A 72,089-nucleotide genomic window follows, 5' to 3' on the forward strand; every position below is an offset into this window, starting at 1 on the left:
GTGTGAGGCAAGAAAGTATTGTTGATGGAAAACCAAACAACAGTGTATATTTTAATTCTCACTAGACTGACTGATATTCCAAGTCTTCAGCTTCTGTTGTTCCTTTTGTTTCTCTTGATCTACTTCATTACTCTGAATGCGAACTTTCTAATCATTCTCATAATCGTTACTGATTCCCATCTTCACACCCCCATGTACTTCTTCCTTGGAACCCTGGCATGTCTGGATATGGGCTACTCCTCAGCGATTGTCCCACGAATGCTCTTTGATTTACTAACAGATAGAAGACTCATTTCAGTGCAAGCTTGTATAACTCAGTTCTACTTCTTTCTCTTTTTCATTGCATCAGAGGTTATTGTTCTGGCAGTGATGTCATTTGACAGATATATTGCTATTTGTCGTCCTCTACACTATACACAGATAATGAACTGGAAAGTTTGTGTTCAGCTTGTATCAATTGCATTGGCTTTTGGTGCAGTATATTCCCTGGTACACACTCTTTTTTTAAGTAAACTGACCTTTTGCAGCTCAAATACTTTGCAAAGTTTTTTCTGTGACTTGCCCCAGTTGCTTCAGATCTCCTGTAGTGACACATCCATCAATATATTGTTAATATTTGTCTCCGGGATATTGTATGGAGTTGTCATTTTAGGGGTCACTTTTTATCCATATATCACTATACTCAGAACTGTTCTGAAAATCCCATCAATAAACATGAGATCCAAAGCTTTTTCCACCTGCTCATCTCATCTAACTGTGGTCTTTCTACTTTACAGTACTGTTTTCTTCAATTACTTGCGTCCAAATGCAAATTACAATTGCACAGAGGACAAAATGGCTTCTGTATTTTATTCTACATTAACACCCTTTTTAAATCCTCTGATCTACAGTCTGAGGAATCAAGAACTCAAAAATTCACTAAGAAAAATTTTACACAGACAGTGGTGGGGGCAAAGTTGAAAAACTTTTGTAATATCAATATATAATCAATATAAAATATTAACTTCATGCAACACTCCTTTGAACACAAAAGACCTATATTCTTTATGTGCAGCAGATTGTCCATCCATAAACCCATCTCATCAAGTTAGCCAATGGCATGTGAAATTTAGAGTATATGTGTCCAGATTTAACTACTCTAGACTGAGGCATCAGTAGTTTCATAATGCTTTCCTCAGTTTAAGTATTTTCCTCAACATTAGTCTAATATATGTATAATCAAGAAGGGTTATATTTCATTGCAAGACATGGAGCAATCTTGTTGATTGCTTCACGCACACTCTTAAGTGAGCAGTAGAGCCCTGCCAACCCTCGCTTTTCAAAGCAACTTTCTGTTTCAGGATAGACAGGGAACATATGCATGGTCGAGAATGTAATGACATCAAGAGGGACATCAGTGTTTCCACTGATGTCATGACATAGCACCGATGTCATTTTGAATGTGTACACCTGGACACATCCCACTCCTGGAGTTAAGAAGACCAGTGTGTGTTCTTAACTCCAGGAGTGGGATGTGTCCAGGTGTACACATTCAAAATGACATCGGTGCTACGTCATGACATATCCCCTTTTTAGAAGCATCCACTGGGGTTTCCAAGGTTTCACGGGAAACTTTTCTGTGGAAAATTACAATTTATAAGATACTGAAGACCTTGCAGGAATCCACAATCCTGAACCTCAAATTCTTGATGCCCTTTGATATATAACGGAGTAGGAAAATAATCAGAAAAGAAGGCATAATTGACCACAGGTTTATAAATCGAAAGAATTAAGAATAGGTTTAAAAAGGGAAAAATAGAAAGAATTAGGAATATTCATACTGGAAGGAAGTTGAAGCCTGACACAAACAGGGTTGGTGACTTTTTAACCTTAAAAGAACCAATAAAGCAAGGGCCAAATTTGGAAGAAGGAACATGCAGTTTGATGTTCTTTGTGGATGACTATACCAAATACCAAATCTCCAACCTTAAATAAAGGAGCAGGTCTGTGATGTTTATTGGCTGCATTCTTTTGATGGATAGAGAATTTCATAAGGGTCTGGTGGGCACTGGACCAAATAGACTAAAAATCATGGACAGAAGAAGGTCAAACAGAAGAAGGTAAAGCAGGCAACACAGAATAATGGAGAAGGAGATTCATGAGATAATTATGAGCTAATTCGGCCCAGGGAAGGAGTTCAGACCAGCTTTCATGATTTCGAGACATAAAAGAAGAAACTGTTCCAGGGCTTGATTGGTTCTCTCAGTTTGATCATTCAGTAAGCTGAAGAGAAGTTGAGAAGTGGGCCAGGAGAGCAGATAGTGAGTGTTCATCTTCCATACACCTGTTTCCCTGGCTGTATTGTTTTACCTCAGCAGCCTTATTGGTTGGGTGGGGTCAGCCAATCATGGCTTACTCTGCCCTATAAAAGTCCAATCCTTCTACAGCTAGTTCCTAGCATTGGCCTCTCCCTAGCTCTGCACCTTGAACTTCTCACTCTCCTGACTCTTGTTCCCAGCTATTGTTCTTATGCCTTCATTAGTCTTGTTCTGTTTCTCTTCCCTGCACCTAGTTTCATTCTTGTTTCAATCATTTTCTGTTCCTATTCCAGTCTCTGCCCACATCCACCTTTCCTGCTAAGCCTACTTTTGATCCTTCCTCCACTCCATCCTGCTCAACTCTGTACAGTAACCTATTCTCTAGCAGATCATATATGTTCCAGATCATATTCTCTTTGCCCCCTCTTACTTTCTTGCCTGACCTTGATTCTATGTCCACATCAACTTGCTTTTGATCCCATTCCTTCTTCATCCCTTCCTTGCCTGAAGAACTCATCCTCCAAACAATGCGTTACAAAGCCATCTTGGAAAAACTATCCACCACCACCACCAGAGTTGTAGTGAAATCACCTGACTTGGGTAGATCTACAATAAAGGAGAAATTTTGGAACAGGGTTGACTTGGAACAGGCAAGGGATGAATAAGACCAAATGGAAGAGAATGAAGCATCTTCTGAGTGACTTTTTAACCCACATATGACCATCAATATTAGAGAAATAACTCCACAAGATGACCTGATGCACACGATCTAGAGGGACAAAGTTTTACCAGAAGGGCATTCCAGAGAAACCAGACTGACTAGAGATACTGGAGCCACCAGATGCTCAGGGGTATAACAGTGAAGGGATGATCCAAGTAAGTCTCTTCTGAAGCCAAGGATCTAGATAGGCTCTAGGGCATCTGCTTTTTTTTCTTCTGAGTGACTTTTTAACCCACATATGACCATCAATATTAGAGAAATAACTCCACAAAATGACCTGATGCACACGATCTAGAGGGACAAAAGTTTTACCAGAAGGGCATTCGAGAGAAACCAGACTGACTAGAGATACTGTACTGGAGCCACCAGATGCTCAGGGGTATAATAGTGAAGGGATGATCTAAGTAAGTCTCTTCAGAAGCCAAGGATCTAGATAGGCTCTAGGGCATCTGCTTTTTTTTCTTCTGAGTGACTTTTTAACCCACATATGACCATCAATATTAGAGAAATAACTCCACAAGATGACCTGATGCACACGATCTAGAGGGACAAAAGTTTTACCAGAAGGGCATTCCAGAGAAACCAGACTGACTAGAGATACTGGAGCCACCAGATGCTCAGGGGTATAATAGTGAAGGGATGATCCAAGTAAGTCTCTTCAGAAGCCAAGGATCTAGATAGGCTCTAGGGCATCTACTTTTTTGGGAGCCAGAATCTGAGAGAAACCCTTGATAAATCTCTAGAAGTTAGCAAAACCAAGAAAGCATTGTAGGTCTTCAATCCTACAGGTGTAGGCCAAAAACTGCAGAAAACTTTGCTGGATCCATCTCAAAACCATAAGAAGAAATAATTTACTGCAAAAAAGGAATCTTATACCTGTGGAATTCATACTTCTCCAGCTTTACATAGAGATAACTTTCTCTCAGACATTGTAGAATGATTTTAACTTGTGAAATATGTTCATCTAGGGAGGAAGAGAACTCCAGAATATTGTCTATTTAGAAAACTACACAGGAGTGCAACAGATTTTGGAAATGTCATTGATAAAGTCTTGGAAGACTGCGAGGGGCTTTGGACAACCAGAAAGGCATGATGAAATACTCATAGTGGCTAGTGATCAAAATTTCTTACCAAGTTTCGCCGCAAAAATGACGCCCATAGACTCCAATTCACAAATTTTTATCACAGCAAAATGGGTCAGATTCGACCATCACTAACAGTGTATTAAGTACAGTCTTCCATTCATCCTCCTGGTAGATGCAGATGACATAACAAGCATCACAAATTTAAAGCTTGGAGTAGATCTTGTTAAAAAAAATTCATGGATTAGTGGAAGAGGGTAACTATTCTTGAATGTGATCCTATTTATATCATGGTAGCCAATACAAGGCCTGAGGCCTAGAAAAATCATTCAGGCTTATAGCATGGGTTTTCATTTTATATCCTCTTGAGCAGACATTGGGCAAAAGATCATAGTTACCCACATGACTATGGCTAGTGCTGTAAGCATTCCATCAAAAGTTATTTGAATTCAGTTGATTATTGAAATACATATCTGACCTTTGAAAATAAAAAAAAAATATCCCAATTTGCAAAGCAGTAAAAAAATAATAGAAATACCCAACCCACTGACGCTCTAATCTAGAGCTCTATAGACTAGAGTGAATGTATTTTAAGACTATAATTAATCACTAGGGAGCAAGTGGATGGTTTATTTAGGAACTTCTTTTGAAACTGAAGTTGCTCTGCCTTTCATGTAGAGCATGTCACAATGTATTGCTGTGTGTAGAGGTAAGTCTCAGTTGCATAATCCTACTGTTAAGACAAAAATAAACATGAATATAGGGTTTGTTTTTCTATATAATATTCTGTCATTTAAAATACTTTCCAAACTGAGAGTCAAGAAATAAAAAACAGTTCTCAAAAAATCTTCAAGTCACTGAAGTTGAACAGGGTTGTGCAATATACATCTGTTAATTTTGTAATGCATTATCTTCTTCATATTGTAATAGGGAAACCAAAAATAAACATACATAAAATATATTATTTAAATGTATAAGATATATTTTGCAATACCTTCCAAACTGAAGGAATAGAAATGGAGAACAATTCTTCACGCCAATGCTGAACAGGATCGTGTAATCTTCATTTGGTGAATTTTATTATGAATTATCTTTTCACCTTTTAAAAAAAATGTATCTAGTTTCTAGTATGTAAGTGTATGATTTGGAATGAAAGGTAAATTAGTATTTGTATAGTATTACATTTACAAATGACCAATGCCTTCTAAGTTGCTTTTATTTTATTTTATTTTTTATATTATGCTTTTATATTATGACACTGTAATTGCTATTTTAAGCAGAGGCCTCTCTTAATCTCTTAATTTATGTAGAAAAATTGGATATTCATTTTAGCTTTATTTATTTTCACTCATTCACACACTGAGTTTACTGTCAACAGAATGGTCACACTACATATTCACAACAAAACATAACCCTCTGCATACACCCAGGAACCCACATATCTAGAAAGCTCCTAATTACTACAAAGACATCTCTCATATACTCTATTTTAATTAAATAATCCACATTTTAAAAAAGTATGATTTTTTTCTCTAATTATAAAATAGTACTTTGTACTTTATCCCAGCTAAGATAAAATTAATCCTCATTGGAGGCAACCCAATCATATTGTTTTATTTAATTTTTAAATAGTAGATCAAATTTTGGAAACACCTCTTATTCAGAAAATCCCAAATCCTGAGAATTCTGGATAACAGGTCCCATACCTGTACTAAAAAAACACATTTGCACACACACCACATTACATAGTGCTCACATATTCAAACACCAACCACACACAGATACACGCAAACTCTATTCACATTCAACATAAACATCACAGGAACACAATGAAGCCACAATGAATCAGTACATTCATCCACCCCCAAGACCAACATTAATCTCGACTTCTATGTTTTTGTGTCTGTGCTGGGATTGACGCCGAGTATCTTCATTTAGCACATTGACATGTACGCGTAAAATTTGGAATTTGTTGCAATACCTTAATGAGTTATGGATGGTCTATTTGTGTATGTACTAGGAATCAGGAGGAAGATCAAGTTCTTGGTATTTCCAGTAACCCTGTATTTTCTCACTTGCTAAAAAGGCATCCAACTCATTCTTGAAGCTAATGTATCTTATACTACAACCACTTCAGGAAGAGAATTCCACAGCTTCACAGCTCTCAGTGTAAAAACCATTTTCCATTTAAAAATAGAACCTTATTTCTTCTTATCTTGTGTTGGTTGAAGGATATACTAGTGTGATGAGTGAAAATTTTCACCAGGTTTCACCACAAAAAAAATGCCCATAGACTCCAAAGGTTGAAAAAAACATTGCATGTCAAAAAAAATTTGTTGGCCATTGACTTCAATGCATTTGGGGAATTTTTTACCATTTCACAAATTTCTGGCAAAGTGAAAAGGGTCAGATTCACCCATCACTACTGATGAATAAGTTATGAGAGTTTATTCTATGCTCCACTTATATATTTAAACATATCTCCCAAATAATACACACCTTTTCTTCTATGTAAACATTCCCAACCTGGACAAACTTCCTTCATAACTGAGACATTTCATAAACTTTAACCAGCTTAGTCACTCTTTATTGTATTTATTCAATAAAATATGTACAATCTGAGCCCTGGAGACCAAAACTGCTGTGCATATTGTAGAGATAGGGCCTTACCAGATTTTTGTAAAGAGAAAGAATTACTTTCTCCATTTAATACAGCACAAACACTTACTTACCCTTACTCTGACTGACTGGCAGTGTTTGCTACAGCAAGTTTATTATTCAGAAGAACCCCATGGTCCCTCTCCATAAAGGATCTGCCTGACTTAGTCCTAATAAGAATGTAAATAAACTTGCAAATTCTAAATGATGCATACAGATGACACATACTGCATGCAATTAATTGACCTTGTTCTCATTAAGCTTGAGTAAAAGAACCATAATTGCCAAAAACTTCAATTTTAGTTTTTAATGTATTATCATTATGTGACTGTTCAAATTTAATTTTGTTACCTAAGTTAGAAGGAAAACCAAACAATATTGTACATGTTGGGTCTTACTGGACTGCCTGATCTTCAGCTTGCTCTGTTCCTAGTGTTTCTCCTGATCTACTTTGAACTCTAACTGGGTGCCTTATCCTTCTTTTGATCTTCACTGATTCTCATCCCCAAACACCTATGTACTTCTTCCTTGAAACCCTGGCATGTCCGGATATGAGTTATTCTTCAGTCACTGTCCCTGAATGGTCTTTGATTTGCTGAGAGACAGAAGTGCAGGTTTGTTTATCAGTTCTACTTTTTCCTCTACTTTTTACAGTATGGCATTACAGAAACACAAGGGTTTCTCTTTTGTTTATTATTTCACTGGTAGAAATATAGAAATGTCATTTCTGAGCAATAAAAATAAAACAAAGTCTGTGTGAGTTCTTTTATTTTACTGGAGAAAATGTCACCTTTAGGGCTAATACTTCAATGTTAGTATTGATTTTATGTATTGTGATTGTTATGTGATTGGCCATTTTTATAGGCAATGCCAGAGTGGGATGGAAAACCAAACAATAGTGTATATTTTGATTCTCAGTGGACTGTCTGATCTTCCAATTTTACAGCTCCCTTTGTTCTAGGTGTTTCTCATGATCTACTTCATTACTCTAAATGTGAACTTTCTTATCATTCTCATAATCTTTACTGATTCCCATCTTCACTCCCCCATGTACTTCTTCCTTGGAACCCTGGCATGTCTGGATATGGGCTGCTCCTCAGCGATTGTCCCACGAATGCTCTTTGATTTACTCACAGGTAGAAAGCTCATTTCAGTGCAAGCTTGTATAACTCAATTCTATTTCTTTTTCTTTTTCATTGCATCAGGTTATTGTTCTGGCAGTGATGTCATTTGACAGATATATTGCTATTTTCCGCCCTCTACACTATACACAGATAGAGATGGCGCGAACTGTTCGCCGGCGAACTTGTTCGCGCGAACATCGGGTGTTCGCGCTCGCCGGAAGTTCGCGAACGTCGCGCGACGTTCGCCATTTTGGGTTCGCCATTGTTGGCGCTTTTTTTTGCCCTCTCACCCCAGACCAGCAGGTACATGGCAGCCAATCAGGAAGCTCTCCCCTGGACCACTCCCCTTCCCTATAAAAACCGAAGCCCTGCAGCGTTTTTTCACTCTGCCTGTGTGTGCTGAAGAGATAGTGTAGGGAGAGAGCTGCTGCCTGTTAGTGATTTCAGGGACAGTTGAAAGTTTGCTGGCTAGTAATCGTTTTGATACTGCTCTGTTATTGGAGGGACAGAAGTCTGCAGGGGTTTGAGGGACATTTAAGCTTAGGTAGCTTTGCTGGCTAGTAATCTACCTTCTACTGCAGTGCTCTGTATGTAGCTGCAGTGGGCAGCTGTCCTGCTTCTGATCTCATCTGCTGACTGCTGCAATAACAGTAGTCCTTGTAAGGACTGCTTTTATTTATTTTTTTGTTGTTTTACTACTACTACTACTACTACTATAAGAGCCCAGTGCTATTAGTCTAGCAGTGTTGGGGAGTGGGACTGGTGTGCTAATCTGCTGCTCCTAGTAGTTCAGCAGCACCAACTTTAATTTTTTTTTTTTTAATATTCATTTTTTTTTATTTTACTTTTTTTTATTTTACTACCGCTGTAGTAGTGTATAAGTTGACCTTTTAGGCATTATTTGCCCTGTAGGCATTTTTTGCCCAGTGTGTTATTCAACCAACTGCCATCTAGCTGTGTGACCTTGTTCACATTCTGTCTAAATATCCATAATATTACCGTCTCCAGAAAAAACACCGGAGTGACTTTTTTCAAGCAGCCATAATATATTTTACGTAATCCGTATCCATCGCTGTAGTAGTGTATAAGTTGACCTTTTAGGCATTATTTGCCCTGTAGGCATTTTTTGCCCAGTGTGTTATTCAACCAACTGCCATCTAGCTGTGTGACCTTGTTCACATTCTGTCTAAATATCCATAATATTACCGTCTCCAGAAAAAACACCGGAGTGACTTTTTTCAAGCAGCCATAATATATTTTACGTAATCCGTATCCATCGCTGTAGTAGTGTATAAGTTGACCTTTTAGGCATTATTTGCCCTGTAGGCATTTTTTGCCCAGTGTGTTATTCAACCAACTGCCATCTAGCTGTGTGACCTTGTTCACATTCTGTCTAAATATCCATAATATTACCGTCTCCAGAAAAAACACCGGAGTGACTTTTTTCAAGCAGCCATAATATATTTTACGTAATCCGTATCCATCGCTGTAGTAGTGTATAAATTGACCTTTTAGGCATTATTTGCCCTGTAGGCATTTTTTGCCCAGTGTGTTATTCAACCAACTGCCATCTAGCTGTGTGACCTTGTTCACATTCTGTCTAAATATCCATAATATTACCGTCTCCAGAAAAAACACCGGAGTGACTTTTTTCAAGCAGCCATAATATATTTTACGTAATCCGTATCCATCGCTGTAGTAGTGTATAAATTGACCTTTTAGGCATTATTTGCCCTGTAGGCATTTTTTGCCCAGTGTGTTATTCAACCAACTGCCATCTAGCTGTGTGACCTTGTTCACATTCTGTCTAAATATCCATAATATTACCGTCTCCAGGAAAAACACCGGAGTGACTTTTTTCAAGCAACAATAATATATTTTACGTAATCCGTATCCATCGCTGTATTAGTGTATAAATTGACCTTTTAGGCATTATTTGCCCTGTAGGCATTTTTTGCCCAGTGTGTTATTCAACCAACTGCCATCTAGCTGTGTGACCTTGTTCACATTCTGTCTAAATATCCATAATATTACCGTCTCCAGAAAAAACACCGGAGTGACTTTTTTCAAGCAGCCATAATATATTTTACGTAATCCGTATCCATCGCTGTAGTAGTGTATAAGTTGACCTTTTAGGCATTATTTGCCCTGTAGGCATTTTTTGCCCAGTGTGTTATTCAACCAACTGCCATCTAGCTGTGTGACCTTGTTCACATTCTGTCTAAATATCCATAATATTACCGTCTCCAGAAAAAACACCGGAGTGACTTTTTTCAAGCAGCCATAATATATTTTACGTAATCCGTATCCATCGCTGTAGTAGTGTATAAGTTGACCTTTTAGGCATTATTTGCCCTGTAGGCATTTTTTGCCCAGTGTGTTATTCAACCAACTGCCATCTAGCTGTGTGACCTTGTTCACATTCTGTCTAAATATCCATAATATTACCGTCTCCAGAAAAAACACCGGAGTGACTTTTTTCAAGCAGCCATAATATATTTTACGTAATCCGTATCCATCGCTGTAGTAGTGTATAAATTGACCTTTTAGGCATTATTTGCCCTGTAGGCATTTTTTGCCCAGTGTGTTATTCAACCAACTGCCATCTAGCTGTGTGACCTTGTTCACATTCTGTCTAAATATCCATAATATTACCGTCTCCAGAAAAAACACCGGAGTGACTTTTTTCAAGCAGCCATAATATATTTTACGTAATCTGTATCCATCGCTGTATTAGTGTATAAATTGACCTTTTAGGCATTATTTGCCCTGTAGGCATTTTTTGCCCAGTGTGTTATTCAACCAACTGCCATCTAGCTGTGTGACCTTGTTCACATTCTGTCTAAATATCCATAATATTACCGTCTCCAGAAAAAACACCGGAGTGACTTTTTTCAAGCAGCCATAATATATTTTACGTAATCCGTATCCATCGCTGTATTAGTGTATAAATTGACCTTTTAGGCATTATTTGCCCTGTAGGCATTTTTTGCCCAGTGTGTTATTCAACCAACTGCCATCTAGCTGTGTGACCTTGTTCACATTCTGTCTAAATATCCATAATATTATCGTCTCCAGAAAAAACACCGGAGTGACTTTTTTCAAGCAGCATTCATATATTTTACGTAATCCGTATCCACCGCTGTAGTAGTGTATACGTTGATCTTGTGGGCAGTATTTGCACAGTGTTTTCTTCAAACCGCCATCTAGCTGTGTGAGCTTGTTCACATTTTGTCTAAATATTGATAATATTATCGTCTCTAGAAAAACCACTTGAGTTACTTTTTTTCAAGCAACATTCATATATTTTACGTAATCCGTATCCACCGCTGTAGTAGTGTATACGTTGACCTTGTAGGCATTATTTGCACAGTGTTTTCTTCAAACCGCCATCTAGCTGTGTGAGCTTGTTCACATTTTGTCTAAATATTGATAATATTATCGTCTCTAGAAAAACCACTTGAGTTACTTTTTTTCAAGCAGCATTCATATATTTTACGTAATCCGTATCCACCACTGTAGTAGTGTATACGTTGATCTTGTAGGCATTATTTGCACACTGTTTTCTTCAAACTGCCATCTAGCTGTGTGTATTATCGTTTCCAGAAAAACCAACTGAGTTTTTGTTGTTGTTGTTTTTTTAAAAATAATGCCAGGCAAAGGCAGGCCGCCACGCAGAGGCCGTGCTAGGGGCCGTGCTGCTATGCAATCCTGTGGCCCTAGCAAATTGCCCAGTTTTAAAAAGCCAATGACCCTGAACTCCCAAAATGCTGAAGAGGTAGTTGACTGGCTTACACAGCACACCCCATCCTCTACCGTTTCTAACTTTACCACAACATCCTCCTCATCCTCCACTGCTATGGCCACCCCACGTAACACTTCCTCCACCACCGGTGCCCCTTCTTCACTGGAGTCAGAGGAGTTATTTTCCCATGAGTTTCTTGAACTGAGTAATGCGCAACCATTATTGCCAGAAGAAGATGAAGGAGATGAGGACGTTACACCAGATTTAATTCTGGCAGAGAACACGATAGAGATGGACATAATGAGTGATGAGGAGGAGGTCCCCGCTGCTGCTTCCTTCTGTGATGTGTCAGAAGAAATTGATGCATCTGAGGAGAATGATGATGAAGAGATTGATGTTTTGTGGGTGCCTAGTAGAAGAGAGCAAGAGGAGGGTAGTTCAGATGGAGAGACGGAGAGTCAGAGAGGCAGTAGGAGAATAAGACTTAGAAGAAGCAGGGAGGACAGCCCGCAGGGATCAGTAGGGCAACAACATGTATCGGCACCTGTGTTCAGCCGGCCAACGCACCCGCCATTGCCGCCAATGCCGCCAACTTCTACTGTTACCGCCAGATCGCACACTTCCAAAAAGTCAGCAGTGTGGGATTTTTTTAATGTGTGTGCCTCTGACAAAAGCATTGTAATTTGCAATGAGTGCAGTCAGAAACTGAGCCTTGGTAAGCCCAACAGCCACATAGGTACAACTTCTATGCGAAGGCACATGAGCGGCAAGCACAAAGCACTTTGGGAGCAACACCTCAAAGGCAACAGGCAAACTAAAAGCCACACTCCTTCTGGTCCAGCATCTTACTGCTCTACCTCTGCTCTCCTTGACCCGTCTGAAGCACCCTCCACTCCGCCTTCCACCTTGACCACCTGTTCCCATTCCCAGTCATCTGCCACCAGCCAAGTTTCTGTGAAGGCCATGTTTGAGCGTAAGAAGCCAATGTCTGACTGTCACCCCCTTGCCCGGCGTCTGACAGCTGGCTTGTCTGCACTCTTAGCCCGCCAGCTTTTACCATACCAGCTGGTGGACTCTGAGGCCTTCCGCAAATTTGTAGCAATTGGGACACCGCAGTGGAAGGTACCCAGCCGCAATTTTTTTTCTAAAAAGGGAATACCACACCTGTACCAACATGTGCAGAGCCAAGTTACCGCATCTCTGTCACTTAGTGTTGGGCCAAAGGTCCATATGACTACTGACGCATGGTCCTCCAAGCATGGTCAGGGCAGGTATGTCACCTACACTGCCCACTGGGTGAACTTGGTAATGGCTGGGAAGCAGGGAATGGGTAGCTCAACAACAACAGTGGAGTTGGTGTCACCGCCACGGATTGCACGCGGTTCTGCCACCACCTCTACTCCTCCATCGCTCTCTACCTCGTCTTCTTCCTCTTCTTCTTCTTACTCTGCTGCTGGGTCCTCCTTCTCCTCCTCCACACCTGTGCACCCCCAGCTCCCCCTAGGCTATTCGACGTGCCAGGTACGCCGTTGTCACGCTGTCTTGGGGATGACGTGCCTGGAAAGCAAAAACCATACCGGATCTGTACTCCTGTCATCTCTGCAGTCACAGGCCGATCGGTGGCTGACCCCACACCAACTGCAGATCGGAAAAGTGGTGTGTGACAATGGAAGCAATCTGTTGGCAGCGTTGAGACTGGGCAATTTAACACATGTGCCCTGCATGGCACATGTGTTAAATTTAATAGTCCAACGTTTTGTCTCCAAGTACCCAGGATTCCAGGACGTTCTCACCCAGTCCAGAAAGGTGTCGGCCCATTTCAGACGTTCCTACACAGCCATGGCACGCCTTGCTGACATTCAGCAGCGCTACAACATGCCAGTCAGGCGTTTGATTTCTGACAGCCAGACTCGCTGGAATTCAACGCTCCTTATGTTGGAACGTCTGCTGCAACAACAAAGGGCCGTCAACGAGTACCTTTTTGAACTGGGTGGTAGGACTGGATCTGCAGAGCTGGGGATTTTTTTCCCCCGTTACTGGGTGCTTATGCGCGATGCCTGCAGGCTCATGCGACCTTTTGAAGAGGTGACAAATATGGTCAGTCGCACCGAAGGCACCATCAGCGACCTAATACCCTTCGCTTTCTTCCTGGAGCGTGCCGTGCGACGAGTGACAGATGAGGCTGTAGACCAGCGTGACGAGGAGCTGGAAGCGCGCGATTTCTGGTCGGAATCACCAGAACGAACACAGGCACCTGCTGCAACGCAGGGAGAGGTGCCAGAAGTGGAGTCAGAGGAGGAAGGTGGCTTTGTGGAGGAGGAGGAGGAGGACCAACAGGAGCAGGCTTCCCAGGGGGCTAGTGGTGACCTTTTGGGGACCCCTGGTCTTGTACGTGGCTGGGGGGAGGAGACCGTGGATGATGCAGTCCTTGATAATGAGGAAGCGGAGATGGATAGCTCTGCATCCAACCTTGTGAGAATGGGGTCTTTCATGCTGTCATGCCTGTTGAAGGACCCCCGTATCAAGAGGCTTAAGGAGAAGGACCTGTACTGGGTCGCAACGCTACTAGACCCTCGGTACAAGCATAAAGTGTCAGAAATGTTACCAACATACCACAAGTCCGAAAAGATGCGGCATTTACAAACCAGCCTGCAAAACATGTTGTACAATGCTTTTAAGGGTGATGTCACTTCAGGAACTCATCAACATTCCAGGGGCAGAGGTGCCAGTAATCCTGCCACGAGCACACCTGCAAGGACAAAGCCCTTTGGCCAGTCTGTAACGTCAGACATGCAAATGTTTTTCTGTCCAAGGCAGCGCCACAACCCTTCTGGATCCACCCTCAAAGAACGCCTCGACCGGCAGGTAGCGGACTACCTGGCATTAACTGCAGATATCGACACTCTGAGGAGCGATGAACCCCTGGACTACTGGGTGTGCAGGCTTGATCTGTGGCCAGAGCTGTCACAATTTGCCATGAACCTCTTGTCTTGCCCAGCCTCAAGTGTGCTCTCAGAAAGGACCTTCAGTGCAGCAGGAGGGATTGTAACTGAGAAGAGAACTCGCCTAGGTCACAAAAGTGTCGATTACCTGACCTTTATTAAAATGAATGAGGGGTGGATCTCGGAGGGTTACTGCACGCCGGAAGACTTGTTCTGACTTCTATGCAGCTGTCCTTCTCTTCAAGCCTCATGACTCCACACACAGCTGTCCTTTAGCGTCCTCCTCCCTCCGCCACCGTTACAAACTAGGGTGCAAACCCTACTGGTTTAATTTTTTCTGGCCTCTGTGCTTCAGTGGCTGCAACCAAAAAAACTGGGCAAACAATGTCTACAAGGTCAACGTATGGCAAAAAATGACTATTTTCAGCATTTATATGGCATATTTTTTCTGGCAACTGTGCTTCAGTGGCTGCGTCCAAAAAAATGCATATTTTCTGCATTTATATGGCATAATTTTTCTGGCCTCTGTGCTTCAGTGGCTGCAACCAAAAAAATTTATATTTTCAGCATTTATATGGCATAATTTTTCTGGCCTCTGTGCTTCAGTGGCTGCAACCAAAAAAATTAATATTTTCAGCATTTATATGGCATAATTTTTCTGGCCTCTGTGCTTCAGTGGCTGCAACCAAAACAATTTATATTTTCAGCATTTATATGGCATAATTTTTCTGGCAACTGTGCTTCAGTGGCTGCGACCAAAAAAATGACTATTTTCAGCATTTATATGGCATATTTTTTCTGGCCTCTGTGCTTCAGTGGCTGCGGCCAAAAAAACTGGGCAAACAATGCCTACAAGGTCAACGACGTTGACCTTGTAGGCATTGTTTGCCCAGTTTTTTTGGCCGCAGCCACTGAAGCACAGAGGCCAGAAAAAATATGCCATATAAATGCTGAAAATAGTCATTTTTTGCCATACGTTGACTCAACGTATATGGCAAAAAATGACTATTTTCAGCATTTATATGGCATATTTTTTCTGGCAACTGTGCTTCAGTGGCTGCGACCAAAAAAACTGGGCAAACAATGCCTACAAGGTCAACGTATGGCAAAAAATGACTATTTTCAGCATTTATATGGCATATTTTTTCTGGCAACTGTGCTTCAGTGGCTGCAACCAAAAAAACTGGGCAAACAATGTCTACAAGGTCAACGTATGGCGAAAAATTACTATTTTCAGCATTTATATGGCATATTTTTTCTGGCAACTGTGCTTCAGTGGCTGCGTCCAAAAAAACTGGGCAAACAATGCCTACAAGGTCAACGTATGGCAGTTGTTTAAAGAGAACAGTAGATTACTAGCCAGCAAAGCTACCTAAGCTAAAATGTCCCTCAAATCCCTGCAGACTTCTGTCCCTCCAATACAGAGCAGTATCAAGCAGATTACTAGCCAGCAAACTTACTATCATCTGTCCCTGAAATCACTAACAGCTCTCCCCCTACACTATCTCTTCCAAGCACACACAGGCAGATTTTTCAGATACATTTTTGCCCTTGATCCCCCTCTGGCATGCCACTGTCCAGGTCGTTGCACCCTTTAAACAACTTTAAAATCATTTTTCTGGCCAGAAATGTCTTTTTTAGATGTTAAAGTTCGCCTTCCCATTGAAGTCTATGGGGTTCGCGAACCGTTCGCGAACCGCTCACATTTTTGCGCAAGTTCGCGAATATGTTCGCGAACTTTTTTTCCGACGTTCGCTACATCCCTATACACAGATAATGAATTGGAAAGTTTGTGTTCAGCTTGTATCAATTACATTGGCTTTTGGTGCAGTATATTCCCTGGTACACACTCTTTTTTTAAGCAAACTGACCTTTTGCAGCTCAAATACTTTGCAAAGTTTTTTCTGTGACTTGCCCCAGTTGCTTCAGATCTCTTGTAGTGACACATCCATCAATATATTGCTAATATTTGTCTCTGTGATATTGTATGGAGTTGTCATTTTAGGGGTCACTTTTTATCCATATATCACTATACTCAGAACTGTTCTGAAAATCCCATCAAAAAACATGAGATCCAAAGCTTTCTCCACCTGCTCCTCTCATCTAACTGTGGTCTTTCTATTTTACATTACTGCTTCTTTCAATTACTTGTATCCAAATACAAATTATAATTTCATAGAGGGAAAAGTGGCTTCTGTATTTTATTTTACATTAACCCCCTTTTTAAATCCTCTGATCTACAGTCTTAGGAATCAAGAATTCATAACTTCACTAAGAAAAACTCTACACAGACAGTTGTGGGGCAGAGTTGACAACATTTTGTAATGTCAATGTATAATATATGACTTCATGCAACACTTCTTTAAAACATAGAAAATATACATTACATTCTTTATGTGCAGCAGATTGTCCATCCATACATCTACATGCATTACCAGTTGTCATGCGAATTCAGTTTAGTATATACTTAGGGGCAGATTTATTAAGGGTCAAATTTGAAGTGATAAATACTTCGAAATTTGACCATCGAATGGCTTTACTTCGACTTAGATTTTCACCGAATTTGACTGTTTTGCGGTCTAAGTAAAATTGCTTGATCGAACGTTGAAATCCTTTGAATCAAAAGTATTTCTTCGACTTCAAAAAACTGCTCTAGAAGGTCCCCATAGGCTAACAAAGCACTTTGGTCGAAGTATCCAAAAAATTACTTAGAATTTCGAATTTTTTTACTTCGAAAATTCTCTCTAATTCACTTTGAACCTTGATAAATCTGCCCTTAAATATAGTATAGTTTCCAGTTTAAAGGTGTGGTTCACCTTTCTTTAAGATAACTATAACTATGTAATAGACTGGCTAATTCTAAACAACTTTTCAGTTGAACTTCAATTTTTCTTATTTTATAGTTCTTGAATTTTTTTTCTCCTTTTTAAATGTTTTTCAAGTGGAGGTCACTGACCCCATCTAAAAAAAACAAATGTTCTGTAAGGCTAAAAATGTATTCATTATGTTTAAATTATTTTAATTGCTCTCAAACTCGTGAATTCAAATTACGCTAAGTAAAACTTTTATGTACGATATTTGTGCAAAAAATTTTTAAAGCTTGAATGTAAAACTTTTCTATCTAAAAGTGGGTTCATTTAGAAGTCAATGGAAGCTGTCTATGGTAATTTGAATGCAAGATTTAACATTTTCAATCATTTTTCTTAAAACATTTTTTTCTTAAAAAAATATTTGACTCATGAAAAATTATAATTAGAGAAAAATTTGAGCTATTTAAATATCTTTCACCATTTTTTCTGTCAATTTTTTTTATGTTAAAAATTATGAATATATAAGTAAGCATTGAAGTTCTTAGAGTTTACTTGAAAACCTCTAACATTACACAATTTTGAATTTTAATAAATAGGTCCATTAAAAATTGCCAGTTAACCATTCAGCAAGTACTATATGTACATTTTATAAATGTGTAGTTTTAAATTGATGGTGTGGCAAGACTAAACTACACAACAGTTGCTACAGGTTTCCTGCAGTGACATTTCATCAATGTATTGCTTATATTTCTCCCCTGAATATTGTACGGTATTATCATTTTAGGGGTCACATTTTACCCATATATCACTATAATCAGTACTGTACTGAAAATCCCATCAAAACAGATGAGATACCAGTCTTACTCCATCTGCTCCTCTCATATAACTGTGGTGTTTTTATTATACAGTACTGCTTTCCTTAACTACTTTGGTTCAAATGTAAAGGAGGATCAACACATGGAGAACAAAATGGCTTCAGTATTTTATGCAATATTAGCCCCCTTTTTAAATCCTGTGATCTACAGTCTGATGAACCAGGAACTCAAAATGGCCTTAAGAAATGTAAGAATGTAAATTCTTGCATTAATTGGAATTCCTTGGAGAAACTGAACGGATAAACAAAAAATGAAAAAATAATCTGCCTTGCAAAAAATCACAGAAAACAGAAACTCTTTGCCTTTACAATTTTCTAGCTTTATCAGGATTATAGTTTAATAGCATTCATCCTTATGTGCATATGTCTAGTCTACAATATAGACTCACAAAGCAATAGTTTTTGGCTTCTGCTGTGGTCAGTGACCCCCATTTGAAAGCTGGTTAAGAGTCAGTAGAGGAAGGCATATAATACTAACACTTTAACATGTAAATAACCAATTTAACCAACTTAAAGGTTTTCCACTCCTTTAAAATATGTGGTTTTGGAATTGTGTCATTTCTGGCAACCATTTTTTCATTAAGGCACAAGTTGTGTCTATTGACACAGCTCACAATATGAACCCTTGTGCTATATCGTTGTGGCTGGCTGTTGTTCCAGGGTTACCCCTGCATGACCCTTGTTTACCCACAATACAACAATTTTTACCTACACTGGTTACTACAATCATATTTGTCTGACCGTACTCGCTTTACACTGGAACAAACTCACAGCTCAAAAACCTTTTAAATAGTGATGAGTGCTTTTTTTTCCCCAGGCATGGATTTGCAGCAAAATTCTGCATTTTGCTATCTGCGAATTTCTTCAGAAAACTGCGGCAAAACTTTGCTTCTAAAAGATTTGTCGCAGAGTCAAAGTCACAAAAAAGTCACTGCAACAAAGAAGATTATTGACTTTAATGCATTTGGACAAAAAGTCACCATGACAAAAAAAGTCTTTAAGACAAAAAAGTCAGTACAAGAAAAAACACCCATTAACTTTAAAGCATTTGGAGTGAGACAAAAAGTAGAGCGCGTAAAAGATTGTTATGTGTCAAAGCAAAATTTGCCGCCTATTGACTTTTTCAGCAGTTTTGTGAATTTTTTGAAGAAGCAAAATAGGACAGATTTGCTCATCACTACTTTTACGAGACATAAAAGAAGAAACTGTTTCTGTGCTTGATTGGTTCTCTCAGTTTGACCATTCAGTAAGCTGAAGAGGAGTTGAGAAGTGGGCCAAGAGATCAGCTGGTGAGTGTTAATATTCCTCATACCTGTTCCCCTGGCTGTGTTGTTTCACCCCAGCAGCCTTATTGATTGGGTGGGGTCAGCCAATCAGGGCTTACTCTGCCCTTTAAAAGTCCAGCTCTCCTACAGCTAGTGCCTTAGCATTGGCCTTGCTCCTTATTAGGGATGTAGCGAACTGCCATTTATGTGTTCGCGAACGCCGTTAGCGAACACCGGCAAAAAATGCGAACAGTTCGCGAACTGTTCGCGAACTTCGAACATCCGAAAATCGTTCGATTCGAATGATCGAAGGATTTTAATCGTTCGATCGAACGATTTTCGTTCGAATCGAATGATCGAAACCATTCGCTCGAATGATTTCATTCAATCAAATGGCTTCGATCGTTCGATTCTAACGAAAATCCTTCGATTTAGCGATCGAATGGTCGAACGATTTTTGACGCGAACGCCTATTGGCGAACGTCGCGCGACGTTCGCGAACATTCGGCGGACGCGAACAGTCGAAGTTCGCGCGAACTAGTTCGCCGGCGAACAGTTCGCTACATCCCTACTCCTTATTAGTGTGGCTTCTCCCTAGCTCTGGTTCCTGCTCTAATTATGTGCCCTGAACTGTTCTTCTCCCTCTCCTGGCTCTTGTTCCCACTCCTGCATTAGTCTTGTTTTGTCCTTGATCCCTGTACCTTGTTTAATTTTTGTTTCAATCCTGTTCTGTTCCTATTCCAGTCTCCACCCACATCCACCTTTCCTGCTAAGCCTACTTTTGATTCTTCCTCCACTCCATCCTGCTCTACTATGTCCATTAACCTGTTCTCCAGCTGTTCTGCTCCAGATCCTATTCTCTTTGCCCTCTCTGTTACTATCATGCCTGACCTTGATTCTTCATCCACGTAACCTTGCTCTTGATCCCGTTCTGTCTTCATCCCTTCCTGTTTCTAGTGAGTCATTGCCTGAAGAACTCATCCTCCATACAATGCATTGTAGAGAAATCAGCTGACTTGGGTAGATCTACAATTAAGGCCATAGAAATTTTGGATCAGGGTTGACTTGGAACAGACAAGGGATGAAGAAGACCACAGGGAAGAGAATGAAACATTTTCTAAGTGACTTTTTAACCCATCTATGACCATCAATTTTAGAGAAATAACTTCACAAGATGATTGATGCACACAGTCTAGAGGGACAAAAGTTTTACCAGAAGGGCATTCCAGAGAAAACAGACTGACAAAAGATACTGGAGCCACCAGATGCTCAAGAGTATAATATGGAAGGGGGGATCCAAGGAAGTCTCTTAAGAAGCCAAGGATCTAGATAGCCCCTAAGGCATCTGCTTTTTTGGGAGCCACAATCTGAGAGAAACCCTTGATAAATCTCTAAAAATTAGCGAAACCAAGAAAGCATTGGAGGTCTTTAATCCCACATGTGTAGGCCAATCAAAAACTGCAGAAAACTTTTGCTGGCTCCATCTCAAAACCATAAGAAGAAATTATTTACCGCAAAAAAGGAATCTTATACCTGTGGAATTCATACTTCTCCAGATTTACATAGAAATTTACATTGTAGAATGATTTTAACTTGTCAAATATGTCCATCTAGGGAGGAAGAGAACACCAGAATATTGTCTAGGTAGAAAACTACATAGGAGTGCAACAGATTTTGGAAATGTCATTGATAAAGTTTTGGAAGACTGGCATTGCACAACCTGAAAGGCATGATGAGATACTCATAGTCGCTAGTGATGAGCAAAATTTTTGCCAAGTTTCGCTGCAAAAATTATGCCCATACACTCCAATTCACAAATTTTCGGCACAGCCAAACAGGTCAGATGCGCCCATCACTAATAATGGCTATTACAAGTATTAAATACAGTCTTCTATTCATCCCACTGGTAGCTGCAGATGAGGTAATAAGCATCACAAATCTCAAGCAAGATCCTGTTAAAAAATTCATGGATTAGTGGAAGAGGGTAACAATTCTTGAATGGGATCTTATTTATATCATGGTAGCCAATACAAGGCCTGAGGTCTAACAAATTCATTCAGGCTTATAGCATGGGCTTTCATTATATCCTCTTGAGCAGACATTGAGCAAAAGATCATAGTTACCCACATGACTATGGCTAGTGCTGTAAGCATTCCATCAAAAGTTATTTGAATTCACATGATTAGGGATGGGCGAATTTGACCTGCTTCTCTTCAACAAAAATTGGCCGAAATGCATTAAAATCGAATCTTTTTGAGGCGCATCATTTTTTTTTGGCGCATAATGCCATTCAAGTTTATTGGCATCATTTTAGCGGTGAAACATGGTGAAAAAATGTGGTCTTCCCTAATGATTACTAAAATATGTATCTGACCTTTGAAAATAAAATTATGCCAATTTGCAAAGCAGTAGAAAAATAAAAGAAAAACCTACCCCACTGACATTCTGGCCTAGTTCTCTATAGACTAGAGTGAATGTATTTCAGGACTATAATTAATCACTAGAGAGCAATTGTATTGTATATTTATGAACTTCTTTTTGAAACTTAAGTTGCTCTGCCTTTCATGTAGAGCATTTCACAATGTATTGCTGTGTGTAGAGGTAAGTCTCAGTTTCATAATCCCGCCGTTAAGACAAAAATAAACATGGATATAGGGGTTGTTTTCCTTTATAATATTCTGTCATTTAAAATACTTTCCAAACTGAGAGTCAAGAAATGAAAAACATTTAAAAAAAATCTTCAAGTCACTGAAGTTGAACAGGGTTGTACAATATACATCTGGTGATTTTGTAATGCATTATCTTTTTCATATTGTAATAGTGAAAGCAAAAATAAACATACATAGCATATATCATTTAAATGTATAAGATATATTTGGCAATACCTCCCAAACTGAGTGAAATGGAGAACAATTACCAATGAAATTCTTCATGCCAATGCTGAACAGGATCATGTAATCTTCATTCTGTGAATTTTATTATGAACTATCTTTTCACCTTTTAAAAAAAAAAAAATGTATCTAGTATGTAAGGTGTATGATTTGGTATGTAAGGTAAATTAGCATTTGTTTAATATTACAGTACATGTACAGATGACCAATACCTTGTAAGTTGCAGTGTTTTTATATTATGACACTATAATTGCTATTTTAAGTAGAGGCCTCTCTTAATCTCTTAATTTATGTAGAAAAATTGGATATTCATTATAGCTTCATTTATTTTCACTCATTCACACTGTGCAAAACTCACACAGTTACTATACATACATACAGTATACTGCACTGAGTACAGCTCCAAAGTTATTGGACACAAAGTACAGCTACATAGTCACTGTCTATAGAATTCTCACACTTGGGTATCACACTCACGCTGCACACACTGAGTTTACTGTCAATAGAATGCTCACACTACATATTCACAGCAAAGCATTACCCTCTGCATACACAACAGAATGGGATCCCTTATCCAGGAACCCACATCTATAGAAAGCTCCTAATTACTACAAAGACATCTCTCGTATACTCTTAAATAATTCACATTTTAAAAAATATATATTTTTTTCTCTAATTATTAGATATTAGTTTGCACTTTATCCCAACTAAAATATAATTAATTTTTAAATGATTTTTTAAATTGAAATTTTGGAAAGACCCCTTATTCAAAAAATACCATGTCCTGAGAATTCTGGATAACAGGTCCCATTCCTTAACTAAAAAAACACATTTACACACACCACATGACATAATGCTCACATAAATTAATAAAAAAGAAAAAAGTACCCCACTTGCTTCAAACTCGCTCAGCAGTCTCAAATTAAATTCCAGCTACCTATTGAATATAATCTATATTGCGTGCAAAATTACTGATTACTTTGTGGTAATCGCATGAACTAAGAGAAAAGTGCTTGTGCTATAATTTAACCGGTTAAAATCGGATTACGCCTTGACAAAGCCATTATTGCGAAACGCAGGTCAGCGTTTTGAGTCCTTTTAACCTTATTTTTTAAAAATATTAGAAGTCAATTGGATTTTCAATGGAATAGAAGGGTTGGGGAGGAGTTAAACCTCAACCAGTGCTCAAATCTTTACTTTTCTCTCTGATACTAAAGCTCACAAGAGCCTGTGGATTTGTGGTTTTTTAGGCTTATTTTCAAGTCTAGGACTTAGATTAACAATCGAGACCACAGTCCCGGGTACTCTGCCTTCTTTGTCTTTGTGGTGTCCTAGGGATAGAAAAAACCTAGGTAGCAGATTTGGGACAACTCCACCTCCTCTTCTTTTCCATTTCTGACTCAATTCCTGAACCTGAGCATTGTGTGTTTTTTAGTATTTATTCTATTTATTGCGGTCTCTGTCTAATCAATTAACTTAATTATAATTTATTGTAAAACACAGTTAAGCACTTTAAACTCTATGAATTAATTTTTAAGTTTGAATGAATTTATGTTAATTACCAGTCATTATTAATTATCGAAGCACCCAAGCACTTTAAAAGTATTGTAATTTAAACTGACTGGAGGGGGTTTATTAGTAACTTCTATGTTAACACACCTTTTGTAAAAGGATATAAATTAGTGTGAAACAGAATTGATTGTAGCTAAGTTTATATCATTACAATTTTTAAACCCTACTATATACAATTGAATGAACTGCATTATATTTGTAAAATTATTTAATTAAATTAAGTTTAAATTAATTGGTATTTTAACCGGTTAAATTATAGCACAAGCACTTTTCTCTTAATTCATTACCACAAAGTAATCAGTAATTTTGCACGCAATATAGATTATATTCAATAGGTAGCTGGAATTTAATTTGAGACTGCTGAGCGAGTTTGAAGTAAGTGGGGTACTTTTTTCTTTCTTTTTTTCTTTTTTATTAATTTAATAGTTCTTACTGACTAAGGTCAGAACTCTGCTTCTACCGCAGGATAAATAAATTTGATAAGGGACCACTTTTTTGTTTGATTGTATAATGCTCACGTATTCAAACACCAACCACACACAGACACACATTAACTCTATTCACATACAACATAAAATTCACAGGAACACAATGAAGCCACAATGAATCAGTACATTCGTCCACCCCCAAGACTAACATTAATCTCAACTTCCCTGTTTTTTTATCTGTGCTGGGATTGACACCGAGTATCTTCATTTAGCACATTGACATGTACGTGTAAAATTTGGAATTTGTCACTATACCTTTAATGAGTTATGGATGGTCTATTTGTGTATGTACTAGGAATCAGGAGGAAGATCAAGTTCCTGGTATTTCCAGTAACCCTGTATTTTCTCACTTGCTAAAAAGGCATCCAACCCATTCTTGACACTAATGTATCTTATACTACAACCACTTCAGGAAGAGAATTCCACAGCTTCACAGCTCTCAATGTAAAAAACATTTTCCATTTAAAGATAGAACCTTCTTTCTTCTCATCTTGTGTTGGCTTGAAGGATATACTAGTGTGATGAGTGAAAATTCTCACCAGGTTTCACCACAAAAAAAATGCCCATAGACTCCAAAACAAAAAAATTGTTGAATGTCAAAAAAGAAAATTGTTGGCCATTGACTCCAATGCATTTGGGGAATTTTTGTACCATTTCGCAAAGCGAGGGTCAGATTCACCCATCACTACTGATGAATAAGTTATGAGCGTTTATTCTATGCTCCACTTATATATTTAAACATATCTCCCAAATAATACACACCTTTTCTTCTATGTAAACATTACCAACCTGGACAAACTTCCTTCATAACTGAGACATTTCATAAACTTTAACCAGCTTAGTCACTCTTTATTGTATTTATTCAATAATATACTGTACAATCTGAGCCCTGGAGACCAAAACTGCTGTGCATATTGTAGAGAGAGGGCCTTACCAGTTATTTGTAAAGAGAAAGAATTACTTTCTCCATTAAATACAACACAAACACTTACTTACCCTTACTGTGACTGACTGGCAGTGTTTGCTACAGCAAGTTTATTATTCAGAAGAACCCCATGGTCCCTCTCCATAAAGGATCTGCCTGACTTAGTCCTAATAAGAATGTAAGTAAACTTGCAAATTTTAAATGATGCATACAGATGACATATACTACATGGAATTAATTGGCCTTGTTCACATTAAGCTTGAGTGAAAGAACCATAATTGCCAAAAACTAAAATAAAACAAAGCCTGTGTGTGTGACTTATTTTAATTTACTGGAGAAAATGTCACTTTTGAGGGCTAATACTTCAATGTTAGTATTGATTTTATGTATTGTGATTGTTATGTGATTGGCCATTTTTATAGGCAACGCCAGAGTGGGATGGAAAACCAAACAATAGTGTATATTTTGATTCTCAGTGGACTGTCTGATCTTCCAAGTCTTCAGCTCCCTTTGTTCCTGGTGTTTCTCATGATATACTTTATTACTCTGAGTGTGAACTTTCTAATCATTCTTGTGATATTTACTGATTCCCATCTTCACACCCCCATGTACTTCTTCCTTGGAACCCTGGCATGTCTGGATATGGGCTACTCCTCAGCGATTGTCCCACGAATGCTCTTTGATTTACTCACAGGTAGAAGACTCATTTCAGTGCAAGCTTGTATAACTCAATTTTACTTTTTTGTTTTTTTCATTGCATCAGAGGTTATTGTTCTGGCAGTGATGTCAATTGACAGATATATTGCTATTTGCCGTCCTCTACACTATACACAAATAATGAATTGGAAAGTTTGTGTTCAGCTTGTATCAATTACATTGGCTTTTGGTGCAGTATATTCCCTGCTACACACTCTTTTTTTAAGCAAACTGACCTTTTGCAGCTCAAATACTTTGCAAAGTTTTTTCTGTGACTTGCCTCAGTTGTTTCATATCTCCTGTAGTGACACATCCATCAATATATTGCTAATAATTGTCTCTGGGATATTCTATGGAGTTGTCATTTTAGGGGTCACTTTTTATCCATATATCACTATACTCAGAACTGTTCTGAAAATCCCATCAAAAAACATGAGATCCAAAGCTTTCTCCACCTGCTCCTCTCATCTAACTGTGGTGTTTCTATTTTACATTACTGCTATTTTCAATTACTTGTATCCAAATACAAATTATAATTTCATAGAGGAAAAAGTGGCTTCTGTATTTTATTCTACATTAAGCCCCTTTTTAAATCCTCTGATCTACAGTCTGAGGAATCAAGAATTCAAAACTTCACTAAGAAAAACTCTACACCGACACTTATGGGGCAGAGTTGACAACATTTTGTAATGTCAATGTATAATATATGACTTCATTCAACACTTCTTTAAAACATAGATATATACAGTACATTCTTTATGTGCAGCAGATTGTCCATCTATACATCTACATGCATTACCAGTTGTCATGCAAATTTAGTACAGTATATACTAAATATATATATACAGTATAGTATAGTTTCCAGTTTAAAGGTGTGTTTCACCTTTAAGATAACTATAATTATGTAATAGACTGACTAATGCTCAACAACTTTTCAATTGAACTTAAATTTTTCTTATTTATAGTTGAATTATTTTTCTTCTTTTTAAATGTTTTCAAGTGGAGGTCACTGACCCCATCTAAAAAAAGCAAATGTTCTGTAAGCCTAATGTATTCATTATGTTTAAATTATTTTTTTTCAGCAAATCAATTTTTTATTGCTCTAAAACTCGTGAATTCAAATTATGCTAACTAAAACTTTTATGTGCGATATTTGTTTAAAAATCTTTTAAAGCTTGAATGTAAAATTTTACTATCTAAAATTGGGTTCATTTAGAAGTCAGTGGAATATTTCTATGGTAATTTGAATGCAAGATTTAAAATTTTCAATAATTTTTCTTAAAAATTATAATTAGAAAAAAATTTGAGCTATTCAAATATCATTCACCATTTTTTCTGTCAATTTTTTTTCTGTTAAAAATTTTGAATATATAAGCAAGCATTGAAGTTCTTAGAGTTTACTTGAAAAACCTCTAACATTACACAAGCTGGAATTTTATACCAGGGAGCAGTTATCTTGTGCCAGGGAGATGATACCTGGTTACCTTCCCATTATTCTGCTGATGGGCAGCAGGGGGGAAAGGGAGGAGGATGATATCATTCCAACTTGCAGCGCAGAAGTAAAGAGTGACTGAAGTTTATCAAAGCACAAGTCTCAAGACTGGGGGCAACTGTGAAACCTACAATACATCTAGCCCCATGTCAGATTTTAAAATTAAATATAAACAAATGTGTCTGCTCTTTTCAACTGCAAACCTTCTCATTCTTCTACTGATTTTCAGTACCCCATGTACTTATTCCTTGGAACTCTGGCATGTATAGATATGAGTTACTCCTCAGCCACTGCCCCAAGAATACTCTTTGATTTACTCACAGATAGAGGGCTCATTTCTGTGCAAGCTTGTATAACTCAGTCCTACTCTTTTCTGTTTTTTTGGTTTATCAGAGTCTTCTGTGCTGGCAGTGATGTCCAACGACAGATACATTGCTATTTGCCTCCCTCTTCACTACATGCAGACAATAAACTGGATAGTTTGTTCTCAACTTATTTAAGTCATGTTAGTTTTTAGTGCAGTAAATTCCATTCCATTTTGCAGCTCAAATTTTTTACAAAGTTTCTTTTGTGATTTGCCCCAGTTGCTTCAGGTTTCCTATAGTGACATTTCATCAATGTATTGCTTATATTTCTCCCTGGAATATTGTACGGTATTATCATTTTAGGGGTCACATTTTACCCATATATCACTCTAATCAGTACTGTACTGAAAATCCCATCAAAACAGATGAGATACCCGGCTTACTCCATCTGCTCCTCTCATATAACTGTGATGTTTTTATTATACAGTACAGCTTTCTAGGGATGGGCGAATTTTTTCGCCTTGTTTAGCCGAAAAAATGACGCCCATAGACTTGGTGTTGTGCGGCAAAATAAAAAGACGCACTTCAAAAAAAAAATTTGCTGCGCAACAAAATTTTTTTGACGCCCATAGACTTTAATGGCCGTCTGCAACATTTCGGCAGCAGCGAATTTTTGGAGAAACGAAATGGGTCAAATTTCGCCCATCCCTACTGCTTTCCTTAACTACTTTGGTTCAAATGCAAAGGAGGATCAACACATGGAGGACAGAATGGGTTCTGTAGTTTATGCAATATTAGCCCCCTTTTTAAATCCTGTGATCTACAGTCTGAGGAACAAGGAACTCAAAATGGCCTTAAGAAATGTAAGAATGTAAATTCTTGCATTAATTGGAATTACTTGGAGTAACTGAACGGATAAACAAAAAATGGAAACAAAATATGCCCTGTAAAAAATCACAGAAAACAGAAAGTGTTTGCCTTTACAATTTTCTAGCTTTATTATGATTATAGTTTAATAGCATTCATGCTTATGTGCATTTATCTAGTCAACATTGTAGGCTCACAAAGCAATAATTTTTGGCTTCTGCTGTGGTCAGTGACCCCCATTTGAAAGCTGGTTAAGAGTCAGTAGAGGAAGGCATATAATACTAACACTATAACATGTAAATAACCAATTTAACCAACTTAAAGGTTTTCCACTCCTTTAAAATATGTGGTTTTGGAATTGTGTCATTTCTGGCAACCATTTTTTCATTTAGGCACAAGTTGTGTCTATTGACACAGCTCACAATATGAACCCTTGTGCTTTATCGTCTTAACTGGCTGTAGTTCCAGGGTTCCCCCTGCATGACCCTGGTTTACCCACAATACAACAATTTTTACCTACATTGATTACTACAATCATATTTGTCTGACCGTACTCGCTTTACACTGGAACAAACTCACAGCTCAAAAACCTTTTAAATAGTGATGAGTGCTTTTTTTTCCCCAGGCATGGATTTGCAGCAAAATTCTGCATTTTACTGCGAATTTCTTCAGAAAACTGCGGCAAAAATTTGCTACTAAAAGATTTGTCGCAGAGTCAAAAGTCTCAGAGACAAAAAAGTCACTGCAACAAAAAAAGCTGATTGAATTTAATGCATTTGGACAAAAAGTCACCATGACAAAAAAGTCTTTAAGACAAAAAAGTCAGTGCAAGAAAAAACACCCATTAACTTTAAAGCATTTGGAGTGAGACAAAAAGTAGAGCGCGTAACAGATTGTTACGTGTCAAAACAAAATTTGCCGCCTATTGACTTTTTCAGCAGTTTTGTGAATTTTTTGAAGAAGCAAAATAGGACAGATTTGCTCATCACTACTTTTACAGTAAGTAGTGTGGTCTAAAAAGACCATAAAGACTCCCCTTTAAGGAACTAGGGGCACACGGCTTAGGGAACTGTTCTGCTTAAATTTCCTTTAGGCTCAGTAATTATAAAAGCTGGTGTACAGGGGTGTCCCGACTAGCCTATGAGTAAGTGCCCCAGCAGGCAAGAAATGTTTGCTTTTAGTCCTAATAAATGTTTCGGCAGTTTTAAATTTACTCTTTTTGGATTTTTTGTGCAAGACCACAATACATTATTTCTTGCAAACAGAAACCCTCTGATTATCTTATTAAGAGTATTGAATTATTGTGCCCAGAAGCAACCTGGGAGTTTTGACAAGTGCCAAACTGTCGGAGAAATATCATTTTGAGCAAGTTGACTCTATAATTGTGAGCAAATTCAGCCCAGTGAAGGAGTTCAGACCAGCTGTCATAATTTCGAGACATAAAAGAAGAAACTGTTCCAGGGATAGATTGGTTCTCTCAGTTTGACCATTCACTAAGCTGAAGAGAAGTTGAGAAGTGGGCCAAGAGATCAGCCGGTGAGTGTTAATATTCCTTATACCTGTTCCCCTGGCTGTGTTGTTTCACCCCAGCAGCCTTATTGATTAGGTGGAGTCGGCCAATCAGGGCTTACTCTGCCCTTTAAAAGACCAGCCCTCCTACAGCTAGTGCCTTAGCATTGACCTTGCTCCTTATTAGTGCGCCTTCTTCCTAGCTCTGGTTCCTGCTCTAATTATGCACCCTGAACTGTTCTTCGCCTTCTCCTGGCTCTCGTTCCCACAACTGCATTACTCTTGTTCTGTCCTTGATCCCTGCACCTAGTTTAATTTGTGTTTCAATCCTGTTCTGTTCCTATTCCAGTCTCCACCCACATCCACCTTTCCTGCTAAGCCTACTTTTGATTCTTCTTCCACTCCATCCTGCTCCACTCTGCCCAATAACCTGTTCTCCAGCTGTTCTGCTCCAGATCCTATTCTCTTTGCCTTCTCTGTTACTATCCTGCCTGACCTCGATTCTTTATCCTCGTAACCTTGCTCTTGATACCATTACGTCTTCATCTCTTCCTGTTTCCTGTGAGTCATTGCCTGAAGAACTCATCCTCCATACAATGCATTACAAACCCATCATGGAAAAACTATCACCCACCAGAATTGTAGAGAAATCAGCTGACTTGGGTAGATCTACAATTAAGGCCATAGAAATTTTGGAACAGGGTTGACTTGGAACAGGCAAGGGATGAAGAAGACCACAGGGAAGAGAATGAAGCATTTTCAAAGTGACTTTTTAACCCACCTATGACCATCAATTTTAGAGAAATAACTTCACAAGATGATTGAAGCACACAGTCTAGAGGGACAAAAGTTTTACCAGAAGGGCATTCAGAAGAAAACAGACTGACAAAAGATACTGGAACCACCAGATGCTCAGGAGTATAATAGGGAAGATGGGATCCAAGGAAGTCTCTTAAGAAGCCAAGGATCTAGATAGGCCCTACGGCAACTGCTTTTTTGGGAGCCACAATCTGAGAGAAACCCTTGATAAATTTCTAGAAGTTAGCAAAACCAAGAAAGCATTGAAGGTCTTCAATCCTACAGGTGTAGGCCAATCAAAAACTGCAGAAAACTGTTGCTGGATCCATCTAAAAACCATAAGAAGAAATAATTTAATGCAAAAAAGGAATCTTAAACCTGTGGAATTCATACTTTTCCAGCTTTACATAGAAATTTACATTGTAGAATGATTTTAACTTGTCAAATATGTCCATCTAGGGAGGAAGAGAACACCAGAATATTGTCTAGGTAGAAAACTACTTAGGAGTGCAACAGATTTTGGAAAAGTCATTGAAAAAGTCTTGGAAGACTGTGAGGGGCATTGCACAACCTAAAAGTCATGATGAGATACTCATAGTCACTAGTGATGAACAAAATTGTTTGCCAAGTTTCGCTGCAAAAATTATGCCCATACACGCCAATTCATAAATTTTCAGCACAGCCAAACAGGTCAGATGCTCCCATCACTAAAAATGGCTATTACAAGTATTAAATACAGTCTTCTATTCATCCCCCTGGTAGATGCAGATGAGGTAATAAGCATCACAAATCTCAAGCAAGATCCTGTTAAAAAATTCATGGATTAGTGGAAGAGGGTAACAATTATTGAATGTGATCTTATTTACATCATGGTAGCCAATACAAGGCCTTAGGTCTAAGAAATTCATTCAGGCTTATAGCATGGGCTTTCATTTTATCCTCTTGAGCAGACATTGGGCAAAAGATCATAGTTACCCACATGACTATGGCTAGTGCTGTAAGCATTCCATCAAAAGTTATTTGAATTCACATGATTAGGGATGGGCGAATTTGACCTGCTTCGCTTCAACAAAAATTGGCCGAAATGCATTAAAATCTAATCTTTTTTGAGGCGCATCATTTTTTTTTGCCGCATGATGCCATTCAAGTTTATGGGCATCATTTTAGCGGTGAAACATGGTGAAAACATTTGGTCTTTACTAATGATTACTAAAATACGTATCTGACCTTTCAAGATAAAATTATGCCAATTTGCAAAGCAGTAGAAAAAGAAAAACCTACCCCACTGACACTCTGGCCTAGTTCTCTATAGACTAGAGTGAATGTATTTCAGGACTATAATTAATCACTAGAGAGCAATTGTATTGTATATTTATGAACTTCTTTTTGAAACTTAAGTTGCTCTGCCTTTCATGTAGAGCATTTCACAATGTATTGCTGTGTGTAGAGGTAAGTCTCAGTTTCATAATCCTGCTGTTAAGACAAAAATAAACATGGATATAGGGTTTGTTTTCCTTTATAATATTCTGTCATTTAAAATACTTTCCAAACTGAGCGTCAAGAAATACAGTTTTCAAAAAATCTTCAAGTCACTGAAGTTGAACAGGGTTGTGCAATTATACAACTGGTGATTTTGTAATGCATTATCTTTTTCATATTGTGATAGGGAAACCAAAAATAAACATACATAGCATATTTGATTTAAATGTATAAGATCTATTTTGCAATACCTTCCAAACTGAGTGAATAGAAATGGAGAACAATTACCAATGAAATTCTTCATGCCAATGCCGAGCAGGATCATGTTATCTTCATTTGGTGAATTTTATTTCACCTTATGTATCTAGTATGTAAGGTGTATGATTTGGTATGTAAGGTAAATTAGCATTTGTTTAATATTACAGTACATGTACAAATGACCAATGCCTTGTAAGTTGCAGTGCTTTTATATTATGACACTATAATACTATTTTAAGTAGAGGCCTCTCTTAATCTCTTAATTTATGTAGAAAAATTGGATATTCATTTTAGCTTTATTTATTTTTACTTATTCACACTGTGCAAAAAACTCACACAGTTACTATACATACATACAGTATACTGCACTGAGTACAGCTCCAAAGTCATTGGACACAAAGTACAACTACATAGTCACTGTCTATAGAATTCTCACACTTGGGTATCACACTCACGCTGCACACACTGGGGGTCATTTATAAACTTCGCGCAGGGCAGATTGGTTCGCAAAGTGAATATATTTGCCCTGCGCATTGTTATATTTATAAGGCTGAATAAGAGGGTGCATACAGAATTGCGAATTTTTTATTCACAATGCGAATGTCTAAAGGGGCTTTATATATATGTCACAATTCACAAATTGCAAATCTTTATGTGCACACTCTGCGACTCAATTACGCCACAATTTTGGTGGCTGATAAAATATTCGCAAAACAGTTTTGCAAACTGCGAATTTAACGCTATTTTCGCGCACAACAACCTCGCACATTGGGTGCGCTCGCGCAAACTCCTGTCTCATTTGCGCGCCATTTGCGAAAATTTATTCACACTGCGAATTCGCAAAAACCGGAAAGACGGGCAGACCAGTGCAATATATTAGTGCTCAGCAAAAAACATGCGCAATACAACCATTTGCGAAAAATATGCGCTGCGCGAACTTTATAAATGACCCCCACTGAGTTTACTGTCAATAGAATACTCACACTACATATTCACAGCAAAGCATTACCCTCTGCATACACAACAGAATGGGATCCCTTATCCAGGAACCCACAACTATAGAAAGCTCCTAATTACTACAAAGACATCTCTCATATACTCTATTTTAATTAAATAATTCACATTTTTTTTAAAAATATAATTTTTTTCTCTAATTATAAGATAGTATTTTGCACTTTATCCCAGCTAAAATATAATTAATCCTCATTGAAGGCAAAATAATCCTATTGGTTTATTAATTTTTAAATGATTTTTTAAATTTACATTTTGGAAAGACCCCTTATTCAATACCAGGTCCTGAGAATTCTGGATAACAGGTCCCATACCTTAACTAAAAAAACACATTCACACACACCACATGACAAAATGCTCACATATTCAAACACCAACCACACACAGACACACACTAACTCTATTCACATACAACATAAACTTCACAGGAACACAATGAAGCCTCAATGAATCAGTACATTCGTCCACCCCCAAGACTAACATTAATCTCGACTTCCCTGTTTTTGTTTCTGTGCTGGGATTGACACAGAGTATCTTCATTTAGCACATTGACATGTACGTGTAAAATTTGGAATTTGTCACTATACCTTTAATGAGTTATGAATGGTCTATTTGTGTATGTACTAGGAACCAGGAAGATGATCAAGTTCCTGGTATTTCCAGTAACCCTGTATTTTCTCACTTGCTAAAAAGTCATCCAACCCATTCTTGAAACTAATGTATCTTATAGTACAACCACTTCAGGAAGAGAATTCCACAGCTTCACAGCTCTCAGTGTAAAAAAATTTAAAGATAGAACCTTATTTCTTCTCATCTTGTGTTGGCTTGAAGGATATACTAGTGTGATGAGTGAAAATTCTCACCAGGTTTCACCACGAAAAAAATGCGCATAGACTCCAAAGGGTGAAAAAAATTGTCGAATGTCAAAAACAATTTGTTGGCCATTGACTTCAATGCATTTGGGGATTTTTTTACCATTTCGCAAATTTCCGGCAAAGCGAAAAGGGTCAGATTCACCCATCACTACTGATGAATAAGTTATGAGAGTTTATTCTATGCTCCACTTATATATTTAAACATATCTCCCAAATAATACACACCTTTTCTTCTATGTAAACATTCCCAACCTGGACAAACTTCCTTCATAACTGAGACATGTCATAAACTTTAACCAGCTTAGTCACTCTTTATTGTATTTATTCAATAATATAATGTACAATCTGAGCCCTGGAGACCAAAACTGCTGTGCATATTGTAGAGATAGGGCCTTACCATATTTTTGTAAAGAGAAAGAATTACTTTCTCCATTTAATGCAGCACAAACACTTACTTACCCTTACTGTGACTGACTGGCAGTGTTTGCTACAGCAAGTTTATTATTCAGAAGAACCCCATGGTCCCTCTCCATAAAGGATCTGCCTGACTTAGTCCTAACAAGAATGTAAGTAAACTTGCAAATTCTAAATGATGCATACAGATGACATATACTGCATGCAATTAATTGGCCTTGTTCACATTAAGCTTGAGTGAAAGAACCATAATTGCCAACAACTAAAATAAAACAAAGCCTGTGTGTGTGACTTATTTTAATTTACTGGAGAAAATGTCACTTTTGAGGGCTAATACTTCAATGTTAGTATTGATTTTATGTATTGTGATTGTTATGTGATTGGCCATTTTTATAGGCAACGCCAGAGTGGGATGGAAAACCAAACAATAGTGTATATTTTGATTCTCAGTGGACTGTCTGATCTTCCAAGTCTTCAGCTCCCTTTGTTCCTGGTGTTTCTCATGATATACTTTATTACTCTGAGTGTGAACTTTCTAATCATTCTCATAATCTATACTGATTGTCATCTTCACTCCCCCATGTACTTCTTCCTTGGAACCCTGGCATGTCTGGATATGGGCTACTCCTCAGTGATTGTCCCACGAATGCTCTTTGATTTACTCACAGATAGAAGACTCATTTCAGTGCAAGCTTGTATAACTCAATTCTATTTCTTTTTCTTTTTCATTGCATCAGAGGTTATTGTTCTGGCAGTGATGTCAATTGACAGATATATTGCTATTTGCCGTCCTCTACACTATACACAGATAATGAATCGGAAAGTTTGTGTTCAGCTTGTATCAATTACATTGGCTTTTGGTGCAATATATTCCCTGGTACACACTCTTTTTTTAAGCAAACTGACCTTTTGCAGCTCAAATACTTTGCAAAGTTTTTTCTGTGACTTGCCCCAGTTGCTTCAGATCTCCTGTAGTGACACATTCATCAATATATTGCTAATATTTGTCTCTTGGATATTCTATGGAGTTGTCATTTTAGGGGTCACTTTTTATCCATATATCACTATACTCAGAACTGTTCTGAAAATCCCATCAAAAAACATGAGAGTCAAAGCTTTCTCCACCTGCTCCTCTCATCTAACTGTGGTCTTTCTATTTTACATTACTGCTTTTTTCAATTACTTGTATCCAAATACAAATTATAATTTGAAAGAGGACAAAGTGGCTTCTGTATTTTATTCTACATTAACCCCCTTTTTAAATCCTCTGATCTACAGTCTGAGGAATCAAGAATTCATAACTTCACTAAGAAAAACTCTACACAGACAGTGGTGGGGCAGAGTTGACAACATTTTGTAATGTCAATGTATAATATATGACTTCATGCAACACTTCTTTAAAACATAGAAAATATACATTACATTCTTTATGTGCAGCAGATTGTCCATCCATACATCTACATGCATTACCAGTTGTCATGTGAATTTAGTATAGTATATACTTAGGGGCAGATTTATCAAGGGTCAAATTTCGAAGTGATAAATACTTTGAAATTCGACCATCGAATGGCTTTACTTCGACTTAGATTTTCACAGAATTTGTCCGTTTTGCGGTCTAAGTAAAATTGTTTGATCGAACGTTGAAATCCTTCGAATCGAACGATTCGAAGTATTTCATCCATCGATCGAACGATTTTTCTTCAACTTCAAAAAACTGCTCTAGAAGGTCCCCATAGGCTAACATAGCACTTTGGCAGGTTTAATTTGGTGAAGTATTGAATTTGACGTTTTTTTAAAGATACAGTACTTTGATTATCGAATGGTCGAATATTCGAACGATTTTACTTCAAAACTAATTCGAAGTCGTAGTATTCTATTCGATGGTCAAAGTATCCAAAAAATTACTTAGAATTTCGAATTTTTTTACTTCGAAAATTCCCTCGAATTCACTTTGACCCTTGATAAATCTGCCCTTATATATAGTATAGTTTCCAGTTTAAAGGTGTGGTTCACCTTTCTTTAAGATAACTATAACTATGTAATAGACTGGCTAATTCTAAACAGTTGAACTTCAATTTTTCTTATTTTATAGTTCTTGAATTTTTTTTCTCCTTTTTAATGTGCAGGTCACTGACCCCATCTAAAAAAAACAGATGTTCTGTAAGGCTAGAAATGTATTCATTATGTTTAAATTATTTTTATTGCTCTCAAACTCGTGAATTCAAATTACAGTAAAACTTTTATGTACGATATTTGTGCAAACATTTTTAAAGCTTGAATGTAAAACTTTGCTATCTAAAAGTGGGTTCATTTAGAAGTCAATGGAAGCTGTCTATGGTAATATGAATGCAAGATTTAAAATTTTCAATTATTTAAAAAAAAAGACATTTTTCTTAAAAAAATTTGACCCATTAAAAATTATAATTAGAGAAAAATTTGAGCTATTCAAATATCTTTCACCATCTTTTCTGTCGATTTTTTTATGTTAAAAATTTTGAATATATAAGCAAGCATTGAAGTTCTTAGAGTTTACTTGAAAAACCTCTAACATTACACAAGCTCGAATTTTAATAAATAGGTCCATTAAAAATTGCCAGTTAACCATTCAGCAAGTACTATATGTACATTTTATAAATGTGTAGTTTTAAATTGATGGTGTGGCAAGACTAAACTACACAACATACGGAAAATCAACTGGCAAGACCAAAGAGTTATGTATAAGCAAATAAGTTTAAATACCTGCCCAGTACTTCATGATGGAACTTCTTTCACATGAGCTATTGTTTCCCCAACTCAATGTAACAGAAGTAGTTACAGTGGGACTTGGATTTTTACTATTCAGTGTTATTCTCATATGTACCAGGGAGCAGTTATCTTGTGCCAGGGAGATGCTACCTGGTTACCTTCCCATTCTTCTGCTGATGGGCAGCTGGAGGGAAAGGGAGGAGGATGATATCATTCCAACTTGCAGCACAGAAGTAAAGAGTGACTGAAGTTTATCAAAGCACAAGTCTCAAGACTGGGGGCAACTGTGAAACCTACAATACATCAGTCAGATTTTAAAATTAATATAAACAAATGTGTCTGCTCTTTTCAACTGCAAACCTTCTCATTCTTCTACTGATTTTCAGTGCCCCATGTACTTCTTCCTTGGAACTCTGGCATGTCTGGATATGAGTTACTCCTCAGCCACTGCCCCAAGAATACTCTTTGATTTACTCACAGATAGAAGGCTCATTTCTGTGCAAGCTTGTACTGTATAACTCAGTCCTACTCTTTTCTGTTTTTTTGGTTTATCAGAGTCTTCTTTGCTGGCAGTGATGTCCTATGACAGATACATTGCTATTTGCCTCCCTCTTCACTACATGCAGATAATGAACTGGAAAGTTTGTTCTCAACAAAGTTTTTAGTGCAGTAAATTCCATTCCATTTTGCAGCTCAAATTTTTTACAAAGTTTCTTTTGTGATTTGCCCCAGTTGCTTCAGGTTTCCTGTAGTGACATTTCATTAATGTATTGCTTATATTTCTCTCTTGAATGTTGTACGGTATTATCATTTTAGGGGTCACGATTTACCCATATATCACTATAATCAGTACTCTACTGAAAATCCCATCAAAACAGATGAGATACCCGGCTTACTCCATCTGCTCCTCTCATATAACTGTGATGTTTTTATTATACAGTACAGCTTTCCTTAACTACTTTGGTTCAAATGCAAAGGAGGATCAACACATGGAGGACAAAATGGCTTCTGTATTTTATGCAATGTTAGCGCCTTTTTTAAATCCTGTGATCTACAGTCTGAGGAACCAGGAACTCAAAATGGCCTTAAGAAATGTAAGAATGTAAATTCTTGCATTAATTGGAATTTCTTGGAGTAACTGAACGGATAAACAAAAAATGAAAAATAGTTTTTGGCTTCTGCTGTGGTCAGTGACCCCCATTTGAAAGCTGGTTAAGAGTCAGTAGATGAAGGCATATAACACTAACACTATAACATGTAAATAACCAATTTAACCAACTTAAAGGTTTACCACTCACCACACCACACAGCTCACAATATGAACCCTTGTGCTATATCGTTGTGGCTGGCTTGGAACAGGCAAGGGATGAAGAAGACCACAGGGAAGAGAATGAAACATTTTCTAAGTGACTTTTTAACCCATCTATGACCATCAATTTTAGAGAAATAACTTCACAAGATGATTGATGCACACAGTCTAGAGGGACAAAAGTTTTACCAGAAGGGCATTCCAGAGGAAACAGACTGACAAAAAATACTGGAGCCACCAGATGCTCAAGAGTATAATATGGAAGGGGGGATCCAAGAAAGTCTCTTAAGAAGCCAATGATCTAGATAGCCCCTAAGGCATCTGCTTTTTTGGGAGCCACAATCTGAGAAAAACCCTTGATAATTCTCTAAAAGTTAGCGAAACCAAGAAAGCATTGGATGTCTTTATTCCCACAGGTGTAGGCCAATCAAAAACTGCAGAAAACTTTTGCTGGCTCCATCTCAAAACCATAAGAAGAAATTATTTACCGCAAAAAAGGAATCTTATACCTGTGGAATTCATACTTCTCCAAATTTACATAGAAATTTACGTTGTAGAATGATTTTAACTTGTCAAATATGTCCATCTAGGGAGGAAGAGAACACCAGAATATTGTCTAGGTAGAAAACTACATAGGAGTGCAACAGATTTTGGAAATGTCATTGACAAAGTCTTGCAAGACTGTGAGGGGCATTGCTCAACCTAAAAGGCATGATGAGATACTCATAGTCGCTAGTGATTAGCAAAATTGTTTGCCAAGTTTCGCTGCAAAAATTATGCCCATACACGCCAATTCATAAATTTTCGGCACAGCCAAACAGGTCAGATGCTCCCATCACTAAAAATGGCTATTACAAGTATTAAATACAGTCTTCTATTCATCCCCCTGGTAGATGCAGATGAGGTAATAAGCATCACAAATCTCAAGCAAGATCCTGTTAAAAAATAATGGATTAGTGGAAGAGGGTAACGATTCTTGAATGTGATCTTATTTACATCATGGTAGCCAATACAAGGCCTTAGGTCTAAGAAATTCATTCAGGCTTATAGCATGGGCTTTCATTATATCCTCTTGAGCAGACATTGGGCAAAAGATCATAGTTACCCACATGACTATGGCTAGTGCTGTAAGCATTCCATCAAAAGTTATTTGAATTCACATGATTAGGGATGGGCGAATATGACCCGCTTCGCTTCAACAAAAATTGGCCGAAATGCATTAAAATCGAATCTTTTTTGAGGCGCATCATTTTTATTTGCCGCATGATGCCATTCAAGTTTATGGGCATCATTTTAGCGGTGAAACGTGGTGAAAACATTTGGTCTTCCCTAATGATTACTAAAATACGTATCTGACCTTTGAAAATAAAATTAGGCCAATTTGCAAAGCAGTAGAAAAATAAAAGAAAAACCTACCCCACTGACACTCTGGCCTAGTTCTCTATAGACTAGAGTGAATGTATTTCAGGACTATAATTAATCACTAGAGAGCAATTGTATTGTATATTTATGAACTTCTTTTTGAAACTTAAGTTGCTCTGCCTTTCATGTAGAGCATTTCACAATGTATTGCTGTGTGTAGAGGTAAGTCTCAGTTTCATAATCCTGCTGTTAAGACAAAAATAAACATGGATATAGGGTTTGTTTTCCTTTATAATATTCTGTCATTTAAAATACTTTCCAAACTGAGAGTCAAGAAATGAAAAACAGTTCTCAAAAAATCTTCAAGTCACTTAAGTTGAACAGGGTTATGCAATTATACAACTGGTGATTTTGTAATGCATTATCTTTTTCATATTGTGATAGGGAAACCAAAAATAAACATACATAGCATATATGATTTAAATGTATAAGATCTATTTGGCAATACCTTCCAAACTGAGTGAAAAGAAATGGAGAACAATTACCAATGAAATTCTTCATGCCAATGCTGAGCAGGATCATGTAATCTTCATTTGGTGAATTTTATTATGAACTATCTTTTCACCTTTTTTAAAAAAAATGTATCTAGTATTTAAGGTGTATGATTTGGTATGAAAGGAAAATTAGTATTGATGGGCGAATTTGGGGCTTTTCGCTTTGCCGAAAAATTAGTGAATTTTGCGGCGGTTTCACAGCGAATTTGCGCCTGGCGAATATATTCGCCTATCACTATAAATTAGCATTTGTTTAATATTACAGTACATGTACAAATGACCAATTTCTTGTAAGTTGCAGTGCTTTTATATTATGACACTATAATTATTTTAAGTAGAGGCCTCTCTTAATCTCTTAATTTATGTAGAAAAATTGGATATTCATTTTAGCTTTATTTTTTTTCACTCGTTCACACTGTGCAAAACTCACACAGTTACTATACATACTGCACACACTGAGTTTACTGTCACACCACATATTCACAGCAAAACATTACCCGCTGCATTCACCCAGGAACCCACATATCTAGAAAGCTCCTTATTACTACAAAGACATCTCTCGTATACTCTATTCTAATTAAATAATTCACATTTTAAAAAAAAAAAATTTTTTCTCTCTAATTATAAGATAGTATTTTGCACTTTATCCCAGCTAAAATATAATTAATCCTCATTGGAGGCAAAACAATCCGATTGGTTTATTAATTTTTAAATGATTTTTTAAATTGAAATTTTGGAAAGACCCCTTATTCAAAAAATACCAGGTCCTGAGAATTCTGGATAACAGGTCCAATACCTTAACTAAAAAAAACACATTTACACACACCATATGACATAATGCTCACATAAATTAATAAAAAAGAAAAAAGTACCCCACTTGTTTCAAACTCGCTCAGCAGTCTCAAATTAAATTCCAGCTACCTATTGAATATAATCTATATTGCGTGCAAAATTACTGATTACTTTGTGCAAATCGCATGAATTAAGAGAAAAGTGCTTGTGCTATAATTAAACCGGTTAAAATCGGATTACGCCTTGACAAAGCCATTATTGCGAAACGCGCGTCGGCGTTTTGAGTCCTTTTAACCTTATTTTTTAAAAGTATTAGAAGTCAATTGGGTTTTCGATGGAATAGAAGGGGTGGGGAGGATTTAAACCTCAACCAGTGCTCGGTTCTTTACTTTTCTCTCTGATACTAAAGCTCACAAGAACCTGTGGATTTGTGTTTTTTAGGCTTATATAGCTCTTTTCAAGTCTAGGACTTAGATTAACAATCAAGACCACAGTCCCGGGTACTCTGCCTTCTTTGTCTTTGTGGTGTCCGAGGGATTGAAAAAACCTAGGTAGAAGATTTGGGACAACTCCACCTCCTCTTCTTTTCCATTTCTGACTCAATTCCTGTATAAATATAATTTATTGCAAAACACTGTTAAGCACTTTAAACTCTATGAATTAATTTTTAAGCTTCACAGCTCTCAGTGTAAAAATCATTTTCCATTTAAAGATAGAGCCTTATTTCTTCTCATCTTGAGTTGGCTTGAAGGATATACTAGTGTGATAAGTGAAAATTTTCACCAGGTTTCACCACGAAAAAAAATGCCCATAGACTCCAAAGGGTGAAAAAAATTGTTGAATGTCAAAAACAATTTGTTGGCCATTGACTTCAATGCATTTGGGGAATTTTTTACCATTTCGCAAATTTCCGGCAAAGCGAAAAGGGTCAGATTCACCCATCACTACTGATGAATAAGTTATGAGAGTTTATTCTATGCTCCACTTATATATTTAAACATATCTCCCAAATAATACACACCTTTTCTTCTATGGAAAAACTTCCTGACTTAGTCCTAATAAGAATGTAAGTAAACTTGCAAATTCTAAATGATGCATACAGATGACACATACTACATGGAACTAATTGGCCCTGTTCACATTAAGCTTGAGTGAAAGAACCATAATTGCCAAAAACTACAATAAAACAAAGTCTGTGTGTGTGACTTATTTTAATTTACTGGAGAAAATGTCACTTTTGAGGGCTAATACTTCAATGTTAGTATTGATTTTATGTATTGTGATTGTTATGTGATTGGCCATTTTTATAGGCAACGCCAGAGTGGGATGGAAAACCAAACAATAGTGTATATTTTGATTCTCAGTGGACTGTCTGATCTTCCAAGTCTTCAGCTCCCTTTGTTCCTGGTGTTTCTCATGATCTACTTTATTACTCTGAGTGTGAACTTTCTAATCATTCTTGTGATATTTACTGATTCCCATCTTCACACTCCCATGTACTTCTTCCTTGGAACCCTGGCATGTCTGGATATGGGCTACTCCTCAGCGATTGTCCCACGAATGCTCTTTGATTTACTCACAGGTAGAAGACTCATTTCAGTGCAAGCTTGTATAACTCAATTTTACTTTTTTATTTTTTTCATTGCATCAGAGGTTATTGTTCTGGCAGTGATGTCATTTGACAGATATATTGCTATTTGCCGCCCTCTACACTATACACAGATAATGAACTGGAAAGTTTGTGTTCAGCTTGTATCAATTACATTGGCTTTTGGTGCAGCATATTCCCTGGTACACACTCTTTTTTTAAGCAAACTGACCTTTTGCAGCTCAAATACTTTGCAAAGTTTTTTCTGTGACCTGCCCCAGTTGCTTCAGATCTCCTGTAGTGACACATCCATCAATATATTGCTAATATTTGTCTCTTGGATATTGTATGGAGTTGTCATTTTAGGGGTCACTTTTTATCCATATATCACTATAATCAGAACTGTTCTGAAAATCCCATCAAAAAACATGAGATCCAAAGCTTTCTCCACCTGCTCCTCTCATCTTACTGTGGTCTTTATATTTTACAGTACTGCTATTTTCAATTACTTTTATCCAAATACAAATTATAATTTCATAGAGGAAAAAGTGGCTTCTGTATTTTATTCTACATTAACCCCCTTTTTAAATCCTCTGATCTACAGTCTGAGGAATCAAGAATTCATAACTTCACTAAGAAAATCTCTACACAGACAGTTGTGGGGCAGAGTTGACAACATTTTGTAATGTCAATGTATAATATATGACTTCATGCAACACTTCTTTAAAACATAGAAAATATACATTACATTCTTCATGTGCAGCAGATTGTCCATCCATACATCTACATGCATTACCAGTTGTCATGCGAATTTAATACAGTATATACTAAATATATATACAGTATAGTATAGTTTCCAGTTATAGGTGTGTTTCACCTTTAAGATAACTATAATTATGTAATAGACTGACTAATTCTCAACAACTTTTCAATTGAACTTAAATTTTTCTTATTTTATAGTTCTTGAATTATTTTTCTTCTTTTTAAATGTTTTCAAGTGGAGGTCACTGACCCCATCTAAAAAAAGCAAATGTTCTGTAAGCCTAATGTATTCGCTATGTTTAAATTATTTTTTTTTCACCAAATCGATTTTTTATTGCTCTAAAATTCGTTAATTCAAATTATGCTAAGTAAAACTTTTATGTGCGCTATTTGTGTAAAAATTTTTTAAAGCTTGAATGTAAAATTTGGTTCATTTAGAAGTCAGTGGAAGATTTCTATGGAAATTTGAATGCAAGATTTTAAATTTTCAATAATTTTTCTTAAAATTTTTTTTTTTCTTCAAAAAATTTGACCCATTAAAAATTATAATTAGAAAAAAATTTGAGCTATTCAAATATCTTTCCCCATTTTTTCTGTCCATTTTTTTCTGTTCAAAATGTTGAAATATAAGCAAGCATTGAAGTTCTTAGCGTATACTTGAAAAACCTCTAACATTACACAAGCTGGAATTTTATACCAGGGAGCAGTTATCTTGTTCCAGAGAGATGCTACCTGGTTACCTTCCCATTCTTCTGCTGTTGGGCTGCTGGGGGGAAAGCGAGGAGGATGATATCATTCCAACTTGCAGCACAGAAGTAAAGAGTGACTGAAGTTAATCAAAGCACAAGTCTCAAGACTGGGGGCAACTGGGAAACCTACAATATATCTAGCCCCATGTCAGATTTTAAAATTAAATATAAACAAATGTGTCTGCTCTTTTCAACTGCAAATCTTCTCATCCCTCTACTGATTTTCAGTGATTACTATCTCCAAACACCCATGTACTTCTTCCTTGTTACACTGGCATGTATAGATATGAGTTATTCTTCAGCCACTGCCCCAAGAATGCTCATTGATTTACTCACAGATATTAGGCTTATTTCTCTTCAAGCTTGTACTGTATAACTCAGTTCTATGTTTTTCTGTTTTTTGGCTTATCAGAGTTTTTTTTGCTGGCAGTGATGTCCTATGACAGATATATTGCTATTTGCTACCCTCTTCACTACATGCAGTTAATGAACTGCAAAGTTTGTTCTAAGTTTGTTTCAGACATGTTAGTTTTCAGTGCAGTAAATTCCATGATGCACACTAATTTTTTAAATGAAACTGACATTTTGCAGCTCAAATTTTTTATAAAATTTATTTTGTGATTTGCCCCAGTTGCTTCCGGTTTCCTGTCGTGACACATTCATCAATGTATTGCTTATATTTCTCCTTGGAGTATTGTATGGTATTATCATTTTAGGGGTCACAATTTACCCATATATCACTATAATCAGTACTGTACCGAAAATCTCATCAAAATAGATGAGATCCGATTCTTTCTCCACCTGCTCCTCTCATCTATCTGTGGTGTTTTTATTATACACTACTACTTTTCTTAACTACTTTGGTTCAAATGCAAAGGAGGATCAACACATGGAGAACAAAATGGCATCTGTGTTTTATGCAATGTTAGCCGCCTTTTTAAATCCTGTGATCTACAGTCTGAGGAACCAGGAACTCAAAATAGCCTTAAGAATAACATTATAGGGAATGTAAATTCTACATTGTAGACTCACAAAGCAATAGTTTTTGGCTGATGCTGTGGTCAGTGACCCCCAATTGAAAGCTGGTTAAGAGTCAGAAGAGGACAGCATAAATGTCTAACACTATAACATGTAAATAACCAATTTAACCAACGTAAAGGTGAACCACTACTTTAAAATATGTGCTGTTGAAATTGTGTCATTTCTGGCAAATGTTTTTTTCATTTAGGCACAAGTTGTGTCTATTGACACAGCTCACAATGTGAACCCTTGCACTTTATCATTGTGGTTGGCTATAGTTCCAGGGTTCCCCCTGCATGACACTTGATTACCCACAATACACCATTTTTTTACCAACACTGGTTACTACAATCATATTTGTCTGACCGTACTCGCTTTACACTGGAACAAACTCACAGCTCAAAAACCTTTTAAATAGTGTTGAGTTTTTTATTTTTTTTCACCAGGCATGGATTTGCAGCAATATTCTGCATTTTGCTATCTGCGAATTTCTTCAGAAAACCGCGGCAAAACTTTGCTTCTAAAAGATTTGTCGCAGAGTCAAAAGTCACAAAAAAGTCACTGCAAAAAAAAAGCTTATTGACTTTAATGCATTTGGACAAAAAGTCACCATGACAAAAAAGTCGTTAAGACATAAAAGTCAGTACAAGAAAAAACACCCATTAACTTTAAAGCATTTGGAGTGAGACAAAAAGTAGAGCGCGTAAAAGATTGTTACATGTTAAAACAAAATTGTATTTACTTTTTCAGCAGTTTTCTGAATTTTTTGAAGAAGCCAGATAGGACAGATTTGCTCATCACTATTTTTACAGTAAACAGTGTGGTCTAAAAAGACAGAAACATAATGACTCCCCTTTAAGAAACTAGGGGAACACAGCACTCCTAGCCAATTAAAGAACTTTCAGGAACTGTTCTGCTTAAATGTCCTTTAGGCTCAGCAATTATAAAAGATGATGTACATGGGTGTGCCAACTAGCCTATGAGTAAGTACCCCATCAGGCAAGAAACACGTTAGACTTTTTGCTTTTTGTCCTAATAAAGGTTTTGGTAGTTTTAAATTTGGACACTTTTTGATTTTTTGGGAAAGCCCAAAATATATTGTTTCTTGTCCACAGAAACCTTCTGATTATTTTATTACGAGTGTTGAACAATTGTGCCCAGAAGCAACCTGGGAGTTTTGACAAGTATATATGAACTTTGGGAGAAATATCATTTTGTGCAAGTTGACCCTACTCCAGACGGGAAAGAGGCAGATCTTGGCATACTTGTACTCTAGAGACCAAGCACTGCATGATCAGTGAAAGGCTGAGGGTTTCAGATTTAGTGAAATCTTTGTAGATTCTTAGGTGCGTGGAAGAGAACACCACCTGATGTTGCTGGATATATGATTGGGAAATAATCAGTCTATGGGAAAAATAACCAACTTTTTTTTGTTAATCTGGAGATCTGATAATGATTCAAAGTTTGAGACCAATTGCAGTCATACTATCAATGCTGTACTGGGGTTAGCTAAGTAAATAAGCATGTTATCGAGTTACTCAATCCTTTGACCATAAGGGAAGCCCATATTTGGAAGGTCAGCAGCTAAGAGCATCATCAGGGATAGGGGGCGTCTCTGACAAGTCTCAAGCTGGAGGACCACCTTCAATGAGATCACAGCATTAACCAGAACCTTAGCTTGGGGACGTTTATATAGTTGTTTAATCCAGGTACAGTACATAAATAGTCCATACCTTGGTAGAGCCTCCCAGAGATATTGCCAATGGATTGTGTCAAATGCTTTAGCTGCAACTAACAAGACCACAGTTCAATCCCTGAATTATCATGGGTTAGAGAGAGGTTAGAGTATAGCTTACATAGGTTGATGTCTGTGGCTTTGGAAAACATTCACTCAGTTTGGTCTAGGTGAATGAGGTCACAAATAACGTTTAGTCTTATGGCTATAATTTTAGAAAATAATTTGACTTCACAGTTTAGTGGTGAAATTTGGCAGTAACAGGTTCTGGTTCTTTCGCTTGCATAAAGGTGGCCATATACAGAGACATCTGCTCGGTTGGCGCTGCTGCCAAATGAGTGTATCTCTCCCTGATACGGGCTGATCCAATTGTTGGGACTAGGGCTCAACGATCAGATCATAATGAAAGATAGATGGGTAGTTAAAGGAAGGTATCTCGGGACCGCATCAACAAACAGATGCAGACCGCAATTCGTCGGGACATCTGGTCGACTCTCAGCCAAATATCGATTGGGGAAGCCCGTCGGAGGGCCCAATAAGCTGCTGACTCTGTCTCCTTAATGATAAGAGATATGTATGCCCTATGACATGAGTTAGGTAAAGTGTTGGTTTTGCTGATCCCTTTAAAGAGGTAGCACAGTTTTGGGGAAAGAATTTCCATGTATAGTTTATGCCAATCTACACACCAGGGTCAGGTGGAGTATTTGAGATACAGTAGCATGTATTATTTCATCAATAAAGATAGGTCTATCAATCTAGACTGCCTGTTTGGGGGGAGATAAAGGGAAAGTCAATGACAGCAATATATTCATTAAGGCTTGTAGTAGAGTCAATGCATAGGATTTTGGAAATATTTACAGAACATATCCACAAGTACAGTAGATCCTGATCACTTAAAGGTTCCCATCATCAAGTATCCTAGAGACTGTGGTTGTAGACTGATAGTTAGGGATGTAGCGAACTGTTCGCCGGCGAACAAGTTCGCGCGAACTTCGACTGTTCGCGTCCACCGCAAGTTCGCGAACGTCGCGCGACGTTCGCCAATAGGCGTTCGCGTCAAAATTGTTCGACCATTCGACCATTCGATCGCTAAAATCGAACGATTTTCGTTCGATTCGAACGAAAATCGTTCGATTCGAACGATTAAAATCCTTCGATCGTTCGAATCGAACGATTTTCGGATGTTCGGAGTTCGCGAACAGTTCGCGAACTGTTCGCATTTTTTGCCGGTGTTCGCGAACGGTGTTCGCAAACGGCGTTCGCGAACACATACTCGGCGGTTCGCTACATCCCTACTGATAGTAATTTACCATTTTTACTGTAAAATGTTATACCAAGAGGCAGACCTGTACAAGGTATGTTGGCAATATTTTTTGTAAGCAGTAAATTCAGTTGGGTTTCCACCCATGCCATATTTTACTTATTTGCCTCTAAGCAGTTTGCTATTAACTTTGTCTGTCAGTTGTGAAGTTCTGTATGAGCCTTTATCTTACTGTAGTTCTAGTGGCCTCAGTTGAGAAGATATACAGAAGGTGCCTCTTACAAAAGCTGTCCCTCTGCCTTGGTATATCTGTCAGAGGTAGAGTTTAATGGAGGCCAGTTCACTTACATTCTTTGGCTCATGCCCTTTGTATATGTGAGGGGGGATAGCAATTGGCTGGTAATAGGGATTGTGGTGAAAGTAATATTTTGCCTACCTTATGAAAACACACCAATTTGCAGTGCAATCAGCAGTAGAGAGTGACTAAGGTTTATCAGAGCACAAGTAACATGACTGAGGGCACCTGGGAAGTGGACAGCAGGGCTTGTCCCATGCCAAATATCAAAATTAAATTAAAAATTCTGTTTACTCTTTTATAAAAATGGATTTTCAGTGGAGCAGCACTATTATTTAATGCATCTTGAAACAAACATGTTTTCTCTTTAACCCTTCCACCATCTTACATGCCATAGTCCTCCTGAAAGAATCCTGTGTGTTTGATGCTGGGGGTTGCTGTTGATCTACATATGACATACAGATCTTTTCTACATCTACACAGAAATGTAACTCTTAGGGGCAGATTTACTAAAGGACGAAGTGACTAATGCTGGCGACGGTTTGCCAGCGTTACCTCTTTTAAGGACTTCATCGATTTACTAATGGGCGCAGGCGTCACTTCACTAGTGAAGGAGATAGATGCCAGCGGTTATTCACACTCTAACGCCAGGCAACTTTTCGCTCTGGTCAATGGACGTTGCTCAACAAATTCACTAAAATGTGGATTTTACTGAACGTTACCTCTTTCACGAGACTTGCCTTCGCCAGCTCAGACCAGGCGAGTTGCAATGAAGTTCATAGAACTTCCAAAAAACGCTGCCGTCTTTTCCTTTTTTCGGGGTGATACACTGCAAAAGTGTTTAAAATATTTTTTTGTGGAACCAGTTTCCCCCATACATTTTATAACATATCGGAACATTATTTTACAGTGGGCTTTTGTAAAATTTGTTCCACTTCTCTCCTCCTGCATTTTGTAGGCAAGTGGAGAGAAGTAGCTGAAACATCTGTAAATATGACAATGAACTATGTCTGAAAAAAGTATTCATCCAAGTCATGCTACAGTATAGGGTTAATTTACTATAGCGTCAGGAAGACTAAGTGTGCCCCCTTAGTGCTCATGTGTTTCTGTCTGGGGTATGACTGTGCTCTTCATCTCAAATTAGCTTAAATCTCATGAGAACTATTGGAACTTTATTGATACAGGCAACAGCAGGTTCATGAACCTAGAAACTAGCTCTAGCTATGACCTTACTCTTTTCTGAAACAAGTATGCTCGGCCACACAACCAACAATCTACAAATTACTGGAATGTGTGTGCTGAACTCCCTTTATGGTAGACACACTTCATACAGTGCAATACAAAATAATAAAGGAGCCACACACTCTCTATCTATCATGCAGTTGGTGATCACAAAAAACTCAGTTTTTTGTGATCACCATCTGTGCATCAGTAATGCCCTTGGTCCAATAAAGGCCGTTTTATCTTAAACAGTGGGTGCTGGACTAATTCTTTCACCATCTGTGCATCAACATTTTGGCTATAACCCATTTCTTAGTGAAGCAGAAGAAAACCCTGCAATCACCGGTGTTCTTTAATGCCCATTTGGGCCACAGAAACTTCTGCCCACAGGGAACCCACTACACTTTGAGAAAGAAGATAGCTCATAGTACAAGTTGATCAAGGACTGGTCTGATTGCCATCTTGGAGTCAGGAAGGATTTTCCCCCTCTGAGGCAAATTGGAGAGGCTTCAAATTGGGTTTTATTGCCTTCCTCTGGATCAACTGGCAGTTAGGCAGTCAACCTAACTAACTATCTAATTATGTAAAATAACACATCCAGTTAAAGTACAGACTAGGGTGAGAGGAAACATTATAAAGGACAAGCTGAAGGTCAGGACAGGAGGCACAATGTGTGTAGCCAATAGCCACAGCTAGGGATGGGCGAATTTGAGCCGTTTCGTTTCGCCAAAAATTTCGCAGACACCCATTAAAGTCTATGGGCGTCAAAAAAAATTTGTCACATGGCGAAACTGTTTTGACGCGCGTCTTTTTTTGACGCACACCGCCATACAAGTCTATGGGCGTCCTTTTTTTGCCGAAACGAGGCGAAAAAATTCGCCCAACCCTAGCCACAGCCAAAGAAGTAACAAAGTCAGCTCGGACAAGAAAACAACGTAGAATACAGGGGTTAAACACAAGAAAAATATGCCAGACCAAATCAAGGACAAAAAAATGATGCAGAATTGTGAATTCAAACGACTACAAATAACATGTAAGCTGTTTTATTGTTTTCTTGAAAACAGATCTTTCTATCACTCCAGTTATAGAAACCCTGGGGTTCCTCATATTACTCTACCACTAGAATGTCTATGAACAATTTTTGAATTTTTTTTTCTGGACATTTCCCACCCAAGAAAATTCACGTGACAAATGAATCCAAAAAACTTTGACAAACGTTACTTGACATTTCTCACATGCTAAGACATGGAAATTCTTTCCCCAAAACTGTGCTACCTCTTTAAAGGGATCAGCAAAACCAACACTTTACCTAACTCATGTCATAGGGCATACATATCTCTTATCATTAAGGAGACAGAAGAAGAATCTACAAGAATATTTGCACTTTAATAATAAGTGCAACTAACTCATTGTCTTTGGACTCCCTAGATGATCCCTTGAGGCTAAACAAATGTATTATAATTAATCACCAAAGCAAAAAGATTGCTTAAATAGCAATGTTTATCCTTTGGTGGTTAATTATAGTACAGATTCCTGTTTTAGCAAGCTGTATTCTTTGGTGGTTAATTATAATACAGATTGCTTAAATACCAGCCGATTCTGTCAAACTCTCAGTATCAAAAATTGATCTTCAGGCTGCACAGAGCTTTTTTGGACAAACAGAAATGGGAAACAAAAGTGAAGTGCCAGGGTTCCTTTTATTTGACATGTCAGAACTTACAGATTCTCAGTTTTCTCTTTTGTTGCTGATTTTTCTGATCTACCTCATGACGTTGACTGGAAACCTTCTCATTATTCTCCTGATCAACACTGATGCTAATCTCCAAACTCCTATGTATTTCTTCCTTGAAAATCTCTCCATATTAGATATTTGCATGTCATCTATTCCTGCACCTCATTTATTCTACAGCTACTTAACACAAACGTTCTCAATAACCTACTCTAATTGTCGTGTTCAGATCTTTTTCTTGATGTTATTTGCAACCACTGAGGTCTGTCTCTTGGCTATGATGTCCTATGATAGATATGTGGCCATATGTTACCCTCTCCACTATATCAATATTGTAGATAAAAAGATCTGTGCTATCTTGACATCATGTGCCTGGATTATTGGGCTGGGCTATGCCTTAGTACATACACTGTGCACTCTCAGATTAAATTTTTGCTATGTAGCCATCATCAAAGGATTCTTCTGTGAGCTATATCAACTGATCCAAACATCTTGCTCTGACTCTTTTATTAACATCTTAATAATTTATGTCATGGCATCAGTTGTTGGTGTCATTGCCTTTTTTACAATCTCTACTTCATATTTCCGTGTCTTCAGGGTCATCCTACATAATAAGTTTAATAAGGGAAGGACTAAAGGTTTCTCTACCTGCACCTCTCATCTTACTGTCATAATTATCTTCTATACCACTTTCATTTTTAATTATTTTCAACCAAAAACTAACAGATCTGCAGCAGCTGGATTATTGTCATTAACTTACTCCATGTTTACACCTTGTTTGAATCCCATAATCTACAGTTTGAGGAACACTGAACTGAAAAACGCTTTGAGAAGAACTTTGACTAATAGAAGATTTGTTTTTCTCAAATAGGAATGCATATTTAATTCAAAAACAAATTGAGATAGGAATGGTAATGTTGAACTTTAATAATTATTATTCTCATGAACTAAAAGTCATCTTTTATTCATATATTTATATATATACAATCTTCAGAATGGACCCGCACTCCAAATAGTTCAATCAAAGTGAATTTTATTGAATCATCACTCACGTGTCCAACGTTTCGGCCCACATTGGGGCCTTTATCAAGGATCCTATTGTAAAAAATCAGATGGCAAAGCGGTTAAAATAGGGTTAAAACACAGGTAACTGGAGCTCTGTATTTCTCAGTGTCTGCAGCAGAATGAGGAGGGGACATGTTTCACCCTCTGCTCTTGTTTCACTTCCTTATCTTTAACTGCCATGCTCTTATTAGCAATGGACCAATGGCACTCCAGTAAACAAAGTAATGCGCTTTTCTTTCAAAGTCTGCTATAGGACAGTTCTGTGCCTTTTTTTTCAAGTCTGGTACAGAGCAGTCCCTTGTTTTTTACATTAGACAGCTACTGGTGATGTAGCTGTACAGGAGATGATGTCACTGGAATAGGATACAATGCAAATTACAAAGGTTTCTAATTAAAAAACAATAGAGAATTTTGATTGAGTTTTTATTGCAGATTTATTTCATTTGGTGTAAGTAATATACACAAGAATTATAATTTTTGACTTTACATCCCCCTTTAAAATGTAGTGTTTGAGGACTAAGGTATTGCAGCTGACTAATAACTGATGCTGTGTAATTGAGTGTCACATCTGTTTCTTGGTGGTATAAGTTATCAATACTGCAGCAGTGTGTGCTAGGTAAATGCATGACAAAAATACCTTTCTTACTTTTTTATACTACTGCCTATGTTTCTCTGTTCTTTATACTTTTTTTAAATCTATTTCTCTTGGCAATAGCAAAATTATCCCCATGAGAAATAATTATTTATATCTATATAAGTTGGGTATCTCAACACCTCCTCAACTTACATGCATTAATGCTCAAACCAAAGGGGTTATTTACTAAACCTCGAGAATTTTTCTGGTCTGGGTTTTTGGAGCTAAAACCTCAATTTTTTTTGTGGAAAAACCTCCAAATTTTTCAAGATTTATTATACCCCGATGCTGTTCCCGGCATCTCAAACTTGTTGAGGTCATGTGTAAGTCAATGGCAGATGTCACTATCCCAATTTGAAGATAATGTGGTCTGGGGTGGGTTTAGTCTGATAACCCAAAAAATTCTGGGGTTTTGGACGATAACCCAAAAAAATGAGCGATTTGGGTTTTATCAAGTCCTTCCGCAATCCAATTTTACCATATTATTTTAATGATAAATAAGGTAAAATTGTGGATAGAAGTTTGGTCGATCTTTGTTTACTAAAAAAATAAGATAAATTTGGATATTAGTAAAAAATAAAACCATTATTTGTTAATGGGAAAAAGCAGCACCACTATCATTACTCCCCTTACAGTTTACAATGTAAATCATGTTTTTTTAGTACTTCACTCAATCGTCCTTGTGCTTTTATATGGTCATGGAACTCTTCAGTAACTTCCTCATATTTTTCAATAAGGGGTACTTTACTCACTGTATTTTATAACTTTATCTGTGTTGTTAATTATAAGGATTAAAAATATCATCTTGAGATAGACTGAAAAGAAAAATGCATTTACAAATTCTTTTTGGGAAAAGATTGTTCAAGCTATACAGTATGTTACTATTTAACTTTTCATGGCCTGTTAAATCATAGCAGAACACTTTTTTCTCAAACACTAGTGTATTTATGAAAAAAATTAAATTGGATAAACTTGATTGCTACATTATTCCATTCATTTTTAAAAAAATTTACTTTTTAAAATAACTCGAGTAATGAAATAGCTTGAATGCTGACATATGATTCCCATTGGCCTCAACACAAGTTGCCAGATTGCAGCTGACATATTTTTTCCTTTCAAATTTTCAAGATTTTTTTTTATTATAATTAAAAATCGTGTGCCATTATTTTAAATCAAGGCATATATGCAAAAACGCTCATTAAAATGAAATGTTTACTTGATTGCTACGGACATTTTCCAATAACTACAACATTTGTAGTTAATTTTTAATATTTAGGCTTAACAGTGCATTTCTTTTGGAGTTATGATATTTTTCTGCTGGGAAATAGGGATGGGCGAATTCACCTTGTTTCAGCGCGGAAATGACGCCCATAGACTTGAATAGATTTTTTGACGTGCAGTGAATTTTTTTTGGGCGTCTGCGAAATTTCAGGCGTCGGCAAATTTTTGGAGAAGTGAAACGGGTCAAATTCGCCCATCCCTACTGGGAAATCCTTGCATAGTCTTATCGATATATATGTAAGTGATTGATTACCCAGAATCCCATTATACACAATACTCGAAATGACATGCCATTCACAGTAATGTCATATTTAAGGTAATTCACATATGTTATTTTGGATCTGTATCCCATTGGTCAACTCCATTTTAGGAAATCATAAAAGGCTAGATTTAGGATTAAGTAGCAATCATGCATAGCAGAGTCAGAAGCAAATATTTATGCGCACACTCTGGTTTGAGGTACGCCACAACTTTGGGGGTGGAGAAAATATTCACAAAATAGTTTTGAAATTTGTGAATTTAAATTCCTGTCGAAGTTAATTTTGTGAAAAACTTCATACAGTGTCCGCATTCATGCAAACACACATCTCATTTGTGAACCATTTGTGAACATTTGTGTGCAAGGCGAACTGGCAAAAAACGTAAAGATGGGACCAGCAGCACAAAATTTTAGCCTTCAGGAAAAAACATGGGAAATACAAATATTTTAAAAAAAATATATAAGTTGCACAAACTTTATAAATTACCCACATGGGGTCAGATCCATAACAATACTACCAATACTACCGGTACTATTATTAATAAAAATAATAATGTCAGAAGCCAGGAACAAACGTGTAAAAAGTTGGGTTTTGGAGGAATGATTGATGGCCTAGCTTTAATTGATGTTAGAATAGCTTACTAGAATAAAATGTTAGAATGTAAGCATTTTCTTCTTCAGACTTATGGCTTCAGCCTTCAAGCAACCTGGGCAAGTGTTTCTATAGTATAGTGCCATCCATCTTCTGTGGTACTGAGGGCAGTATTTTTTTCTGGCCTATGTGGTAGAGGGACAATAATGGGAGTCAGTGTTGACAACATCCTGCTTTTAAGCCAATTGTATTGCTTCATTAAACATTTTACAAAGGGACTAGGTTTGTAAAATGTATAATGAAACAATAGAATTCTTAATGAATCAGATGAAAATTAAGTGTAGGACTGGCCAGATATGGGATGACTTTGACGTAGTTGGCCAGCTTAAATATATTGCAATATATGGACAAACAATCCCTGTTTTGTTTAAAGGGTAAGGCATTTTTTAGTAGCAGTATGCACAAAATGTCTCTGTCTTAAATATATTGATAATGGGTTGAGTGCAGAGGAATCTTGTATTTGACTATATGTATTTTGTGGTCACAGACTCATTGCACCCCCGCCTTATGGTTTTAAAAAATAGTGGTGAGCACAACTTTCCTTTGTTTGATATATATATATATATCTTTACCTATTACTTCAAAACTTGTATTGAGAATTTTTCCAGAAAAATAATTTTTCTTAGTAGTGATCTTATAAATGTCATTCAACACAGTATTAGCCATGTTTTGTTTATTTTTGTTTGCCTTTTCTTTTTTACTTTTTATTACGAATTAAAAAAAATCTAACCTTTTCATTTTTAAGTCATCATTGTCATTGTCAGTTAGTATTTTTTCCTAAGTTAAATGATGTGAAACAATTTAACTCAACAATTTTTTATAAGGTACATTTATTTTAACTGCTTAGTAATAAATTAAAGTTACCTAAAGTACAAGTACACTTTCTTTGTTCTCCTACTCTGTCTTATAACCACCACCATGTTTGCAGTTGAACATTTTGCATGCTAGTAATGTGTGTTGTCATTACACTAGCACTAGGGATGGGCGATTTTTTTCGCCTTGTCTCACCGCAGAAATGACGCCCATAGACTTGTATGGCGTAGTGTGACAAAAAAAAACGTGCATCAAAAAAAAATTTTTCCGCAAAACGGCTCAAATTCGACCATCCCTACCTTGAAGAGGTTAACAGCCTGCTTGATGTCCAAGTTTTTTTTTGAAGGGTTTTGCCTGAAAACTCGAAACGAGAACTCGATTTGATTGAATTGAGTTTTCTCTTGCAAAAAACTCAATTTTAGTTTTCGGTGGTGGTTCCAGGTTGTGGGACTTGAACTTGGACATTCAGGCTTTTGCCAAGTTTCTTCTTAAATAATTCAACATTTGTGTTTTGAATACATTCAAGTTCATTCAAGGTAAAAAAAACCTCTAACACTCGACCTTTGATAAATAACTTCCTTTATGTCTTCAGTACTGTGCTCTGTAATGTGCAGTGTCAGAGGGTGCAGGCCAGTCCTGCCATAGAGTAGATCTTAAGGAGAGGGCCTGTTGCAGCATGCGTCCTCTGCTACTCCTTAACTGCTACTCCTTTCTGTAAGAGCAAAATAAAGTGTGAACAATGAAAAAACATGGGTGATTATAGTCTTTTGTTTGCATTTTGCATACTGCATTCTACAAAGTAAACAATCCATCATATGTCTCTTGTATTTCTGGGGGGTTTATGTGGGTCAAACCAGTTAAAAACCAGATACACGTAGCTTTGTAGATCCACTAATGAAAATATGATAGATGGAAAATAAAAAGGCAATGAGAAATTGCACTACATGTAGCCACAATTCATTGTAATATTTGTGACTTTTTTCAAATTTTGGAGCCTTAGAACTCAAACTTCTTAGCAATGCCCTCAATGAGTATTTATGTTATATCCATTTAGTTGGCTTTCGGGGAGGGTTGTAACAGATTGCAATATTGATCTAATCTGCAGACACAGATTACTGAAGATTTTCATTTTCAAATTTAAGATGTGCAGACTTATGGTTGTGCCTGGTCACAGTGGAGGGCTGGTGCACTTGTTGGTTTGTTTAAAACTAACATTTTTGCATGTGAATGCACTTTGTGTGCTACACTTCAAGAAAGAATAGTGTATATTGTGGAGCAAATTTAGTTGCATTTAAAGTCATACAGACACTAAAAAATACTACTCTTCAAAAATTTTAATATGCATAAAAAGTAAAAATTTAGTAATTGCTACTTTAAATTCCCAAAGCTAACTCTTTGCCAGTCTGACTGTCCCTTCTCAATCTATCAGTTTGAGTTTCCAATGCTAATAGACTACTGCTGCACAAATATGGCAGCCGGCATTGGTCAAATACTTTTATCATTTTTCTTTCTTCTCTTTTTCTTATAGTAATTATTTGGAATAAAGGGGAAAAAAATTTAGAGGTTTGTGGAGGAATTAAATAAAAATGATTTGAATTCGGACTTAAATTTTAATTCTGAAAAAAACTGACTTTCTAGATCTCCAAATCTATATAGAAAAGAGCCAGATAACCACACACACACCTATTTTAAAGCTGTAGCTACTGACAACTATGTTTTAACCACAAGCAACCACAATCCCCAATGGATTAAGAATATCCCGCAAGAACAATTCAAACGAGTGAGAAAAAAAATTAATTGATATAAAGGATTATGATAAGCAATCTAAAATCCTAATGGGTAGATTTAAGGAAAGGGTTATAAAAATGCCAATATACAAAGAACATAGAAGATAACTTTAACGCCGTTTCGCAAATCTTAGGGCCGTTTTGCGAATTTCATGGGAAATTCGTGAATTTTTCAGCGAAGTGAAATGCCCCAAATTCGCCGATCACTGAGTGTGCACTGTCTTGTCCTGTCCTTGCACTGTGCTGTCCTGTCTTGCAAATACACATTAGTAATATCACTAAAGAACCCTTTCAGATTCAAGATCTAATTAAATGTGATACAATGAATATTATCTATCTGTTGGATAGATTATAGGCAAAACAAATAGAAAAATAAAAGAAAGGATAAGGGAACATACAGTATAAACAATATACAAAAAGGGTGGATAAAACATTCTGCAACATTTTTTTGGAAAAACATGACAGATGCTGATCTGTGCTGGTGTGGCATAGAAAGAGTTAAAACCCATTGGAGAGGAGGGAATTTGGTGACAAATACACTGCAGTAAGAGAGTTGGTGGATTCATAACTTGAGATCGTTGTCCCCTTGTGGCCTTAATGTGAATTTTAATCTTAGGTCTTAGGTAGAGTGCATATTCGATAAAGTTGGAATTGTGTTGTGTACTCAGAGACTTGTGTCGATGCAGATAAAGTTTTAAATTTTAAACATGGTGGAACAATAAAAAGTGGACATTTGGAGAGACGTCAGGGGTGCAAAATGTTGAAGTGTATGTGGGGACATGCACATTGAGATCTGAGAAATGCTTAGAAACTTGTGCTACTCCCACGGGGACTTTTATTGATTTTAAATGGGAACACAGAAAGATGTTTTAGTGAGTGCAACTTTATTATTTATTAAAACATAAGAAACACTTCTGCACATGTCATTTTTTATTGTCCACAAAGAAAAAGAGCATTGGAACTGTACGACCAACATGTCTGTGAGTATAATAGACTACCAAAGCCACCATGATCTAAAGTGTGGTTATTAACTGCACCAAAATTCTCTCTTCTTTGTTCACTCATTTTAAATTTGATATATAGTTGAGCACTTTTTCATTAAAGTCTAGTAATTAAAAGGTGGAAGTTTTCACTTTTACACTGATTTAAACATATGTTATAAACACAAAGGGTGTTTGATTGAATTGAGAATGTTACACTATATGCTGTTTTTATTCTTAATTTCTTTAAGGGATATAGCAACTCCTATTGGAACTGAAAGTGTGGGTAATCATATACATATTTTGGTAACATGCCCGGTGTTGAAAGAGTATTGGGCACAAATCCTAGAAATTGTATTTTAAATTACATTAGTTAGGATACGGATAGAAGACCACACTGTTCTGTTATTGAACGTAAATATGGAGAACTTTAAGATGTTAGATGATCCATTCACCTTTCACCTAATCCAAATAGCTAAAATACTAATTTCAAAGCACTGGAAATCCAAAGAACCACATTCCTTCAATGAATGGATGAGATCTGTAGAAGAAATCAGACAGTTAGAGGAACTAACACACATATACCATAATAAGAGTATAACATATTGGAAGATATGGACCCCCTGGTATATATTTTGAGAATCATTACATCAAGAAGGAAAAACAAGATCAGAATAAAAGTCGGAGAACATTAAAGGAATAGGTACAAGGGGGAGAGCAGTAATAATAATTATGGTGCGGATATGAAATGTTAAATGCGTTGGAAATGAAAAGTGTTTGTTATATGACCAATGTATTACCCAACCCCCACCCTTTCCTATTTTATTTCTGTACCCCCTACTTCACCCTTTTTCTGTTTATCTTTTTTTGTTGAGAAAACAAAATAAAGAAATTAAAAAAAAGAAAAATAAGCTTTATTGTCTAAAAGACTGAATTGTGTAACTGTTTTGTACAACATGATTTAACATTTTAAATATTATGGATTATATTTTACTGCACATTTGGTTCCAGATCAGAATTTTTTACATTTATCGTAAGACCTTATTTTAAGGTGAGGAGACAATTCTAAACAAATATCTCAATATATATTCTCACTAAATCTATAAAATTTAACAGAATTGGGAAGTAAATAGTTGTTAAATTTTTGGAAAATTATTTCTTCAGACTTTTATAAAAGATTCTCCTTGATATTGACTAAACACTATAAAGGACAGGTATATACATTTTATCTTGTTTTGTATTGGTCATATACATACAGTAAACATATCATTCATACTTGGAATCATTGCAACACATGATTATTTTGTATTAAACCGTTACATATTACTATTGTTTTTAGAGGTGTTGATACTTTTAGAAAATCTCAGTACAAATGTATTTTAAGCAGATCATTTCTGCTTTTCAAATTATTGTAAAAATGGCATCATTCTGTCAAATTGTTTTAGCAGCACCTGGTTTGATTTTTTTGCAGCCCTCATTGGAGGATGGAAGCCAACTATTTAATTTGTCGTGCATCATGATAATATATTGTACATATACTAGTTATTATACTAGTCTGTAATCTGGGACTGTTCACATTTGGGCTATACATAAATCGATGTTCCTTCGCAATTGAGCATGCTTAATCACTTATGAATTTTTTCATTTTGTTATGGGTCTTGAGATAATTCTCTCCAAATGGCCTAGTATAATATAATATAAATATATGATTACTATCTAAATATTTTAGTATATTTTTGCTCAATAACATGTCCTCCTATATGATGCCTGTGCAGTAATAGGCTGTGATAGAACTTGAAACGCATTTGCATTCCACAATGTATCCGATGACTCACTAGTGGTAGAAACGTCACATGCCGCAGGTCTCATTGTGCTCACAATGAGCATACATAGACACATAGAGATATAAACCTTTGCTTGCGATTATATTCGTTCTGCCTTTTTTTACTTGACTTTGATATTTGTGCACCTGAGGAAGAGCAATTACATTTGAAACGCGTTGGGCTATATCCTCAATATGTAAAATTCTTTTGATCAAATAAAACTTCATTTTTTGCTTTCCACTTTTCTAATTTTGTATTTACATTTTGGAGAACTACTGTATAACACATACCCAATTTAGAGACATTTGAAGCAAGCTATGGACTGAAGAAATGCAATAGCCTGCACTCATTGATACATTTGCTTCTAAAAATACCATAGGAATGAATAGAAAGTGAGCGAATTTTTCACACTTTGATAAATCTGCCCTTTAATCTAGATCTTCTGTAGAAGTCAAACTGAATTTCTACATTATAATTATACACTGGAGAATTTACTGAATGGTTTATATAGCAGCTGTTTTCGTTATTTAAAGTGAGACAATTCATTCCTTTGCGTAGAGGTAAGTGTAAGAAACCTGAATTTTGTGTTTCTGTAGCACGATTTATATCATTATGCGTTCGATTTTAATACACATTTAGTTCCAGATACAAAACCTCACACACTTACTGTAATTTTTATGAAATGGTACAGAGACATTTCCAAACAAATGTCTCCAATGAGTATCCCTAAAAAACCTATAACATTTTAAAATTGAGGAGTAAACAGTTGGTGAATTGCTGGCAAATTGTATCTATATACTTTTATCAAAAATTCACCTTATGTTTTACCTTGTCCTTTATCAGAATATTTACCCATATAACATTTTCTGCCATTTTATTTTAGAAATGTCAATGATTTTCTAAAATGAAAGTACATATATTTTTTAAAACAGATAACTATCTCTTTTTCAGAGTTAATATTTTAAACATTTAGTGGTATATTTGTAAGAAATAAACAATCAATGTTTTGTCAAATTATTTTAGTAGTACCTGTTTCCTTTGTTGCAGCCTCACTGGAAGGTGGTAAAACTGATCTTTCTCAAAGTCAGTTACTTAATTTCTCATGCATCATGTTAAGTTTTGGATTTATATTTTGTGACAGTCAATCACATCATGGCACTTCAAGTTTGAGCTATTCATTGTCCAATGTATGGCTTGTAAGCTCATAACATTTTTTTTTAATGTTTGCAACTTTCATATGTGAACTATGTCTGTTGGGTACTTCAATGCCCCAATAACCTTTTTGTTCATGGTTTTCATAGTTGTATATTTACATATATATAGACTCCAGGGAAATGTTATCAATTTTGACTTTTGTAGTCGAAATTTAAAAAAAAAAAAAAAAAAAATACATGCAGCAAATAAGCATCTGTTGCATCTCAGTAAGTAACTTTACTAAAGAAAAAAAAATAAACTCTTTGGTTGATGATTGTATGTCTAATAATGAAATCCTATACACAATACAGTATATAATAGATGAGATTAAATTGAGTATTTAATTGAAAACAATTATGTCAATACATTTATTATATGAAAGCATTTTAGGGTTTTGTAAAATGTGTTCGTTCAAGGGAAAATATATTTACTCCTTGAAACTTACATTTTCAGAAGTAATTTTTTTCTTTTCTTTTCATCTGCAAGCTCAAAGCTGCTAAAATATTTTCAAATATACACATCAATGTTTAGAGACATCAATCACTTAATTTATTTAAGAAGTCTGTTTAAAGGAAAACTATACCCCCAAAATGAATACTTAAGCAACAGATAGTTTATATCAAATTGAATGACATATTAAAGAATCTTACCAAACTGGAATATATATTTACATAAATATTGCCCTTTTACATCTCTTGCCTTGAACCACCATTTCGTGACTCTATCTGTGCTGCCTCAAAGATCAGCTGACCAGAAATACTACAACACTAACTGTAACAGGAAGAAGTGAGGAAGCAAAAGGCAGAACTCTGTCTGTTAATTGGCTCATGTGACCTTACATGTGGTTTGTATGTGTGCACAGTGAATCTTACGATCTCAGGGGGCGGCCCTTATTTTTTAAAATGGCAATTTTCTATTTATGATTACCCAATGGCACATACTACTAAAAAGTATATTATTATGATAATGGTTCATTTACACGAAGCAGGGTTTTACACATGAGCTGTTTTACTCAGTATTTTTTAAATACCACAGATTTAAAATGCTGACTTAACATAATATAATGAAAGTGAAGAAACAAAGCTTTGATTGTTAGCTATTTGGGCTGTGGATCATGTTGGTATTTTATAAATACATCATAATAATAATATTACCAAAATTCTCAAGTAGATAAAAATTAAAAACCCTCCTTGCTTCAAAATAGAGTCATGAAAAAATATTCAGACAACAATTTCATTGTTTAGCCCCAATGTTAATTAAAAGGGGTTATTTATCAAAGGTCAAGTCTTAGGGGGTTATTTAACAAAGTCTGATTTTATCTCAAAATGTTCTGCTACGAACTCCGATCAAATCCTCGGGTTTTTTACACTTATTTATTATTACATTTTCCCAAAAATTTGCTTTGCCGGAAAAAAATCAGATTTTCACAAATTTTCAAGATTTTTCACCCGATTAATTATGTTTTTTGCCTGAAAACTTTGGGATATTGCACGAAACCCAGCGCACATCAAAAAATCATTGGGACTTCTCCCATTGACTTATATGCAGCCTCGACAAGTCTGAGATGCCAGAGTTTCTGATTCTGACTTTTCCATCCTCTGGGTTTAATAAATTCCAAAAAATTTTGATTTTTTAAAAGTCCGATTTTATTTTAAAAAATCACACATTTTTCGGGATATTTTAATTCAAAGTTTAGTAAATAACCCCCTTAGAGTTTTTCTTTAACTCAAAATAAACTTGAATGGTATCTTAGTTAAGAAAAAATTCAAATGGCAAAAACACGATTCTGTAAGTTCTTGTCCCGCAACTGGAAAACTTGAATTAATCAAAGTTTTTGGTGAGACAAGAATCATTCGAGTTTTCAGGCAAAACCATCCAAAAATAACTTGAACATCAAACAGGCTGTTAACATCTTCAAATGGTTCAAGGGACCTCTGCTATTTTTTCAGATTCCAGCTATTTCCAGAGTTGGGGTATAATAAATCTTGAATTTTTGAGTCTTTTTCGAAAAAACAACTCAAACCTAAATAAATCTGCCCTATAGCGTAATTTTATTTCTCTTTTCAAGGAGTTCATTGTGGATGCTTAGGGCCCAAGCTTCTGCATGCCAGAAAATGGGAGTACATTTATCAGTTTTTTTGCATTTCCTAAGTCATACCCGCTCTTTGCAGAGATGGTGGTTCTGCACTGCACTTTTTCCTAAGCATTAGCTTTGTTAGCATTGTGACAGTGTTAAGGTTGACTGCATAGTTTACTGAAATTGTCACACCTGCTTTTAGGAAGGAATATAGTAGTTCATACATGATAAGTGTAGTATAATAATTCACACATTATACAAGCACAAGGATTCTTTTTGCATAGTTGCATTTGCATTTTTTTTCAACTTCAGTGGTAGAAGTGTAATTAATGTTAGTTCATGTTTGCAATATGTCAACACAACAAGGGTGTTGTTGTAGTCTGTTTGTGTCTTATTTTATTGGGGAAAATGTCACTTTATGTCATTTGTATAGGCAATACCAGAGTTAGATGGAAAACCAAACAATATTGTATATTTTGGTTCTCTCTGGACTGTCTGATCTTCCAAATCTTCAGCTTCCTCTGTTTCTGGTGTTTCTCCTGATCTACCTTATGACTCTTATTTTGAACCTTCTCATCTTACTGCTGATCTTCACTGATTCCCATCTTCACACTCCCATGTACTTCTTCCTTGGAACCCTGGCATTTATGGATATGGGCTACTCCTCAGTTACTGCCCCAAGAATGCTCTTTGATTTACTAACAGTTAAAAGGTTGATTTCTGTGCAAGCTTGTATAACTCAAATTTACTTTTTTGTCTTTTTTGTTGCATCAGAGGTGTTTGTTTTGTCAGTGATGTCCTGGGACAGATATATTGCCATCTGCCGTCCTCTTCACTACATGCAGATAATGAGCTGGAAAACTTGTGTTCAACTTGTATTAATCATTTTAGTTTTTGGTGTGGTATATGCGTTGGTGCAAACTCTTTTTTTAACTAGACTGACATTTTGCAGCCCAGCTCCTTTGCAAAGTTTCTTTTGTGACCTGCCCCAGTTTCTTCAAGTCTCCTGTAGTGACACATTCATCAATGTATTGCTTATATTTGTCTTTGGGATATCATATGGAGGTGGTATTTTAGTGGTCACCTTTTACCCATACATCACTATAATCAGAACTGTTCTGAAAATCCCATCAATAAATATAAGGTCCAAGGCTTTCTCAACATGTTCCTCTCATCTAACTGTGGTCTTTCTATTTTACAGCACTGCTTTCTTCAACTACTTTCGCATAAATGCAAGTGATCATTACACTGAGGACAAAGTGGTTTCTGTATTTTATGCTACATTAACCCCCTTTTTAAATCCTCTGATCTACAGTCTGAGAAATCAAGAACTCAAAACATCACTAAGAAAAACTTTACACAGGCATAAGTCCTTGGATGGACAGGGGGCAAGATTGACAAACTTTTAATAATAATAATGCAGGACAAAATAGTCATGTCACTCCTTTAAACCCCATAAAATCTACTTTGTTCATGTTCAGCAGATTGTTCAGATACATGCTACAGACTTTACTGGTTTATGTGCACCCTTGTACTTATTCATCTAAATGTATTGGCAGTTGAGCACTCAGTATTTGGATTTTACTCATTGCACATAATTAGGAACATCAGATGTCAATGCCAAGGGGTGATCTGTGAGCAGAGCAACTTCAATCTCTGTCCCAAATCTTAATTGGTAGACCAAAGTAAATCACCTTAAGAAGGAAACAAAACAAAAATAAAAATAAGTAATACCAAAACTAAGGGGCTTATTTACTAAAATTCAAATTAATCTATTTTTTTTTTCTTAATACAAAGTCAACCAAACTCCCTTCTATGAGTTGAACTCATTTACCAATAAAAAAAATGCTGCCAAAAAATCAAAAGTCAATTCATATAGTACAACTCATGCTGCGAAAACTTGATATTATCAGATTATTGGACGAAAACCCTGACTTTATCGTATTATCCAGCTCAGATCAGGATGTCAATAAACAACTTCAAGGACATCTTCCATTGACTTCTACATGACGTTGACAGGTTTGAGATGGAATATCATCTCTAAAAATTTGAGCTTTTCCATGACAATTTTGAGTTTTTCTTGACCAGAAAAAACTAGTTTTAATAGTGCCTTAGATTGACACTTTTATTTCACCAGAATAATTCATGCATTTAGGCAAGACAAGCAATTGCAATGTTGCCTATAAAAGCAAAGTTTTCTGTGTGTGCACGTTTGTATTCACATGTCAAAAACAAGACATTCAGTATAAAACTGTTTCAGCGCCACTTAAAACATACTCCTAGCACAGCTGATGCACATTCTTCAAAGAGGCTTCCGTTTATTAACCTAAACTGAAACTATTGCAATTTGTAGAATCAGGTATCTCTGTGTAAAAATAAATTTCTATTTATTTCTGGAAGTTATATAACATAGATTGAGCTCATGTTAGTAAGGGGGGCATATGTTTCTCTTAAACAATTGTTCAGGAATACATTAGTTACACATGTAAAGAGGAGCACTCCAATGATGTATATACTGCCAAGTGATACTTTATTTAGCTATGTTTCAGACTACACAGAGACCTTTATCCAAGCATATTACAAAGTCCTGAGTGGAAAAACTACAGTCCATTAGTACATAGTGTCCATTATACTGTACATCTATGATAGGTGAATTGTAAACCTAAAAAACGAAACCTTTATTCAAATACCAAGAAATTATATTCACAACTATTAGTTGAGGTCTGACAGATGTCAGAAAAAACAAAAATTATTTTAGAAAAGAAAAAGAAACCCCACCAATTGTTATGATTCTAAAATTGGCCAGAAATACTGCAACGTGATTTATTACACTTGTTTACTGACAACAATTCATAGAGAGTTGTAATAGAATTAATAAAGTGCTAGTGCTGCTATAAATTCATCCATAATTAGAAAAATTCATGGATTTAAGTAAAGTGCTGTGCAATAAATTAGAATATTAGGCCCCAAAGAAAAAAATCAATTAAAAATATATATAGAAAAATGACCAACTTTAGGTAGTGGGTTAGCAATTGAAGTCACAATCCATAAATTTAGATTACAGAAAATAGAAAAAATAGATGGTGGAGTTGTCCCATAAACTAACTGCCTGATTTTTTAAAAGCCTGGGACACCAAGAAGATAAGGCAGGACAGGGTAACCGGGGCTGTGGCCTTGGTATTTAACTTGCCCTAAGTGTTATTAAGAGGCTAGATATCCCTAAAAAGCCACAAACCGTCGGTCCCTTAGAAAGGAAGGAAGATTGTAAGAGGTTGTATAGAATAAAGAAGGATTAGACCCCGAGCTCTCTTGCCCCCACTTCCGTTGAAAAACCCAGCCCAAATATTCCCTATAGATCGATTTAGCAAAAATTCAATTTGACCACAAGAGGATCGCTAGAAACGCCGACGTACGTTTCGCTGAATAGCTTTGTCAAGGCGAGAATGGCGAGCATACCCGGTGTGCGTGTAGAAATAGACTTCCGCAATGCGCATCACTGATCTTGCCTCTCGCGTGATTTGCGTCCGTGATCTCGCGTCTCGCGAGATTACGTTTAACACGCATGCGCCGAACTTAGTTCAGTAGTTTATTACCGGTATACTCCATCTTAGTACACCCATTAGAGTCAAACAGCGCATTGGTGTACTCCTCATGAGGACTCCTGCGGGAGTACAAAGATGGACTCTCTCAGCCATTATACTTGATTATGAAGATGGGTTAAGGTTCCTAATATTAATTTAACCAATTAAAAACAGATTTATTTATTTATTTTAAACCATAAAAATAACTACTGAGTAGTATTCTGTATTCTGAGTTTTGAAAAACCGGTGAACCTGATTTATAAATTATATAAAAACCCATTGGGGGAGAAACAGTTTACACATATGTAAAAAAGGATCATATGTATATCACTATAATTAGATAAAAGCAGTATACAAAATATTTTCGTTCATTCCCTTTGGAGCAATGGTATCTAATTTAAATATCCAGTGGCTTTCTCGTCTTAGAAGCGCTTGCTCCAGATCACCTTTACGTACCCCTAAATTGATTTTCTCTATCACCCAAAATTTCAGTGCTGTTGGATCCCTATTATGATATTTTAGAAAATGATGGGCTACTGTGGATAATGTTTTGTCCTTCTTAATTGCATTTTCTGCAGTTCTTATTGTGCTACAATGTTGTTGTAGTCTCTGTTTTACCATTTGAGATGTCATTCCGATGTATTTCTTGTGGCATGGGCATTCAATGCAATATATCACACCTTGTGTCCGGCAATTTATGTAACCATTCACCCTGTGATGTTTGCCAAAACGGTCTTCAAAAGAATCCATTTTTAACATTTTGTTGCACATATTGCAATTTCCACAGGGGAAACAGCCCCAATTTTTATGTTTTATTCTTGAGTCAGATATCTGAAAATGGCTTCTTGTAAGGATATCTTTTAAGTTTGGACTTCTCCTATAACATATAGAGGCTCTTTCCTGTAATGAGTTTTCCAGTGTTACATCCTCTAACAGTACGGGCCAGTGTTTGTTTAGGATTTCCTGAATTTGGGGGCTGTTAGTATTGTAAGTGGTAATGAATCTTACAATATTATTTTCCTTAGTTTTTGTTTTCACTTGCAGAAGTTCTGCTCTCTCAGTCCGTAGGGCTCTATTAAAAGCCTTTTTGACTATTTTGCCAGAATAACCTCTATTTTTTAGTCTCAATTTCAGGTCTTTGGCCTGTTCTTTAAACAAATCCATCGAAGAGCAATTCCTTTTGAGTCTCAGGAATTCGCCCGTAGGAACTGCTTTTTTTACTGGATGATGATGGAAGCTAGAGTATGTTAGGAGGGAATTAGTTGCTGTAGATTTCCGATAGTTTTTGGTCGACAAATGTCCTTCTTTATCTATCTCGATCATTAGATCCAAGAATGAGATTGTATGGTCAGAGATATCCATGGTAAGTTTGATATTAAGGTGATTCTGGTTTAATTGGTTAATAAAGTCAACGGCTTCATTCCGTGTACCTTCCCAGATCACCAGGATATCGTCGATATATCTAATCCATTTACGGATTTTGGATTGATATAAGGACATTGTTGGACTCAGTACTATGGTCTGTTCCCAAAAGCCCAAAAAAAGATTCGCGTAGGAGGGAGCACATGACGTTCCCATGGCGGTTCCCTGTGTCTGTAGGTAAAACCTGCCATTAAATGTGAAATAGTTGTAACTTAACACAAATTTCATCATTTTACACAGGAAATCCACCATGTCATTCTTATCGCTCAGATAACCCATTAAAAAGAATCTCAGGGCTTCCAAACCCAAATCATGCTTAATGGATGTATATATTGACTCGACATCCAATGTAATAAGCAATGTAGTGTCACTCACTACCATACCTTCTATCTGAGATAGGACGTCTAAGGTATCCCTTGCATAAGATTCTAGACCTTCCACAATTGGGCGTATTCTTAAGTCTAGATACTGGCTCGCCTTTTCCGTAAGGTTGCCATTTCCAGATACTATAGGCCTCCCTGGGGGTTTCTGAAGATTCTTATGGACCTTAGGGAGTAAATAAAAAGTTGCTACTCTAGGGTTGTTTACAGTTAAAAATACTTTCTCTTTTTTAGAAATGAGATTATCCTTTAAGGCTTCATTCAGCATAGTATTGTAAATCTCCATGAAATTTTCAGTAGGATCTCCCAGGATTTCCTTATAACTTATCGAGGCCAATTGTTTATTTGCTTCCTCCAAATACATGTTATTGGGCCAAATGACAATATTTCCCCCTTTATCTGATGACTTGATCTGGACATCTTTCCATTGTTTCATGTCCCTAATAGCCTTCCACTCCTCTTTAGAGGTGTTGTTATTGTATATATGTGGATGTAAATTAATAATATCTTTGATTACCAGATTTAAATGGCCACATTAGGGCAGATATTTGACGCTGGGGTAAATTGTGATTTAATTTTAAGTTTCTTAATCCAATCATCAACTGGTTGACTTAGTATGGTCCCATCCGGTCTATCCTCTAATCTCTCATCAGAGTTTTCTAATAACAGATCTTCGAGATCTTGTAATGCTCTGACTTCCATTTCCGAAATATTTATATTTTCTCCACCCTCTTCTCTGTTAAAAAATTTTTTTAACAGTAGCTTTCTCGCAAATAAATTAAGATCCTTGACTGTATCAAAGATATCCAATTCAAAAGTGGGTGAAAAAATCAGGCAGTTAGTTTATGGGACAACTCCACCATCTATTTTTTCTATTTTCTGTAATCTAAATTTATGGATTGTGACTTCAATTGCTAACCCACTACCTAAAGTTGGTCATTTTTCTATATATATTTTTAATTGATTTTTTTTCTTTGGGGCCTAATATTCTAATTTATTGCACAGCACTTTACTTAAATCCATGAATTTTTCTAATTATGGATGAATTTATAGCAGCACTAGCACTTTATTAATTCTATTACAACTCTCTATGAATTGTTGTCAGTAAACAAGTGTAATAAATCACGTTGCAGTATTTCTGGCCAATTTTAGAATCATAACAATTGGTGGGGTTTCTTTTTCTTTTCTAAAATCATCTATGATAGGTGTTATACTGAGGCTTGGTGTACAGGAACGGCACATAGTGCCTACCTGAAAATGACAGAAACAGACAAAACTTATACTGAGACTCAGCCATCGTTATTCTTATCGTTATTCTTATCAATGGACTTATAAAGTATCTATATGTTCCATAAGGATGGTGCTTGTTCAAGCTTGTAAAGGTTATTTTTTTTTAGAATCTGCAAGAAGGAATACATGCATTAGATAAAAGATATCAGAAACTCCAAAACATGGTTTTAAACTTCAGCATTCGTTCATACCCTTTGGGTACATGGAGTCAAGTTTCTTAATCAACTTGCCCTCTGCTTGCAAAAGAACTTTGTTAGAAACTCCCCCTCTTATGGGTCGTCTGATTACTTCTAGAATATACCGTCTCACTTGTGTAGCATTATGTCTATATTGCATGAAGTGCTACTGGGGTGTCTGTTCTAGTGCTGGGCTCAAAATTCCTTATCCCTGGTGTGAATATATAAAAGAGTATGAGTAAAATGTGTAATTTAATCTGTGCTCTAATAAATCAAAATCACTTACAGATCTCTGTAATAAAGTCGTAGGTTATACAAAACAAAAAAAAAAGTAATAGAGTGTGAAGTAATATTTTATTATGATAATTAAGTGCTAAGGTGTGTAATTATTTTCTTTTATGTCCTTTCTATGTTCATTTTCTTTCCCCATTCCCCTTTTTTCTTTCTGTACCCTT

The 72,089-nt window shown here is 36.6% G+C and overlaps 4 protein-coding genes across 4 annotated transcripts; all 4 read left to right on the forward strand.

Moving 5' to 3' along the window:
* The first annotated feature begins 24 nt into the window (after positions 1-24).
* Positions 25-960, forward strand: LOC108701950 (olfactory receptor 1019). The gene has a single exon (XM_018236961.1). It carries the CDS (start codon positions 25-27, stop codon positions 958-960), a length of 936 nt encoding a protein of 311 aa, XP_018092450.1.
* A 34,428-nt stretch (positions 961-35,388) lies between these two features.
* On the forward strand, positions 35,389-36,458 carry LOC121397994 (olfactory receptor 1019-like). The gene has a single exon (XM_041576319.1). The coding sequence runs from the start codon at positions 35,457-35,459 to the stop codon at positions 36,456-36,458; it is 1,002 nt and encodes a 333-aa protein (XP_041432253.1). The 5' UTR covers positions 35,389-35,456.
* A 15,697-nt stretch (positions 36,459-52,155) lies between these two features.
* Positions 52,156-53,091, forward strand: LOC108701951 (olfactory receptor 1496). The gene has a single exon (XM_018236962.2). It carries the CDS (start codon positions 52,156-52,158, stop codon positions 53,089-53,091), a length of 936 nt encoding a protein of 311 aa, XP_018092451.1.
* A 12,143-nt stretch (positions 53,092-65,234) lies between these two features.
* Positions 65,235-66,194, forward strand: LOC108701952 (olfactory receptor 145). Its single transcript, XM_018236964.1, has one exon. The coding sequence runs from the start codon at positions 65,235-65,237 to the stop codon at positions 66,192-66,194; it is 960 nt and encodes a 319-aa protein (XP_018092453.1).
* The last annotated feature ends 5,895 nt before the right edge of the window (positions 66,195-72,089 follow it).

The sequence above is a fragment of the Xenopus laevis genome, chromosome 9_10L, assembly GCF_017654675.1.
Source record: "Xenopus laevis strain J_2021 chromosome 9_10L, Xenopus_laevis_v10.1, whole genome shotgun sequence".
Classification (NCBI taxonomy): domain Eukaryota; kingdom Metazoa; phylum Chordata; class Amphibia; order Anura; family Pipidae; genus Xenopus; species Xenopus laevis.

Excerpts from the sequence above, each read along its gene's own strand:
- LOC108701950 (XM_018236961.1), top strand. The coding sequence starts at position 25 with ATGGAAAACCAAACAACAGTGTATATTTTAATTCTCACTAGACTGACT.
- LOC121397994 (XM_041576319.1), top strand. The coding sequence starts at position 35,457 with ATGTATTGTGATTGTTATGTGATTGGCCATTTTTATAGGCAACGCCAG.
- LOC108701951 (XM_018236962.2), top strand. The coding sequence starts at position 52,156 with ATGGGAAACAAAAGTGAAGTGCCAGGGTTCCTTTTATTTGACATGTCA.
- LOC108701952 (XM_018236964.1), top strand. The coding sequence starts at position 65,235 with ATGGAAAACCAAACAATATTGTATATTTTGGTTCTCTCTGGACTGTCT.